We start from the raw sequence: 72,089 nt of genomic DNA, 5'->3' as shown, positions 1-72,089 counted from the left end.
TTAGATTCGAAGTGAGAGGGGGTTGTAGCTGAGTTTGAACTAGTGGGGCAATGTTCTAGTATTAATGAAGACCAGAAGGCCTCCCACCTTCCAAGGGTGCCACTAGCGTGCTCTGCTCCCCCCCTGCAATGCTTGTACACCAATGCACGCAGCATGGGGAATAAACAGGAGGAGTTAGAAGTCTGTGTGCGGTCTAAAGGTTATGATCTGGTGGCAATTACAGAGACATGGTGGGACAGCTCACATGACTGGAATGTGGTCATGGAGGGCTATGTCCTTTCTAGGAAAGATAGGTCAGCAAAGCGAGGTGGTGGAGTTGCTCTTTATGTGAGAGAGAGACTAGAATGTATTGAGTTCTGTCCAGGGGCAGATGAGGAGCAAGTGAAAAGTCTGTGGGTGCGAATTAAGGGACAGGCTGGTATGGGTGATACAGTTGTGGGGGTCTATTATAGACCTCCTGATCAGGACAAAGGAGTTGGTGAGGCTTTCTACAGGCAACCTAAAGCAGCCTCATGACTATATGCCTTGGTCCTTATGGGGGATTTTAACTACCCCAATATTTGCTGAAAGACTTACACAGCCAGTCACTCACAGTCTAGGAGGTTCCTCCAGTGCACTGATGATAACTTCTTAATGCAAATGGTGGACAAACCAACTAGGAGAGGAGCGCTGCTGGATCTGGTACTCACCAACAAGGAGGGTCTGGCTGAAGTGGTGGTGGACAATGGCAGCCTTGGCTGCAGTGACCATGAGATGGCAGAGTTTAGGATCTCGTGTGGGAGGAATAGAATACCTAGCAAGGCCACATTTCTGGATTTACAAAGGGCAAACTTTGGCCTCTTCAATCAATTGCTAAGGGAAGTCTCATGGGAAAGGGTACTAGGTGGTAAAGGGGCTCAAGATAGTTGGTCAGCATTCAGGAACCACTTCTTCAAAGCTCAGGATCAGAGTGTTCCAATGAGTAGGAACTCAAGTAGGGGAGCCAGGAGACCAGCATGGTTAAACAATGAACTGCTGGGCAAACTCATACAGAAAAAGAGAATCTATGGATTATGGAAGGAGGGGCTGGCCACTTGGGAGGAATATAGGACAGCTGTTAGAGGATGTAGGGAAGCAATTAGGACAGCTAAGGCCTCCTAGGAACTTAATCTGGCAAGTCGGGTCAAGGACAATAGAAAGGGCTTCTTCAAATACATAGCGAATAAAACTGACACAAGAAGCAGTATAGGCCCACTGCTGAATGAGGTGGGTGCCCTGGAGACAGAGGATATAAAGAAGGCAGAGGTGTTGAATGCCTTCTTTGCCTCTGTTTTTACTCCTGCAGACTCTCCCTGGGGGACCCAGATTCCTATAGCCCCGGAAGGAGTCAGGACAAAGGAGGAGTGTGCTTTGGTAGATGAGGATTGGGTTAGGGACCAGTTAAGTAATCTGGACATTATAAATCGATGGGTCCAGATGGAATGCACCCGTGGGTGCTGAGGGAGCTGGCGAAGGCCATTCCTGGGCCACTCTCCATCATCTTTGGTAAGTCGTGGGAAACAGGTGAGGTGCCTGAGGATTGGAGGATGGCAAATGTCACACCGGTCTATAAGAAGGGCAAGAAGAAGGAACTGGGTAATTATAGACCTCCATCCCTGGAAAGGTGATGGAACAACTTATTCTTGACACCATCTCTAGACATATCAAGGATGAGGGGGTCATTAAGAGCAGCCAACATGGCTTTACCAAGGGGAAGTCATGTTTGACCAACCTTATAGCCTTCTATGAGCAAGTAACTAGGTGGATGGATGATGGTAGAGCAGTAGATGTGTTTTTTCTTGATTTCAGTAAGGCATTTGATACTGTCTCCCACAGCATCCTCATAGATAAGCTAAGGAAGTGTGGGCTTGATGATCAGGTAGTGAGGTGGATCAAGAACTGGTTGGAAGGAAGAAGGCAGAGTTGTGGTCAATGGGGCAGAATCTAGCTGGAGGTCTGTGACTAGTGGAGTCCCTCAGGGGTCGGTGCTGGGACCAGTGCTGTTTAATATTTTCATCAACGACCTGGATGAGGGAACTGAATGTACCCTCAGCAAGTTCGCTGATGATACTAAACTGAGAGGAGTGGCTGACACACCAGAGGGCTGTGTTGCCATTCAGCGAGACCTGGACAGGTTGGAGAGTTGGGTGGAGAGGAACTTGATGAAATTCAACAAGGGCAAGTGTAGAGTCTTGCATCTGGGGAAGAACAACCCCATGTACCAGTACAGGTTGGGGGCTGACTTGCTGGACAGTAGTGAAGGGGAAAAGGACCTGGGGGTCCTGCTGGATAGGATGACCATGAGCCGGCAATGTGCCCTTGTGGCCAAGAAGGCCAATGGCATCCTAGGGTGCATTAGAAAGGGTGTGGTTAGTAGGTCAAGAGAGGTTCTCCTGCCCCTCTACTTTGCCCTGGTGAGGCCACATCTGGAATATTGTGTCCAGTTCTGGGCCCCTCATTTCAAGAAGGACAGGGACCTGCTGGAGAGAGTCCAGCGCAGAGCTACAAAGATGCTTAAAGGAGTGGAACATCTCCCTTATGAGGAGAGGCTGAGGGAGCTGGGACTCTTTAGCTTGGAGAAGAGGAGACTGAGGGGTGACCTCATCAATGTTCACAGATATGTAAAGGGTGAGTGTCAGGATGATGGAGCTAGATTTTTTTCAGTGATGTCCAGTGACAGGTCAAGGGGCAATGGGTGTAAACTGGAGCATAGGAGGTTCCATGTGAACATCAGGAAAAAATTCTTTACTGCGACAGTGACAGACCACTGGAACGGGTTGCCCAGGGCGGTTGTGGAGTCTCCTACGTTGGAGATATTCAAGGCCCGCCTGGACAAGTTCCTGTGTGATGTACTCTAGGTTACCCTGTTCTTGCAGGAGGGTTGGACTAGATGATCTATTGAGGTCCCTTCCAACCCTTAGGATTCTGTGACAAGCTCATATTAACAAATAACCTCTTTTGATGATTTTCTTCATGGCACCTATAGCAGATAAAATTGTATTCTTAAACATTAGGTTGTAAAATGCATTTAAATACATTCCACAAGTCTAAAGACGTCAAAGCTAGAAGAATAATCATACAGAGCTTGTTCAATCTCCCATATAACATAGGCTACAGTTTTCGCTGTTTAAAATCCACTGCTGAATTGGTGCCTTTAACTAAAGAGCTTGGAGCTAAATGTGATAAAATAATGACATGCCTGAAGTGGGACCTAGCTGTTTCTGAAGGAAGCATTCTTGGAAAATATAACCATTTCACAGTGACCAGCACAGCCTTCTTGGAAGGTCAGAATTCATCTAAGAACTAAAGAACAGCCTAAGAAAACTTTCATTTTTGTTAGTACATTATTTTTGAGGGCAGCTGAGAAACAATTATTACCTTAACTTTAATAGGACTGCTTCCATCAAGTTCAGTGTGGAGCAGTGTAGCCATAGATCTTCTGGGGACTGTTATTCTCATAACAGAAAAGATAAGAGCTAGGAAAACCTTTACTAAACCAGCAAAGAGAACATTTACCACCACAACAAGAAGCTTCCTTTTAGTGTAACAGTTTGACATATGTGCTGTGTAATATAAAACTAGCATTTCAACATATTAAAACAGTTGTTCTCCTGCTATTAACATATATAATAATGATGTCAGAGATGACATCAGCAACCACAATAAGAAAAAATGGAGGGGGTGGCTTTTTGTTTTCTTCTCAGTTTTAGTAGGTGGCCTTTTATCTGTGACTTGAAAAGAAAGAAGAGATGTTGAACACAACTAGCTTTCCAATAGAAAAACAATGTTTTTATATCTATATCTACATTATCTATATCTATACTATATACTATTTCTATATATATACTATATCCATACTATATACTATTTATATCTATACTATAATGTATATCACTACTGAAAAATTCTACAGATCAACACTATACTCACTGATGCAGATATAATTATATGAAGTTGCAGTATTAACTGGGGATGAGTCAAAAATACCTGAAACATCACTCATGTGAGAGTTAAATTTGTATCAGGAAAGTTTTAGTTCAATATCAGCAAGAAAATATATTATGCAGTGAAGTAGGCCTAGTACCAGTGAGGTATATAAAACTTCAGGAAACAATTCAGTACTTGCAGACATCTGACCTAAATGATCAAATTCACTTAGCTGAAACCTTTATTCAACAAATCCTATCATGCCAATCCTAATAGAACATCCTTGGGAATCAATCTTTTAGTCACCCAACTAAGACAACTACTGGAAATTATATATGTGAACTTTGTTTTTAACATTCCTGAAAAGAATATAATTTGTTTGCCTATCTATGAAAAAGTAAACACCTGAAGTCACAAATCCACCAGTTACAAAGCAGATGACTGCAAGAAATATTTCCACAATCTAAAGATGCCAATTGCCAAAGATGCTAACATCAATCATACAGTTTGACCCCTGGAGGCTACAGGATAAAAGTCAGTCTATTGTGCACTTAAACTCAAAGAGAAGTAACTGTTGCATTTGCCAAAAGCAGTTGTCTCCCAGCTCCCCGAAGAAAAATCTTGAAATCCCTCAACAATGCTCGTATTTAAGTGAATAAATAAATCAAGGAAGCAACTAGTTCAGTTGGAGATTACAAAACCAGCACAGAAGACAAATTGCAGTCAAAGAATTAACATCCTGTTGCATGTAGAAGGGAAATAGCCATAGCTTTACAAAATGAAGAGGAATTATGCAAATAAGATCATGAATATCAGATACACTGCGCATTGAAAGAAATATGAAATGAGAAAAAGGCCAAAGAATGTGTATGCTGATGAAATGCTTATCTTTCATCTCTTCAAGTAAAAGCTAAGATATAAAGCTGCAAGAAGTTTTACTATCCAGAGGATGGATTTAAGTCATGCCACTTGAACATTGCAAACCTGAAAATGCCAATTTTATTTCCATCAAAATCAGCAGAGGTTTAAATTTTCATCATTCTCATTTTCATTTAACTAAAGCTTTATTCCAAAGCAAGTCTAGAAATACTTCAGCCTTTAAAGGGTTAGGCAGCTAGACTCAATCAAATCTAACTCTTATTCTTTGGTTCTATGAATGAAATTTTATTTCATAGAAAGCAATGAGAGCAAAGCAGCCTGTATGTTAGAATAGTTTAAAAAGTGTTGATTTTATGAAAAGGCATTAAAGAGGGGGTTTTGGCTGTGGTTTGTTTTTTTGTTTGTTCTATTTATTTATTTATTTAACAAGAATATACAGTGTATTAAATTTGGTGGGGGTAAGGGTAGTGTGAGGAGAAATTCTTCAAGAGATCATAGCACTAAAATCCTAGCAATTAAGAAGTTCAAAATGATACCCAAAAAAGAAAGGGGAAAACAGATGGAGAAAGTGTGTTTCATGATAAAGAACATGATAATGAACATGTTAACATTACCAGATTATTAAAACTTTTGGTATAATATTTTATAAGTATCATAAATCAAACAGTGAAAACAAGAAAAACAATAATAATGATAAAATCAAGAGGATGCTAAATGTCAATTCATGCATGCAGTCAAAAACAGAAAAGCAATTTAGCATATAAAAGAAACTGATGTACAAGACTAAAGTTAACAAATTTTTTTTTTTTTAAATCAGGAAAAACCAGAAAAACATCAGGTGCTTGAAGGCAAAAATAATAATAAAATTCCAGTAAAATACAAAACGAAATACCAAGAGAAGCTGAAATATTTTCAGAGAAGCTAAGATATTTTTAAGATGATGAAACCATCAACTCTATTTTTTGAAAAACACATCTTTTTAACAACCCATATCTTATTTTTTAGAGAAGCAGAGAAGGCAGGTGGAAGGTGAGATGGATAAGATAAATCTATCTAAATTTGAGTCAAGCACATGATTCTCATCTATGATGAGAAAATGAACATGAGTGATGAGAAAATGAACATGAGCTGGCAGTGTGCGCTTGCAGCCCAGAAAGCCAACTGTATCCTGGGCTGCATCAAAAGGAGCATGACCAGCAGGTCGAAGGAGGTGATCCTGCCCCTCTACTCTGCTCTTGTGAGACCTCACTTGGAGTATTGTGTGCAGTTCTGGTGTCCTCAACATGAAAAGGACATGAAACTGTTGGAACAAGTCCAGAGAAGGGCCACGAGGATGATCAGGGGACTGGAGCACCTCCCGTATGAAGATAGGCTGAGAAAGTTGGGGCTGTTCAGCCTGGAGAAGAGAAGGCTGCGTGGAGACCTCATAGCAGCCTTCCAGTATCTGAAGGGGTGCCTATAGGGATGCTGGGGAGGGACTCTTCATTAGGGACTGCAGTGACAGGACAAGGGATAATGGGTTAAAACTTAAACAGGGGAAGTTAGGTTGGATATAAGGAAGAAATTCTTTCCTGTTAGGGTGGTGAGACACTGGAATGGGTTGCCCAGGGAGGTAGTGAATGCTCCAACCCTGGCAGTGTTCAAGGCCAGGTTGGACAGAGCCTTGGGTGAGATGGTTTAGTGTGAGGTGTCCCTGCCCACGGCAGGGGGGTTGGAACTAGATGATCTTAAGGTCCTTTCCAACCCTAACGAGTCTATGATTCTATGATCGTATGATATAGCAAGAACAATTCCCTATGGGTCCAGCTCTTTGGTACTACTCTGGTGATTTTAAAAGCTGTAAAGGAGGCAGAAATAGTCTAAAGCATACGTCAGACATAAAGATGGTGAACTAATAAAATGTTATTTGTTGTTCTGGCTTAAAGAATCTGAGTGGTATGATTTTGTCCCTAAGTTAGAGGCAGGGCAGTTCGCTAGTATTGCCGAGTATGGGCTGCAAAAGCGTCATGTAACAAGCTGAGTTACATCATATTCTAATCTTACCAATAATTTCCAGCTGCTATATGTATATCTGCTAATATATAATGAAATCTTATTCCTAAAAATAAACTTGATTTGTTTCAGAAAGGCATACTACTAGGTCAAGTATAAACATTAGCAGGCAACTAATAATTAAAAATATGAGCTAGATACCTTAATGCTCGTAATATCCAGGGAAGAGTTCTAGTGAGGTTTTACTTTAACAGGTGGGAAAATTTTATGCAAATGTAAAGAAAACCCAGGAAGTCAATGAAATCTAGTGGTGAGTTTATCACCAAAGGAAGTAATTTGACCTAGAAAGACTGGAAATATAAGCAGAAAATAAAGAGAATCAGAACATGGGACATAGAGAGTGTTATCTGGACAGCAGCCACAGCAAAGTAAGGAGGAAGTGATAAAACATACTTTTAAACCCACAGTTAATAATGTAACATGGAAGCAAAAATCAGACTAGTGTTCATACAGATGTCAGGAAGACATGAATGCAGTGTAATCTTTTGTAAATGGCTTTAACAGTAACATATTTGAAATACTTCCTTTTATTTATGATATCTCAGCCATTTCCCCCATCAAAAAAAAAAAAAAAAGGAATAAACTATTCTGAAAATTCAATTTACTTTAAGTCTTCAGCTGTGTTTTGGCAGTTCAACAGCAAATATAGGTGGGGGAACAAAGTAGCCACGCACATAGGAGAGAGGAGAATTATAAGCCAGGCGAAAAAATAAATGAAGAGAAATAGAATTACAAGAGAAAGATGAAATAAGATGAAAAATAAAACTTAAGTTTAATGACACAAGAATGTGCCAGCTACAAGATGCGTTGTATTTCTTTTGTCAACTGGATAAATGAAAGCCTGTGTCAGCACAAATGAAAATGTTCCAGCTCAAATTTCCCTTCATTTTGCAACTTAAAATTGGGGCAGAAGTAGTTTCAGTGGTCTTTAGAACTCTGGTAAACACCTATCAGAAAGGTTGTTCCATTGGCTGAAGGTCTTGTCCAACAAAACTTAACAATAGTTTTTCTGGCTCATTTCAGACATTTCTGCCTGCCCCTTTCTGAGAATTTACAGTACTGCACGGCATAAAACTTAGTACCTAAGTTATAGGTACATAGCTAAGGTGGATAGCTGTAGAAACACTGTCTCAAACTATGGTTATGTATGAAAGCTGTATTGAAGCCTCCATCATTGAGGCTTAATGGTTCAATCATTTGGACCTCTTGGCTGCTCTGCTATGGAGGTGGGTATCACAGCAGCAGCAACACAGCTTCGCTGAATGAGAACACTCAGAGTCTACATTTTAACAGAAGGTATTTTGATAAATGGTAAGTGCCATGACAGGTATTTACTGAGCTGATGATTGGACCTCAGCTGAGATTTTGGAATAAACAACAAATAGAAAGTGGAAGAGAAAACAGTTTCAAAATTAATGGAGTGGAATAAAAAAAAAGGAATGAAAAATCTCTCTGAACAGTTCTTATTTCTTCTTAAATCTTTGAATAAGAATTCAAGAAGCTTTGGTGTATAAGGATCTTATTGAATGAGCAATGCATAGACATCAATCACTTTCCAACCACTCCGGAAAAGACCAAGCATAAAGGAAATAAAAGACATTTAATAATATTTCCAGATTTGCTCTGGGTATTGACTCAATGATCAGTAATACAAATCCTATACAGTAACCTGGGCTTATGGCTGCTTTTCTGATTTCAATTATTTCTCCTCCTGAGTAGCGGCACATTCAGTTCAATAATATTTTGTACCTGCTGAAATGATGTAGCAAAAAATATTTGTTGTGCCAGACTACTCCACATTTCTGCTGTTCCCTAACTGGCTGGTAGCCAGGAAAGAAGAAGTTGGGAGTAATAACACCTATAACTAGCATAGTTTATTTTCTCTCTGGAAATGGTCACAGCATATTTGTAGATGGTTTATGTTGTAATAGAAGTTCTTCTGTGAGTATTTTAACGGTTTTATGTTCTATTGAATGAGACAAGTTTTGCTATTTAGGCAGTATTCAAAGTCTAGGTAGGTTTTTAAAATATTAATTATGCTACTGAAAATGTCAGAGGGATGAGTTTAAAGCACATAATTCTGTCAAATACTTAGATATAAAGCATGCTGAAAGTATTTGCTAATCTTAATGCAGAATGCAAATTCAGTTGGGAAAAATTACTTTGTTAGGAATAAATTTGAGCATTAGGGATTCTGAATTACAAGACAGAATACTACAAAGCAGCTACCATAAAGTTGTCATGACAGGGGAATTTATGCACAACAAGTAATAGTTCATTTTCTCACCACTTTTCAAAAAGGCTCACATAAGAGCCAAACATTTAAGTAAGCGTGATTTTAACAAGCATTTACTTCTGAAGTTATGCACAGTACAATAAATTTATGCTCTTCATCATCCATACTAAAATAAATCTCTATCATTAAAACTTTGGACAAATATAATTTAAAACATCCCCCATCATTTTTTCCACATGCACTTCATGTGCACTGACTGTTACGGTGTTTCTCTTAGAATGATGCACTGGAAAAGCATTGCTTTTACAGTGCTCATTAGCTAACTAAAGATGTAGACAAGCAACCAGGGGGATTTTCAGAGTGTTCAAGTATCTTTAGGCAAGTAATTAGCTCTGAAAATCTTGCCTAAGCATTTACTTACTGCTTACTTATTTTATTCCACTGGGTCAACTAGCTTCATCTACATCTAAAATTATTTTCTGTCTTCTTTTTCCTCCATATGACTTTTTACCCTCTAGTTTTGTACATGGATTTCCACAGTAAAGACCGAAACAAATGCCACATAGGTAGAATAATTCATTTCAGGATTCTTCATTCACGTCCCAAAAGATATTTTCCAAAACAACAGTGTTTATAGCCACTGAAACTGCCAGGAACATGCAAACTGTCATCTTTAAATGGTTTGGATTTTTATTACTTTCTGTATAGAATTTCAGCTCTTCTGCAAGAAAAGTAGCATCTTATCAATTTGAAAAATACCCAGCTATTAGCACCCTTATTCTCAAGGCCTTAGAGAACCTTCCCTCTTGTTTAAACATTCAATAGCAGAGTGCTCTAAGAAGCCTAGGGATGTGTTTCATACACACTGCAACACAGAAGAATCAGTCTCATTTTTAGAGCTATCCTTGATTTCAGCTGAGAAAACTCTGGTATTAGGGCCAAAACATATACAAAGCTTCCCTTTTCAAGTGGGTCCTGATATAAGTTGGTTCATTTAAGCTGACAATCTAGACATTTATGCCATGCTTTACTTCATAGAGTTTAATTATGTTACTCACTCCCCCACTCCCTAAACCTGGATTTTCTTGTCTAAACAGTGATTTCTCTGCTGCAACTTCAGCAGCTTCTTTTTCTAAACTTATATCCAAAAAAGCTATAATAACCTGCAATAAAATCTGTCTTGAGTTGCTTTTGGAAAACCTATTGAACGGGTTTGAGCAGTAGTACAGAGAACCACACCACACGTAAATGATTGATAGCTCTCTTTGTTGCTCTTACACATAAAACTTGCCATAAAACTTACTGGCCAACTGAGCAAGTAACACCAAATAAAGGCAATTGAGCATTTCAGTGACATGTTACATCATTAACAAATTGTATGTCCTGGGGAAGAAATAGGACTGCTCAGAAAATTTCTCCACCTTTTCAGCTTTACAGGAACCTAACAATGCAAACTCTTTAATTTCTAGAGTAAAAATAGAACATTTTCACTACTTTCTGAGATTTGTGGCTAAAATCTAGTCTACTCCACAAGCAATCCTCATGGCTCACAGATTGGATTCATGCTGAAATAAGAAATCCTTCGGTGGAGAAACAGCCTGTGCTGAACTGCCACAATTAGACTATTTCTAGAAATTTAAGCCTAATTTATGTATTTTCATATTACTTTACAGCTTGTAACACAGAAATCAAATGTCAAAGCATTTCATTGCAGCCCAAGCAGATTCGGAAGAGTGAGTGTTTCAATCAGAATTAGTTAGAGGTTTCTAATAGTTTTTAAATACTATGAAATTTATGATAACTTCCTATGGTATGTATTACATTATCATATGTCAGTAACAAGAATAACAGCATGGGTTTTGACTAGCTCTCTTTAGACAATTTATTTCTGTACTCCTGTACTACATGGAGCTACTGATAAGAATACAATCTTTGTAATACATATTTTGCAATAAATCCCGCATTGGAATGCACAAAACCATTTAATTTTGAATATATGATTTTTTAAAAGCCCTTAGTGCAAAGTGAGGAAGAAAAAATTCTTTAAGTAGTTTGTAGTAATTTTTTATGCATTTTATTGACAGAGCAGCACCACAATATAACTGACACTGTTTCTGATAGATGCATTTTCTTTCTCACCCCCCCCCCCATAGTCTTCCATGCACCACCCTGTTTCTAATTCCATGTAGAAAATAAGATTATTCAAAGAAATCTGTGATCAACTGTTACTACAGACCTTTACAATGAACAGTGGCATCATTTGAATTTTGATAAAACCATAGAGGGGTAACCAAACAGGGTACTGTTGTCCCAGATGCCAAAGAACCACCTCTGTTTCGGGGCTAAAGACTGTAGAGAGGCTTTCAGTATCCTGAAGCATTTAAGACAAAAAGGTTTAGAAATTTGAATATCATCAGAAAAATAAAAAAATTGCAAATGTGCTAAAAATTGTAAAAAAAATACTCTGTAGAAAGAGAAACTGGTAGAAAAGGAATCAGAAGGATTCCTCTCTACATGTTTTTAAAGCAAGAACTTATATCTTTTTCATATTCCATAACTTCAACAAACACAACATGTGCAGGTTTTCAGTTTCTTGAGTGTTACGTTAAATGCACACACTGGCAATTTGGGAAAAGTAAAAACTGGGAAAAAAAAACCTGCTCAATAATGTATCTGGCAAAGACACTGCTCCTGATAGTGTAGACAGAACTATAAGAAAAGTATCAGGCAGAACTAGTAATGAAATGAGCGCAGGGGTTTCATATAACTTTGCTCTTTCTAGTCAGGTAAATCTCTCGTGAGCCCTGTCATGTTATCTAGTAAAACTGACCTTGTGGTTAACATCAAGTTACAGTCTCTTGAAATTTATTTCTTTCACATAAAATATGGTTTATATAAGTTGAATATTTCAGCCATTTTGGGAAAGCTATTTAGATTTTTCAAGTGAAAGGCCATTTTCTACTCAAAGCAAAAAAACCGCCAAAAACAGAGTAAGAAAGAACTGTGTCTGTTAGTAACAAACAACAGCAATCATCATTATTATTCAACAGATGCTAACAAGTGCAAAACCAAAATGTGACTTTGAAGCAAGGCTCAGGGGGCTTACAGCACCTGTTCTGCTATGGTGATGGGCTCTTTGCTTTCCACTCACGCTGCCAGTGAATATTAAGCTGTGACACAGACCAGGTCAAATGTAATCAGAGAGAGAATGTTTACTTGCTGAATTTGTAAATATTCTATGGCCACTGTTCAACTGCCTGTTAAAATTTCAGACACCAAAACCTGAGGTTTTGCAAACAAAAAAAGTGTTACCCACACAACCCAAGACTGCAGCTGCATCAGGAAATCCATTCACTAAGGGTGTTACTGCAAGTAATTCTGACTAATAATATGTTACTAGAGTTTAGACTGGTTCTAAGGGGAAGACTCATTTATTGAGTTCCAGATTACCATTATAAACCTCTTTGCCAGACTTTTATAAATTCTATTCAAAATATACATTGTCCAACATTGTTCTATTGTACCATGTCAGTCACCTTATATCTAAAACACCAAGTGTACCTCTGGATATGAAATTTCAGAGAAAAACCACCCAGAATTATGACATGGTTCTTGTTCAAGACACAGAACTAGCTTACAAAATTACAACTAAAATATTAAAAATGACTGCTCCCACTAAATAAGATCTTACATTAATGTTACTTAAGTATCAAAACGGGGAATGTGAAGATGTCAAGTCTTAAAAAAACAAATGATGATAATTCACATCTTGATACATCTTAACTGTCTGTTTTCTCACTGTGAAAGAGTCATTTCTTGTGTACAGAAAATAGAAAAAAACCCAACAAATTACATTTCTTTCAGTTTAAACTGTGAACATTTGGGACATTCAAGCAATATCTCAACAGATAAACACTGTAACTGTTTTAAAGTTTTATTTTCCCCAAAGGCTTCATGCATTGCTGGATTTCGTCTGTGCTATTGTATATATACAACATTAAGAAAAAGGTTCTCCTAGCAAGCTGAACCTTACTTCTAAATAGCTTATTTAGGCATCTTCTGGCTTCAGGAAGAAGCAGAGTTAAGAAATAGCTAAACTTCTTTACTTCCTCTAGATATATCCCAAAGTATATATCTACTTTTTCTAAATGACATCCTGAGGGTATTTTCAGAAACTTATATTTAAAAGGAAGGGGTGAGAAGTGGATCACTGAGGAAGAAAGTAGAAGTGGAGAAAACAGCATCAGTAGAAATGGGGAAAAATGGCAGGGGAGGCAAAGGATGTGCAAATTCTATTTTCTCATTCTTGCTCTGCATTCAGCCTACCTCCATTCCTTACTCAGTGAGAATAAAACCTGCAGACTCTTGAAGTAGAGGGAAATTCTATGCCTTCGTACTCACGGAGAGGTTAGATTCTTTTCTGTCTAAAATAAACATCAGCAGTGCTGGACACGAACCATCTTAGCGCGGATAGGAAAGATACAGATTTGATTAAGAAAGAGCTTACTAGTACCAGACTACTATTTACCAGAGTTTACTAGTACCAGTTTTATACAGGACAGTACTGACCCTTTGCTAGCATACATCAGCGGACATTTTCTAATTTTATTTCCCAGATTAAAGAAGCTGAAGTAGAAAGTAAAAATAGCTAGAAAACTGTCTTCAGATGACTCAAATAATAGCATTTAATCAGAATTCATAACAAGAACAAAGAAAAAGATGTTTCAGTGAAAGAGCTAGCTGCAAAAGGAATGGATTTGCATCACAAAACACTCACCCTCTAACAAAGTGAGAAAAGTGGGATTGCTATGCATGGCATGGTGTACAGGAACCAGTCCTGTGCCTGCTTGCAAGGAAGTTCAGCTTGCTGTTAAACCCCTCTTGCTCAAGTTTTACTTATTGGTCAGAAAAAGACATGATACTGCTTGTAACTGCGTTCAGTGTTATGTCAGAAAGCAAAACGAGACTTCTTTTTACCTCTGCCTCACTTGCGATAAAGGAATTATCTAAAAAAAGGTGCCTTTCCTATGGTGATAAGACCACTACATAAAAATAGAAGTCTAGCTTCTACCTCATATAGATGGCACTGGATCACTCATCTTTACAATCAGCACACTGTGAAGAGACAAATTTGCACCAAAACCACAGAGAGCTCACTGATGAAAGACCACATGGACAAGCAGCACACATTTCAAAATGAATATTATTCAGCCTGAAAATTCGCTTTAGTATGTTGCAGCAAGTAAATACTGTTCATTAAGTCATTTCTGCTGTTCTTCTCCATCTCTTGCATAAGCCTCATGATGTACATAACATCTCGTTTTTCAGAGCATAGTCATTATGTGTCAGTACCGTTTCAAAAATTAATAAAACTAGTAGAACTTAGGCTGAGAAATATGTCTCCAGACTCTCCCTAGAGCTACTTTTTCAGATATTCTGACAATTATGGAAGATTCCTATTAACTCATGCATTCATCAAAGACCATGGGTCTTGTAGAAAGGTCTACACAATAAGAATGGGATTTAGACCCAAACAAGCTGGTTGTATTCATAATCCAAATGTCAAAACCAGTTCACAAGTACAGAACTTTTATCTATTGATAAATAGCACAGTTTGGGTTGTGCCTGCATAACAGCTTGTACAACACGCTACTGTACCTGAACAGCTGCTTCCACCATGCTGCCTAGTCGCATGTGAATGCACTGTGAGATTTTCGGGAGATATTCTCAGCATTGGATGCAATGCCCAAAGGCCATGCATACAGTAACGTATTGCCAGCATTCATGACAACTACAGCTCTTAGGAAAATATTAAGTCATCAAGACTGAATAACAGCGGGTGGCTTTGAAAACTCAGTGCTTGTTATTCTGCAATGTTTGCAAAAATTATATTACATTAATATTACACATGAATATTACACAAACAGGTGAAGTCAATCATTTACTGCACACAGGACAGGCAGACGTGGAAACTGCAAAGTGGAGCACAATAGCCCTATACAAAAAATAGTTCAGCTGTTTAAAAGTAATTTTTAGGTTTTATAATGCTTGAAAACTTTGAAGTGACTATAACCATTACTGGGTCCAGCTAGAGTTTAATTTTGGCTTTAATGCAAGCACTCCCTTATCCTACAGAAAAATTCAAGATTATCAATCTATAGGAAAAAGGTTGCAAACGAAAAGTAATTTTATGCAATTTACAAGATTTATAGAGAGAAACCGTTGTCCAAATCTACAGGAGAAGGAAGGTGGAACAACCAGGTTTTATTTTGCAAATACCTTCTTAAGATTTGAGCTGAGGTTTTGCTTTATCACTGGAATTTTCTTGCATTTACTAACAGTGAAAATAAAATTATTATTTAGAAGCATACATCCGGCTTTGAAGAAGAGGACTGAATTAAAAGTGCCTTTTTCTAATTCCTTGCATCTCTTGTGCCTAAGGAACATTTGCAGGATTTCAAGAGCTGGAGACATCCCTTGTGCATCTTCCCAAATAATGTAAATCTTCCCTATCTCATTTATTGCACTTCTCTGTTATTGTGGTACAGCTGTTTAAAGAACCGTTTCTAGCTGATTTTCCCAGCAGGTAGTTACAGACAGCAGTCATCTATGAGTCACCCAGTTGGGGTCTTGGGGCTCCACCGCCAGCCAATATGAAGCCAATATGAAGCCAATAAAAGGATGTCTCAAACCCTGTAGTGACAATCAGTTGCTGTTTGTTTCTGAATTAAGGAATCTCATTCCTTAAGATGGAAAGCAGTGCAAAAAAGACTTTCTTTTTTGAAAGGAAACATAAAAAGGATGAAATAGGATGAGTAGTGAGACGCTGGAACAGGTTGCCCAGTGAAGTTGTGGCTGACCCATCCTTGGAAGTGTTTCAGGCCAGACTGCATAGGGCTTTGAACAATCTCGTCTAGTGGGAGGTGTGTCTCTGCCTGTGGCAGGGGCAGGGGGTTTGGAATTAGACGTTCTCTAAGGCCCCTTTGAATCCAAACCATTCTATAATTCTGTAATTCTATGAAACTCTTCATTAGGGTGAAATTTAGCTTTGAGAATACCCTTTGTTTTGTAGGTTTGTGAAAGAATGTTCTTAGATACAGATGAGGTTCATATATCTTGACAAAAATATGCGTTATTCACTTATATACTAGGATTCAGAGACAGGTCAAGATTTCTCAATAGCATAGACCACGTACAGATTTTGCTATGTTGAGGATTTTGTTGTCATCTCCATAGCAAAAAAAATAACCACCCTTGGGGTTTTACAGTAGTAACAGAGTACGTACCAAGGGAACAAGGATTTGAAGATTTTTAAGAGTTACAAAAAAATTTTTCTACTGCTACCCTCAAACTCAGGTAAAGGGAAAAGTGCAAAGAATACGCATCATCTGCCAAGGAACTTGAATGAATGGTGTTAGTGCGTTAAGCAGGACTGCATTAGGAAAAATGAGAAGTGGGAATTATCTGTTCACAACAACTGCCATTCCAACATTTTTCCACTTGATTCATTAACATTCTATTTGCAAATGTCACTTGAACAGAGGGATCTGCTGTTGAGATGGCTCTTGGACACACACTTTCTGTCATACACTTCAGCCTCTAAGCACTCTGAAACTGAGAGCATTGCCTCTGCTCTAGAGATAATCAGCATAGTTCCAAATTAGAAATACTTTACAAAAGCACTAAAGAAATGTCTAAATTCAGTTGGTGCTGCCTTTCTGCACTGCAATAATGAATGGACTTGAGAACCTCACATTGAAAGAAAGAAACATGGCAGCACATCTGTGTTCCCTTTTTCTTTTTTTCCTCTTTTAGGTGTATCTGTCACATTATATTTTGGATTTGCTTTATGAAATATTGAATGTGGAATAGATAGGCTGCATCTCCTCTGGTCATAGTCTGTATAAGGATTACTTACCTTAAAAATCAGATGTCTTATAGACTACTTAATAAACTTTGATATTTCGCTTTTAAAATTACACTGAAAAGAGAAGGAAATAAAGCACCATCAATCTTTTTTGTCAGAAAATTGCATGAGAAAAATTAAAATTAACTATGTTTTGAAGAGTATCATGTCAGAATGCTCTCTGAATGCATAATTTATGAGATATGCAGCTGTTTTCATTTATCTTGAAACAAGGCAAAAACAGCTTTGCTAAGAGAACAGAAAGGGCCTTATATTCTATAGCCTCAGTTCTTCAGCAAAATTAGTAGGGTAGTAATCCACTGTCTGACTACTTCTGTTAGTGAAATGAGTTACGAATTTTGAAGTACTTGGTTATTTTTCTACTGAAATCTTATCCTGAAGTATGAAAAAGTCATTATTTTTGGTAGATGTAGTAGATGTAATTACTTTCAAAAAATCAGGTTTAGGTATCTGTTTAACACAGTTCTGACTTATTTATCTTATGAAGCAAAAACTAATGTACATTACTAAGATGCAAATCCAGACGTAGCAAGGGATAAATTATTAGGCAATGATAGTGAGCAAAAGAATTGTTACAGTAACAGACACTGGTCTGATTTAAATGCCATTTGTAAATTTGCAACTTATGCGTGACTATGAGGACACATAGAACATTTAAGGATAAATACATTAGCCTTTAAATGTCTCCAACTACAGAGCATGGATAACTGAGACACCTGGTGCTGCAGACTCCTTTGATGAGCCCATTGCAGAAGTATCACAGCACATGGCCTGGTCCTCATTTCTGCTGTACATGGTGCTGGCTGCACCTGGAGACAAGATATGAGCCACTGTGGGCCTTTGGTCTAACTAATGTTGACCTTCTCACATACTAACACTTCCATACTTGTGAAGATTATAGAAGTCTCTGAGAGCAGCGCAAGATGTGCATGCACTATCAGATGGAGACACATTCAAACACTGGGTGTTTCACCATCCAGTTAATATTCAGGAGGTATTTTTCCTTTTGTTCTTTTATTATGGCAGTTTTCTTGTTTTCTCAATCTGTTATCTTAGAAGATTAAAAAAGACCCCAAATCTAATTTTATTCTTAAATATTTAATTTTAAAGTAGGACTGTCCCAACATGATTCCACCATCCCCCCCTCAATGTTCCCAGAAGCTTTTGTAAGAATTATTTTTGGTTAATTCATTGCCATGTATTCTTATCCATTTGGATGACAAACATTAACATGAACAAGGAACACTACAAATAGATGATTTAGTACATGCCACATGAGAAAATTAGAAATTTACTTGTTGCTTTGATTGAAGTCTCTAACAAGTGGGTTCACATTTACATTTCAACAACTGAAAGAAATAATTGAGGACATTAATCCCTAAGCCTACTGAAAATCACTGCCACAATGCCAAGTTCACTGAATCACTTAATAGCACCTATAAAGAGTTACGCTGGGGGTTGGAAGATGATGGAAAAGGCTCAGTTAAAAAAAAAAAAAAAAAAAGAAATTAACAGCAACAAAACCAAACCAACAAATCCCCAAACACAAAGCAGTTGGGTAACTTCAGAAGATGAAACTGTACTATCAGTTTTAAGCTACCTGCTCTGAACCAGGTTGCTAACCTTGGCTTGCACTCTTTGCATCAGTTCAAGGGCAAGCTTCAGTCTGCAGAACAGATAAACTTGGACATCTAGTGCCCTCAGCCTACTCCATCTTTCTAAGTGTATCACAACAGGTTTTACAGCTTTACATGTACCTTTTGCTCCCGTCTCCCCAGTACATCCCTATGGGTATGCCCATCTGCCTCTGGAAAGCTCATCTCTAGAAAGTTGCAGAACAGCTCTCCTGTTAATACAGCTCACCACCTATTCATGGCAGGGGGACAAGGAGGTAACAGCTGATGACTCTCACTGACCAGGACCACAATTACATGTGAGACATTGATGAGAAGACTGTGGAGGAAGCAGCAGGGACAGTTGCTTGCACAAGCTAGTTTTACATGAGCTGACACACCTTCATGGTACAAGTTTCAAAGCCTGATGCCTGCATCATGCTTTGACGCGGAGAGAAGCCAGGTTTCCAAGGTAGCTCCACTTCCATGCCAGCATTACCAGGAGCTACACGATATATTTGAGGCGGTTATTAACAGAGCCTCTAGCTACCCATGGCTTTCTACAATCAGGGCTGGTCTCTGTGCAGTACAGGACTCTGTAAGTCAGACCATCATTCATCTCTCCCTCCTGTGAAAAACACACATGGAAAAACTGAGCAGCAGATCACGTCTACTGCAGCTCAGGAGACAACTTCTGATGAAAACCCTGTCAGTGGAAAAAAAGAAAATGAAAAAAAGGCAGAGAGCACTCAGGCCAGGCTTTGTGACTCGCAAGAAGGATGCAGACACCAGTGCAGGTGTCTCCAGAATCACTTCACATCTCTTGCCATTTTACATCCAAACACAAGGAAAACGACATGTTGAAACAAAACCTTTGCAGTAAGCCGTTTACAAAGGCATACCTTACAAACACTGCTTCTAAAGTACGGCAAAAATCAGTTTTCAGCTAGCCTTGCCCTGAACTGAGTTAAAGCCTGCATTACATAAAACATTAACATTATCTGTAACATTATCTAGGTGTTCCTGCTCCGGCAGGGGGATTGGACTAGATGATCTTTCGAGGTCCCTTTCAATCTCTAGCATACTGTGATACTGTGAAATGAGTGGATTAAAGAGAGCTTGAGGTTCAGGTGATAACTGCAATGCATCAACTGAGAGGCAAAGGAGGAAATCTAAACAGAAAGAAGAAGTGTTATAAATGGATGGAATTAGAGAGGCTTATTAGTGATGCTGAATACAATTCACAAAGCCAGGCAGAGAAACATTTGAATTCTAGCACATGATAAATGGCTACTGTGTAGGTGTAGAAAATAAAAAGAACGCAAATACATGAAGAATTCACAAATTTTTAACCCTTTAGAATCCAGCAAGATGACCTTACATGAAAGTTGAGACTCCAAGAGAATTTTAAGACATGGTTCTTAAATTCCTTGAGAAACTTAAGAATCTCTAAAGACTTTTTAATCTTCTGAAGTGTTTTGTGTTTTTATAATCATGCATTAGAAAGAATCAGTGGAGAACTTAATGCTGAACACTTAGAGTATGCAAGGGCTAAATTCCAAATTGTTTAGGTTTTTTGTTTGTTGGTGGGGATTTTTGCCATGGTTTTTTTTTTTCCTCTCTCTGTTTATAAGGTAATCACTTCAATGTAATGGAGTGACCTTCAGTCTTTGTGACAGGGCTTACGACTCACCCTCCTTCTCAAGATTCTTGGAAGATGCAGAGTTATCACGCCTACTAACAATGCAGGTGGTTCCTACTCTTTGAACCCTTGTGTTGCAGAGCATACTGTCATTTCTGTAACTATTTTTAGTGGACAGACTTGCAGTTGAAGCAGTTTTCCAGTTAAGAGAGCAGCTCACCTCCCGTCTTTGCCTGCAGCAGCAGGAGCACATTGCAGGCAGGAACCTGCTGCGACACCTGCCAGGGAGCTGCCAGAAGCTGTCATCTCCTCACTGTGTATATCAAGTCCACAACTTCCAGAAAATTCTGCAGCTTGTACAAGGATTGTTTTACAACACATATCAAGCCCACATGGGATAAGTAAATGAAGGGAAGAGAATGAGGCCACTGGGAGATGTTCACAGCAACCACTGCATAACATGAAATCTCATTTTATGGAGCAACATTGAGATGACGTGGTGTAATCAGATGTTTATGCCTACTCTCTTAACAGTAGTCCTAAAAAAAATATTTGCCATACATACTTTTAAATCATAAACTCATAACTGGGTGTTTATACAGAGAAACACAAAATAACTTTTAGCTACATAATGATTATGTATTACGAAAGTACATATTGATCCCACACACAGTTTTACCATGTGCTCAGTGTGACTTCTGATAGGGACTTTAGTAGAAGTCCTCTCATCAATCAAATCAGAAGTTCAGTGACACCTGTGTCACAGGGAGATAAGAGTACTGATTGTTTATTACAGACTGCTAATGGTTTTTATGTAGTACTACTCGTATCAATGGAATAAATCCAATCAGTTTTTAAAAGCCAAAACTAATTTGTATGGAAGTTCATAATTGTGAATATTCACTGATACAAATAAGATTATATTGTGAATTCATGGGGTAAAGACACTGGCAAAAAATGTGAGTGTATATGTACATCTAAATAGACACACATACATACGGACTATGTATGTATATATTTTATATATAGTGTATATGCATTTGTGCATGTGTGCATCTTTAGAGCTTATCTCTAATTTTACACAGAAATTCAGCCAAATCAGAGGGGATGTATTTGTTTTTTTTTATTTAATATTCTGAGCAATTTTAATTTAGATTCCATTTAAATGTTTTATTGAATCTGTTCTAATTCTAGAAGACTGTTCCTGAAAGCTGACATCAACAAGCAGCATCAGCAGATGAAAAGCTTTATTTTCTCAAAAATAATTAAAGCAATTAATAATAAGCAATTAAATTTTAAAAAAGAAAAGGTAAATATTGCATCTTTCACTAGGTGTCAGCACCTGGTTTAATGCAAAACAGAGCACTTATTTCTTAGCACATCTTCAGACTTGGGAGGGGGGAAACCCACACCACAGAGGTTACCTGGCTCACAATTAGTATACACTATGGCGTTACAAAGGTTTAGCTACTTTTTAATCCAGCTGTGACATGTGGGGAAAAAAGCATGTTGTATTCCACTTCTGAACTGGTCGGTAGCCACTTGAAGATATTTGCTCTTTGGCATTCAGTGTTCAGCCTCCAGCATATGTTTCTACTTTTGCCTTAAGTAATTTTTGTTAAACCAAGAATCTCTAGCAAAATACAACTAATAGCCAGCTCCTATATTATTAATAAGGATTAAGTTTGTTTAAATACTCCTTAAATTCAATGGCAGTCAGCTAGAGTGGGCCAAAAATTTAAAATTCCATTTCAACTTGAGTTTAATTTTTTCATCTCGAATGTAGGCAAATCACCTTACGTTTGGAAAGTGAAAACTCTGAAAGGCTCATTTTGAAGAACCTGGATCAAACTGTTGTATGAAAACCACCAATGTTAATGCTGACGTCACATATAACAATGTAATTTCAACATAACTGTCTGGTTACAAGGTAGTTTTTTCTGCATTCAACAGGAAGCTTCAAAGTGAAAAAAATTTCTGATCTTCACTTCAACATGTATTGTACAGTGAAGGACAGAGATAGGAAACAGAATTTACCAACTCTGATCAGCACAGTTTGACAAGTTGTGAATGCCTCATCCCTGGCAGTGTTCAAGGCGAGGTTGGATGGGGTCTTGGGTGACATGGTTTAGTGTGAGGTGGTCCTGCCCATGGCAGGGGGGTTGAAACTACATGATCTTAAAGTCTTTTCCAACCCTAACTATTCTATGATTCTGTGAAACACAAAATATATATCACATTGTGGGGAAAAAAGTATGGGAAGAAAGAAGCTGATGATTTAGACTTTCTAACAGCTTACATGCAAGTAAATTTTCAGTTCAAAAAGCTTAAATCAAAATTATTTTACTAGCTTAGGCTCCCTTACAGGTTTTACATCATTATTCCAAGTAGCTAACATGACCTCATATGCATGTGATAAAGCTCCAAGGTAGACACACAGTAACTACCACCTAACCTTTTCCAGCATGGCAGTGTCTGCCAAAGCAAAAGTAGAGGTGCTCCTCCTGTAGTGGGGAGAAAAGCTCAGGGCCATCTTGAGACTACACACCTCCCCATCAGAAATGGAGGGCTTTAACAAACCTTATATTCTGGTAGACATGCAGAGCTCATTGCCTTGACTTCAGTTTCAAAATGCAGGACAGGATGCCTATGTAACGCAGCACTGCACCAAAAGTAAACAAGGGTCTGCTATGCCTCTCCATTCACAGCATGACTGAAGCAGGCCTGGTAACAAAAACTTAAGAGAATAGTTAGCTAGATATATTAATAATTATCGTATAGTTCATTTCTGATGTTCCTTGGTTGACATTTCATTGTGTTACACCTTTCCATCTGGAATGTTACTGAGCAAGGAACCCTGGATTGCTGTGACAGTGGGTACCTTCCATGCTAGGTAAACAGGCACTGTATTCTGAATACTGTGAAAATTGAAAAAAACATTACACTCCATAGAATAAGGAAGAAAATCTCACTGGCAAACATTTTAACTAGACAGTTATTTTAATTAGACAGTTTCTGTAGAGTTTATAAACATGGGTAGCCGCTGCTGCTAGCAACTTTGTTTATACATATTTTTAGAAGATTATTAGACTCATTAATGTGCCCAGATGAAAACATAAAACCCAGGACCAACATAAATATAACAGATTATGATTTCATAAACAGTATCCAAACACCCACACCACCACTGCCAACTCATCCCCTGAGATAAACAGGAAAGTGGGAGTTAAGCTAAAATGAAAGTATTGGCCCACCTGTTCTGGACGTTCAATTCTAAATACCCATAAGCACATGTGGGTTGTGTTAATGTATTATTTGGTTATGGAAGTAATGCTTGTTGTTTTTTATTTAAAAAAAAAAAGGAAAACCAAAATCCAACAACATATTCTTTTTATTCTTTTCCCAGTTATATTAATAGGTTCTTGCCACTGGCATCAAAACAGGAAGATATAGACCAATATGCTGAAAACCATTACTTCAGAAAAACTTAAAACTCCAGGCTTTATATACTGTATTACATGTGTGTGGAAGGCTACTTGGATAATATCAGAAAACATCAATCTAAACCACAGCCACTAAAAAGCAACTGTAGAAGTGGGGTAAACCTCAGCAAATGTTTTCATGATTCTGCCATGCCACAACTTCAAATACTTAACTAAATTAAACTGCTTATACAGAACATTCAATTTGTACTTCCATTTACTAACTCTTGGAAGCATTTAAGTAGATATTAACTTCACATTAAGCCAATGCATTTATTAGAAATGTCACTGGCACAGCAGAGATAATTTTCCTCTTTAGCTTTGCCAGGACTTCTTTTATCTGTACAGAGAGGAAAAAAGATATTCATGTTAGTGAATATCTGTCTGAGACTTGTGATTTAGTTCTGTGGCTCTCACCAAAGCAAGCAAGCAAAACCCAAACTACATCAAGCATGCTTTTATATACTGTATATAAGTATTAATGTGTAGGTGTATCTTTTTTTGGTCATCCGAAAAGGGGTAATGAATTCCCAACATTCCTTATCAGAATATTAATCAGAATAGAATATCTGCAAGTCCAAGTACTGCCCAGCTAGCCTACCATGTTCCACCTGTTAATTGAATTTAGTCAATCTGTTAACATACACTTAACCACCTTCACTTTCAAGATGCAATTCTGTCATTCTTGTTTGACTAGAACACTAGACAGCTTTTTGAAGCAACTATCATGTATTCATGCCTGCTTTCTAAAACGAAGATACAAAAAAAAACAATTTGAATATCAGATGGGATGCTCCATCACAGACTAATACTGTTTAATCATTAATTTAAGAGAATTATAACATGGTACATGCACTGATGGGCTACCTGAATCTGTTAAAATCCATGAAACTGGCACATGAAGCAATAGAGCTCTTGTCAACAAAAGCCAAATGAATGCAGGTGCCTCATGTCAGTATTTCACAGACAAGGAAAACAGTTTTCCAGGTACCAGTTTTGCTGCCCTCCATGAAGTGAGGTCAATAGGCACAGAGAACAATACACATAAGCTGGTATCGTGCACATGCAGCGTCTTGGCAGAAGAGCAAAGGAGGGTTTATTGTTAGTGTTTTTCAGCTGCTTTGCAAAAAATGGGCTTACTGGTCTGTTCTCCCAGAATGTAGAAACAAAACAACAACAAAAAACCCCAACACCCCAGACCAAATCCCACCAAAAAAGTCCCCACCAAGTCTCCCCCAGATAAAAAAAAAAACCAAAACCTCACACCAAGCAAAGCAAAATGGACAAAACCCCTAAGAAAGAAAAGAAAGAAAATTTCATTCTGAGTTCTCCTCCTCCCTAAAGACAGGCAGAGAAGGACTATGCTTTGTCCTTATGCCTCTATGTTCTTTGGCTTTAAGCCACTGCTGTGGGTGAAAAATACAAGCTGACTAACATGCAAGGCCCAGATACATGATCTAATTGAAAAGAATATCACTAGTGGACACACTTTACAGAGAAACTGATGTTGAAGAGATATTAATATACTGAACATCTGTGGAGATTTAATCCACTCATCCTGTTATTCTGAAGGGAGCTTTATCCATGATTTATGATTTCTTTTTTAAACAAGACTTATAAATATGCATAATAAAGCAAAGAAAAAAATCAAAGTCTTTCTAACAGCAAAAGTACAATGAGAAATAGATTTATCATTCAGAGAGTCAAAAAGACTTTTATAAATATTTTTTCAAATTTTCAGAGCTTTCATAGCTGTGCAGAGAAGTCTTGCCTCAAAACGCATTCCCAGGAACTGCAAAAGCTCTCAATAGATGGATGAATTAAAGACTTAAAATATTTTGAGACCTTTAGAAAAAGAGAAGATTCTTTCAGCATGCAGTAAGAAAAAAAAAACCAAAACAAAACTAAAAAACACCCAAAGAAACCAAAACCAAACACAAACCACAACTTCATCACCCACCCCCCCCCCCCCCGAAGATTTCAAGATTAAAGAGCTCTGCACTATTGTAGGTCTAAGCTATTTTAAGTTTTGAGCTACAGTAAGTTTTGAGCTACAGACCAAACTGAATTATTTTGCCAAGACAGAAAGCACTAAAAAGCCTCATCATAGCATGTTGGTAATGAAATCAGATCAGCAAACTATCTGAAGTAGATATCAGCACTTAGTAGAGTATGTTATTTCATTTTAATAAAGGTACAAGTAAAATTTGCAGAATTAAAATCATCTTTAATATTGGCCAGCGCAAAGTCTTTGAGTGCACAGAACACTTCATTGCATGAAGTTGTTTCTATAGAATTTTTAAGAAAACCTGTCAAGAAAAAAATTGAATTAGAAACCAAAAATGTACTATCTAACCATCACAAAATACAAGTGCCTATCCAGCCCATCCAAACTGGATTTGAAAAGATACTGAAAATGTATTTGAAAATACAATGAGAGTACAGGAGAGAATGTGGAAACACCACTAGGACACTTAAGAAAAATAACATAAGTCATGATATTTTTCCACTCTCCATGAATGCGTATGAGATAATTCACACTGTAAGTAAACAAACTCATGTTCTTTGTCAGCAATTCCTGGACCTCATGGTTGCTATCGTAAAACCAGTCTTTGTTTTTCTTTAAGGAGAACCCAATGGATTCTACAGAGGGCTGCAAGATGCTATTTTTAATATGTTGCCAAAGCGCTTCAGGAGAATAATCTATAAACCGGTCTTCAAGCCTAGTTTGAAGGTTAGCCTGAAAGCTGTCCCTCACTGCAGCTATTTGGAGATTATTAACATTGAGCCTCCTCCGCGGAATGCCGCCTCTCTCAGGTTTGGGCTTGAAGCGGAAATTAAGTTTGCAACGCACAAGGCGACGGTCTGTTGGACATTCTGCACTAGGCATCACTCGAGGTACAGGAACAGATTAGCCCCATGCAAATCTGTAAAGTCAACTTCTTTCAATCTGTCCTTCAATGGGATTTCAATAGAAGCATCATGTCGAATTTCAAGCACTACCTTCTAGGAAAGATTTGGACCAGAGATGGAAGAATAGTAAGTGATCAGACCTGCTAACTTGAGATTCAGGAGAAACACTTGCACAAAAAGTCCCTATGAAATCTGGGAAAGACAAGACCAAATTCAGGGATGAATGTTATTCCCCACAAAATATTGCCACAAAGAAAAGGGAAACTTCTATTGTAAATGTAGAAGTAACAGTTACATATGGCAGTAAGAAAAGCTTTTGTAAGGTATAAGTGGAACTTTTTAGCTACAGCCGTAGTTAAATACAGAAAGAGGTTACCTAGGAGCTTTGTTAAAAACAGCTTAGACATGTGTTTTAGACTTAGTTGATACTGCCCTAGAGTAAAGAGGGGAACCAGCCAGCTTCGACATCTCTCTCCTGCATCTATTTTATGATTTGCGTATAAAAAATTCAAAACTATATAAAATATATAAAAGTCATTATTCAGGTCAGTCTATTCAGAAGACTTTACAAGCACATTTTTATTTAAATTAAATAAACAAGTAGCTACAACAAAACAGCTCCACTGCTTTAGTGGTGAAGTGTTAGTACTGTATGCAATGGTTCTCTACATATTAGTATCAGACTGCTCTAAACATGCCTAGCTGTTGGCAACTGCCTGTCAGGAAAAGGAACATACAAGCTGTAATATGAAAACTCCCTCAAAATCAGTTTTACAAACACTGTGGTCCTGACAGCAGTATGACAGGGAATCAAAACAGTTTTGATTGTGGCCAGATCTCATATTTAATTCTGCTAAATGCAATTAAAATATAACATGCTGCTTAAAAAAAAAAACACAACACCACAGCTTCTTTTTGCTATGTCACCTCAGCCAGTAAATCATCATTTTAAGGCAAGTAAACCACAGAATTTTAATATTGTTCAAAGAGACACTTAAAAATATGTCTTCAGGAATGTTTGTGAATATAGATGCCATGGTTTCCAAAAAATCTGGGTTCTCAGATTGAAGAAGCTATTTTTCAAGAATTAAGAAACATGGCACTGCACCAGCTACTAAGAAGGAGAATGCAACTGTTACAGCCGAACCTGGATGGTCGTGCAGGCAGAACTTGTTGTTAAAAATATGATTATACATATATTCCTTGTGGGTTTGGGTGAGCCTGGGGGAAAATTTATTTGCTGCTCCTGAAAACCATGACATAGGTGGCAAGTATAAGGGGTATTGACATAAATTCACCATTATACATAAACATTTAAATCACTGGTAAGATAAGACATCGTCATTAAGAACTGTTGGCCTTCTACTCAAAAATAAGATCTCGGCTATCTTTCCACAGACAGATTTTTAATGATTAGCCTACCATAAAATAGATTTAAACTTTGATTTTGAAATTGTGATTACCACATTTGTATGCCACAGTCCAAATAATCAGAGACTCTCAGAAGGGTCTTGTATAAAATATTTTTATAGACAATATTTTAGCCACAGATACCAAGGAAACAGCTTACTTGTAGAACTGAATGCAAGCTACAGACTATTTGGATTCTGCTCTAATGTGACTGTTTAAATTGTTTATTCACAACTAATAAAATCTAATAAAATCAGAGGAAGATAACAGCAGAATAATCAGTTAAGGAGAAATACAAGGTAATCAAGGCCTAGACAGAGTATTACACTTCAGTTCTAATTAAGTGCTGAAGCCTTTCCTGAGCAGATTGTCTATTAATAGGGTATTTTATGCAAACTTTAAACTCGTGTACCTCAATGATTGGCACCTACTGCTAAGGTGCATGCTCTATTGCCTGAAATACCTTTTGTTTTTAGACCTAATATTTATTAGTATTCCTCATTTTTGACAGTTCTGAAATCTCTTTCAAGGCATTTGAAAAGAAATGTTCTAAGCATTAGCACTTTGCTATTTTAAGACAGGAAATACTTAGATCTTAATTATTCAGAATTACAAGATACATACTTTGGCTTTAACAAATACCCAAACATTTTGGTCCAGATTGCTGAAGATGTTAAGGGCTATTTTTTTTCCAGTGAGAATAAGCATCCAACAGGGGTCTATTATTTTTTGCAAGACAGCATCATTTGATGTCTTAAGCAACTGTATTGTTTTATGCAAACATTAAAGACTAATGGATATTTTATGAACTTGAATTTATTATTTGTTTAATATTTATACTGTTTCAGTGACCATCTCCTTGAATCACTAATTCTGCATGCTGCCCATGTGTGAGACCTGGAAGAACACAGCAGTTACCGAAAAATTTTTGGGGACAGTTTTGGAGGGAGATTTTGTGGGGTTTGAGAAAATGATTCTGCATCAATGAACTGCTGCTTCAAAATTTTGTCTTAGAAACTAGCTTACCATGAAAGAATTATATTCAAACCGCATAAATTCTGCGAAGTTCAATATCAGCACCTTAACATAACCTGGTAGAAGGGAAAAAATAAGCCAAAATTACAGTAACTAGCAAAGGACAGAGGCTGGGGGGGAAAAGGTGGCTAAAGAAACAGCATTTGATATGTATTACAATATTTTGAGATTTACTAAAATAACAAAAATGCTCATAAAGCTTGTCCTTAATAAAAAATGAAAGACAAATTAAGGTTTCTGTTTAATTCATTTAGTGACTATTAGAATAAGACGTTCTTTCAAGCTAAAAAGGAGCAAGTACCGCAAATGGATCCAAACAGTGCCTAGTACAATGAAGACTGCATCTTGTGTGAACATTTGAATTTTATTCTGCATAAATTTCTAGAAAAATGATTCATGGTATAAATTAAGAATGAAATTACTAAACTGGAGAAATGACTACTTTCTTTCACCAATACACAAAACACACAGCATTTTCCAGGACAATATAATACCCTTCATTAGCCTAAAAATACTTACAACATTCTAGGAGAAATTAATGACTTTTCAAAAAAACTGAAGCAAATATGTTGGATTTGAGTTTCTGACTCTGATCAATTTTCAGAACTTCAAAACTACCACCCATTAATTCATTTAAAGTAAGAACTGACAAACAGGCAGATTAGAAACCAAGAGAATCAGCCTTACCATAGACACTGAAGAGCAAGCAGCAAAATAATTAAACCTCCAGAACCTATTGTTTTAAAACAAAGCTGTGTGGTTTTGTCTCCACCTATTAGTAAGTATTGCAAGACAAAGCACAGAAATTCTTCTTACTTAAAGAAGCCAAGTAAGTCTTGCTGAGAAAGCAGCACTGTTCACAAGAGTTGAAAATCAGCTCTATAACTACTGTTACTTTGGCAGATGCTGCTGCTAAAGTCTCCAACAGTAATAATTTCATGTAGAAGGCGCTGCTATAAATTCATGTGGTTCTGCTCACCATTTGCCCAGAAAACCCGTGCCAGTTAGAGCAAGGTAAGTAAGTACATGTGTACGTAATCTGTTCAGGAACCCATGGGTTAAATTCAGGAAATAATCTTTTACATCTGAAGAACAATTTGGGATTTTTTCTTTCTTGTTCTCTGCAACACTAATAGTTTCCAGTCCCATTCTTCATGATGGCAGCTACAATGGCAGCAAACGCAGGCATAGCCCTTTGCTCCAAAGGGACTGGGTACAGAAAGGAGTAGGTTATCAGCAGCTCTGCTGTTCTTTGCCAGCAAAGTCCAGCTCTCTAACTTGTAACGACATCAGTGAAACTTGTCAGTATCTGCTCTTTGGAGACATGATGATGAGTTGTCATTCCTGTCTTACTATGTTTCACATACTCTTCATTCAGTTCCTCAATGCTTCAGTTATTCTCTTCTGGTAGAGAACAAAACAAAGGCACCTCCCACCCCATGACCAAATCATGTATGAGATTTGTAAAAGCTGCAGTAATGTATAGATGAATTCATTCCAAGACCTGTTTCAAAAATAGGCAAAAGCACTAATTGCATCTCTTCATGAAACACGTTTGGAATAATTGGTAGTATTTACCCTTAGTCCTCCAGGATTAGGAGTTCATCTCTTTGTGCTAAAGGGACCTATTTCTTGGGATTGTTGTGCACCCACCATCGCTTTTAGGTCATTAGATCAGATATTTTTTCTTTTCATTTCTTTCCTCAATTAAGCTAATAGCAAGTTTTGCTTAGAACTGCTGCCACAAGGTATAATTACAATGACAAAACAATTGCGGAAAGTTACTGTAGGTGTATCTTATACAGTTAGCAAATTAGTTATCTAGAAAATCAGAGTGCCCATCAAGTGCAAGTATTTCTGAATTGCCAACAGTAATTACCATTTTGTTCTTGCAGCAATTTTTTCCAAATATAAAATTTTGTCAGTGGCGTTCCAATTATTAACATAAGGGGGTTACATGTGTGTTTCCTCCTGATTTATCATAGGAAATGAGTAGTAAAAGTGTGAAAAGAAATAGCTGATAATGTCAACTGTAGTGCCATAACAGCTTTCATTGGCTGGTTTAAGAATGACTGAAAGATTCTTTGGGATATTCTTAATTCAGTCTTCTGAATGTGGCATGTTTAAAAGGTCAATGATATAACACCAGCACAGAAGTACAATAGTTCCAGGAACCAACTACATCACAAATTTTCACAGACCAAGTCTCATCTGGAGCAAAGCAAAATCATTTGCAACTTTACAGTCTAGTTTGCATTTTGTCCTTTTACTGTTTGAAATTCTGCAAACTGCACTGCTCAGTTCCTCCTCACCAGTTTCCAAATACAGACCCACTGCCAAGTATTTTGTTTACAAAAGGTGCTTGCGTTATCTAAAATGCATGCGTTTGCTATAGACAACATGAAATCCTTGTCAGTGTGTTTAAATCTGTTCAGCATCAGTAAGTAGAAGGTTCAGAGAAAGATCCTTCTTGATATTCATCCTGGATTATTATATAGATTCTGGATTTGCCTCAAGATGAGGCCAATATATGCAACTGAAGAGTTACGATACAGAAGTTAATTTCTAGAAGCAAGTTTAGGATTCAATGGGGAGAATAGTAAAATCTGAGGCAATTTTAAGGCCTGTTTTTGACAGAAGCAGTTGATCTTTTTTAGAAGAACTTAGCCATTGAAAGATGAGGGAAAAAAATACTTTTTGAACAAAGGCAGAGAAATCCCAAGAACAGCAACTGTTTTTCTTTTTTGTTTAGGGAGAACCTACATAAAGAGAATTCTATTATTAATAACTAGAATTATAATAGTTGCAGACAACTGGAAATTCTGTGTTGGTATAATTGCATGATAGAAAATCTCCTTTACGCAAAAATCACATATCTTTAGCAAGAAAAATTGCCATTTGCTGTCAAAACATGTAACCTGCAATTTGCATTAGGCTATTCATTTGATTTCCTCCCAAATCTCCCTGAAAAATCTGTTTCAAGAACATTGGTTAGGTTTTTGTTCATTGCTTAGTTTGTTTGGCTTTACCCCCGCCACCCAAAAAAAAAACCAAGCAAAAACACCACCACAAAACCAAAACAAAACAGACAAAAAAAAAAACAAAAAAAAACAACAACGAAACAACACCTTCTATTCCAATTTGGAAGATACAGAACTCCTTTTCAGCAAATGATTTGCCTATCCTAGCCAGTTCTAACAGTTATTTAATTACTTTTAAAATTTTCTTAGAAAACTGGTATATATCACTTCCGACGGTCAAGAAATCTTCTCAAGGAGAAAAATCCTTTGCTCTAACCTAACCATCTATCCTGGTATAACCATGGGCACAGAAAGGAAAATTTGTCCCTGCTCTTTCCAAATACAGTTCTAAATGACCAGAGAGTTTCTATAACAGCTCAGCATTAGATTTCTTTCCAAGTTTATTAATTGCAAAATATTTCTCAGCAAGTTCAATACTCTGACTAGCTTTTCTATATTCAAATACCAATCAGGATTGTCAAGCAGTGAACAGGCTGTCCAGTGAAGTGATTGAATCACCACCCCAGAGGTATTTAAAAGACATGCAAGTTTGGCACTTAGGGACATAGTTTGGTGGTGAACTTGACAGTACTGGGTTAATGGTTGGACTGGATTATCTTAAAGGTATTCTCCATCCTAAATGATTCTATGGTTTTATCTGCAATCCACTAAAAGCTTTATTTAGTGTTTATTTCATCATTTGGAATACAATTCTTAAAAATGTGTCCATTTGAAAAATACATTTTATCTTTAAAAACAGAAGATAGGATGAGAACTTGCATGTTGATTGCCTTTTATTATAAAAAAATAAAAATCAAATTTTTTTAGAACTACTTGCTTGAAATACCTGATATTAAGGTAAACAAGCATAGAGAGAAAAAACTTTACAAGTAGTTCAAATTTCAAAATTAAATCTTTTTATGATTGATCTAGACCACAATTGTAAAATGCTTATATATTTCTTAAGAACAGATGTATCCTTGTAATACAATTATCTTAAAAAAATTGAGTACCAGTAAGAATTTCTGTGCAATAGCTGAAAGAGTCAATTCTTACTTAGATGCAGACTGTGATTTTAATAAGCTGCTTCAAACATAATGCAACTCTCAACCTGCGAGAATTTATCTAAAATCTGTAACTGAGTTCTGTGACAAAAAAAATTGCTGCATATTGTGACTTTTTTTTCTCTTAAAGGTTTGTGAGTCTGCTGGATCTCTGCTTATGGACCAAGTTCTCCAACACAGAGAAAAAATAGATTTTTTGATCAGATCATTTATTGTCCTTGGATTTGCTGTAGATGTCAAAGCCATCTATTAGAAGATTATTTTAAATAAATTACCTATTTATTCTGTAGCAAGGTTCTTTGCATTGTTCTTTGGTATTACATGCATAAAACAAACTAACCAACCAGACAATGTACAGAAAAGTCTTTGTTGGTAAAAGAAAGAAGTAATTGTTTCTAAAAACTAAAAATTACTTCTCAACTTAAGATCCTCACAGAATCTCCTTAACAGTGCGGCAATCTCCCCGTTCTTCAGTAGCTTTTCAGCAGAATATATGCATGTATGTACGCATAGAAGTATCAGACAAACATCTAATCCCATTTATATGTATATGATATATATGTATAGATATATACATGTATGTGTGTATATACACACACACACACACACGCATATATATATGATTGAATTTTCAGCTTCAGAAACTTCCTTGGTACTCTTTCAGTAGTTCAAATGAATCTCATGATTTTGAGACTCCTGTGGCACAGTAAATGCTAAGGTGATCCAGAATCAGCATGGGATATGCATTTATAAGAGCAAGGCTGAAGCACATTGCCGGTGGAACCTGCAGTCTGGAAAGCTCGTAAGGATGCTGACTGTACAGAGCAACTGTTCTCATAGCTTTGGAAATTTCTAGAGGAAAAATATAAGGTAGATCTCTATAGGATTGTTCTAATTTAGCCTCTAATTCACTACAAGATGGTTTATAAGCGTCCTCAATTTTACTGTCGCCCTCGCTTCCAAGCAAAAGTGTTGGTGAGATCTTTAAAGCTTATCTGCAATTACACGTGTATTTGTTTTTATTCTGCAGTACACCTTTCACAACAAAACCTGGCTTTTAAGACTAACAATATTAGTGCTTTATTTAATGTTCATAATTCATAAATTCGTAATTATTCTCAGTTAATCTAGTCAGGCACAAACGCTTCTCTATGTGCTGGTGAGTATGGAAAGTGCCAGAGAACTGGCTAAATGGCATAGTAGAGACTTTCTTCCTTTAACGTGCCTGGCTGTTTCTAGCAATTCTGTGCCTGAGCAGATGATATGATTAGCAAATTCAATATAAAATTCTTTAACACTGTCAGGGGGAAAATACCCATAACTCTAATAGAGAAAGGGGTCAGAAGAGATCTTGTACAAAAAGCAAAAATACCTTTCCCTCCCTCTTCTCCCAGGAAACCCTGAGACCTATCAGCATCTGAAAGTACATGATTTCAGGCAAAGCAAATTACAGCCAATTGGGTACCAGGCCCAGTTGGATTCCCTATCTCTGCTTCATTCTCTGAAATTCCATTTTTTCCTGGTGGGGGTGGAATGGACACAGACTCAAACCCCAAAACAATCTGCATGCCAAAAACTAAGTAATTTTGACATGGGAAACACATTTTGTTAACGTTGCAGTAGGGCTGCAAAATCACATCTCAAAGTGGTATGATCAATAATGACATAATACAGTAAATGTATTATAGTAATTGGCACAACTCCCTTGGCAGTTTGAATTTGTGACCTTTTCAAGACATTGGCAAGTTTGGCCAAAGACCTCCTTGATCATTCTGCAGCAGTCACGATTAGAATAATATCCTGCAGTCATTTTTGTCCAGCTCTTCTCCAACTGCTGCACCATAGTTCTTGTGTCTGAGGATATTTTCATAGCTCTGGTGCTAAGAAACTCTGTAATTAATGCAGCTCTGCATCAGATAACCACACCACTCCCTTTTCAACATTCCAGTTTTCAGGCACCTGGTGGAGCCTTGCAGGTTTGGTTTTTTTTTTTAGTGGTAAGTCTAGGATGCATGCTGCATCTGGCATACCTGTTAACATCTGGGGAGCTTTAACCTGGTTTCACTGTGCAAGACCATAGGGCCATTCACTGCACACAACTGTTTAGTACCTCATATCAGATATGGTACATAGCTTACCAAGGGCATACTATACAAGTGCTTACTGAGTTAGCATATCACATGCTTGCAGATTCTTAATGTTGCTGACATATCTGTTTCTTCAGAACTGCTTTCTTTGATTTTCACTGCATTGCAGCTATTTTCACTTACTTTGAAATTTTAACCTGCCCAGTCTTTTTACACCTCCATGGGAGACAGAAGATAATTGTGTCTCCTTCATAAAAGAGAAACCAATAACACCATGCCATTCCAGATGGATGCATGGTAGCAACCTTCAAGAACACATTATACAGTAGTGATTTAACAGACTGTCTTGGTGGGTTATTGCAGTGCTTTCCTGTTGTTCCTTAGAGCTTTTCCTGACGACTAGTAAACCACTTTTTTTGTAATTTAAGAAATGACATCTGAGTGAACAAATGAAATATTCACTCTAAAACATTTATTGAACTATGAAAAGGTGAACACATGAGAAGGTGGCACATTGGTCAAAGCAATTTTACACTTGCAGCATAGCAATCACACCTGTTCCTTCAAGCTATGAAGGAAAACAACTTTTAAGGCACTGGTCTTTTTAAAAAGTTATTATCTGAAGAGTCAGTTAAGAATTCCACAGTGGCTGTATGGCACATTATAAAGCTCTCCTGCCAGCTGCGGTTAGACATTGCTAGAGCAATGGACAGCAATACAGAAATTTCTCAAATCCTTATTAATGCCAAACCTTGTGTAACATCAAACCACAGCCACGCAGAGACACTGGCATCAATGACAGATGTTTTCATCACTTCCTTTCAGCTCAGCAACTCACCAGCAGTGGTAGCAGCGTGTTCATTCGGCTGGACTATGAACTAGGAATACAAAACTGAAACAACCTGTGTTAGAAATATCTTTCTCCCTCATTTTAGAGCTACTCTAATTCTGAAAAAGGGAAAAGAAGGAACATTTTGGGATTTATTTTTAAACCAAAAGTCACTGCAGCAATACCATTTTCACGGCAGTCCTGTGCTATACCGGCATAATTGAAGGTTGGAAGCCTTTGGCTCCAGGATAGAAACCAGCTGTCAAGAGAAGAAAGCAGCTGGAAGGCCTGCAGCTACCCAAGGCACCCTGTGGTGCAGCAACCCAGTGCTGGAGCACACCATCCTCAGACATGCATAGCTCAGCAGTATCTCCACGTGAGCTGGTACGACAAGCTTGCAAGAGGCAAGCCACCATGTTAGTTTTAGTGACTTTTAAAGTAGATAGAAGAGCTTTTACATCTCACTTCATAAAATGCTGAAAGTCTTTATGGAAGAATACAAGATATAATAAAGAACAGACATTAGACGAACTCAATCTACCTGGACACCACCAGCAAGAGCCTTGCCTGTTTTAACATCGGGCAGCTCAAGTATTCCTTCACAAGTTACAGTTGCTGATGGTATCTGATGGATTTTTCTAATATCTTGACCGAGTTTTTCACTGTAATGTGCTTGGCTTAGCACCTCCATGTCATTCCATTTAGGGACACATTTACGGCAAGTGTCCCAATGTTTCTTACTGACACATTCCTAACATTAGCATCTCTCAAACCTTAAGCTTCCAATCATAATTCAAGATTAGAAGTTATTTTACCTATGACAATATATAATACAAATTTGGTCTCCTTAGGCTGACTGTAGGGGTTTAAGTGTAGAAGGAGATCAGATATAAATCACACATGCAGAAAATACTCTGTGTTTTCAGCAACACTGATTAGGCTGAAAAAATTACTAGGAGGAAATAAAGCCTAAAGAAAAAACCCCACAACCGCTAAACAATTAAGCTTACTAATTAATGGCAAAGAGACATTTATCTGCAACTGTTTCATTAACATCAATTAATCTTTAAAATATTATAAACCAATTATTGTTTATATTTTGGCAATAATCAGTTCTAATGACGATTAAGAAATTATTATTCAAGGCATTATATGAGCACAAGCAAAAATACTCTGAACTGTGACACAGGGTGAAAAAATGATCCAAAATACAAAGACAGGATGCAGGAATACATTTCACAGTGGTCTGAAAAGGTCCAACCTGCTTCTCCCAACCTCTCAGCAAGAGCAGTGTAGAAAAGGAAGGAAAGAGGGAGTATGGCATAGAGCCCAAGGAAACGACCAGCAAGCTCAGAAAAAGAGCAATGTGTGTATTTTATACATTAAAACATATTAGATGCAGTCTCTAGACGGTTCCTTTTAGCACAGCTCTGCTTATGCAATTTGTACACATTGTCTTCCAGGAGCCACAGTTTCATTTTAAGGTGTCTATACTATGGGGTACTCGAAGCACACTTCTGTAGGCTGAAAAAGCAGATGTATAGTATACTGTCTAGGACACATACTTCAACCACACCAAAATCAAGAATATTAAAGTATAAAACAGACAAAGCATTCAGATATGTTGCCTTGGAACAGAATATGTAGCATTGAACGTAAATATATGGGATAGTTTGAAAATACATGTTGTCAATATGATTTCAGAAACAGACTAAAGTATAATGCAATTATTGATATTAATCCTTATTGTAATTAATCCTAATTGCAATTATTGATATTAATCTTGCAGGAAGAGAACTGGGAAATCTACAGGGTCCCTGACTACAGAAGGATTTTACATGTGAAAGAAAATGTAATTGCATGTGCTCTGTCAACATGCTGCACATCTGTCGTGGACATGTAAACTTTTCTAAATGAAACACACATCACTTCTTTCTCTAGAATCAATAGACTGGGGTGAAACAACTTGGCTAAAGAACATGTGGAGAAGCTTACAGATCAGTTTAGAAGTGAACAAGATCTCCCGAGATCAGCAGGACCAGCTTTCCCTGTACAATACTACATATTGAGCTTCTTGGAATACAGTCTCAACTCTAACGCACGTAATATTTATGGACTTTCAGCACTTGGCACAATCAAACTCCAGGCAAACTGGTAAACAGCAACCAGCATTTTGAAAAATGCACCCTGGAAAGAAAGATGCTTTTTATTTCTTATCTGACAGCACACTTCATCATATTTTGCATTAAGTCTAATGAAAAAGAGAGCCTGTAAGAACATATCTGTGCTCGTATTATTAAAAATAATGCTTTCTGACACTTTCAAATTAAAACCCAGTTCAAAGGAAAACTGCTTGAGAAAAGGAATAATCTCTAACTACTTTGAGACAGAAAATTTCACCTTATGTATGCCTTGCAAAAGATTTTGTTGAGCTTTAAGTGTGCACTTTTATAATTGTGCTTTTTAGCCTCTGAAACAGACAGCACAATTAGCTGTCTCTGAAACTCCACAATTTGAAACAGACTCTGATGGATGCTACACAACTCACTCAGCTCACTGTCTACTTGCTTTCTAATAAGACTAAACTCCCAAAGCATTCAGGGTGGAATGGGATCTTTTTAAGAAGAAAATGTGAAAGATCATTACACCTGTGTTATTTGAATCTGGTCAGCATGTGATCCAGTGGAAAGTTGGAGATAGACTGGATGTATGAACAAGACCCCCAGATATGTCTGTTAGCAGTACATGTTATTATCCATTTAAGAGAATATTCTATTTCCTCTGTACTGTGCCTAACATGGTTGTGTTTGTCTACCGATAGTAGAACATCATTTTCCCCTGTCTCTCCCTTAGTGTCTATGTATGTTTATTTCAATGAAAGCCATCTAGGAGGAAAGTAAACAGCATTTTATCTTTTATGTAGCAAAACCAGACCAATAAGAATGAAACTGTCATAAATCAAAGGGTTTAGTAGCAAAGCAGCAGCTGGGGAAACACGCATATGCACACACACAAATATTCAATTCCAAATACAAAAAGATGGTTCTCCAGCAACTGAGAAAAATGCTGTACTATATTGAACCAGATCAGCAGGAGTCGATACTGAATTGATCTGAAAGGGAGTCCTTTGCAAGTTGGAGGTATTGAAAGTGTTGAAATAAAAGTGTTGGGATAAGAATATGAAAGTGTCTCAGTATAATTAAGCAAAATGCAATAAAAAAATCCTTGCAGTTAAATCTTAGATCATGAAGTTCAAGGACATAGAGGAGAAAAACACTAAAGATGTTCTTTTTCTAGCCAAAGACAACAACGACCTTTATTCTTTCCTATTTTATAGGCAGATATCAGATCTGAACAAACAAGCATCCCAAACAAATTTGATCAAGTGTCCTAGAGAAAAGGGACACTGCACAGTGCAAAACTATCACATTGACCAGCACTCAGATCCCTTTTTGTCTTGCTTTTTTTAATCAAATGCAGAAACTATGTTAACTGAAAATGCTACCCAAGCCTGTCAAATATCACCCAGAGGAGAAAAGGACACATCAAGAGGAAATCACTAATGCCTGTAGCTTTTTGTTTAGTCAAGCAACTGAATTCTTCTAAGATAAACATCAGCAAGACAAGCTTTGACAATTTATCCCTCACATGCTCATATTGTGCTTAGAAACTGTGCTGAAAATAAGGTAAAAGCTACAAAACCCCTCTGCACATGGTTTCAGCTTTGCAACGATAATAGTTATTAACTCCTCAGGCTATGCAGCATCTGGCAGAGCAATCCTTACCACTGCCTCACTGCTTTATATATTCAATACATGCTTCAGAACGCAAAATCTGTTATGCCCCATAGACAGACCATACACACATCTATATTGATGTTTTAAGGTATATATCCTGGCTTAAAAATGCAATTAATTCACCACTTAAAACACAAGTATGTCTCACCATTTCAATCCTCCTTCTAAATGCAGCTGCTAAGTAAGTACTTGCTGTTTAGAGAGGAGGACAGAGGAAAAAGAAAATTTTTATATGGATCAATGCATATTTCTTCAGCCAAAAAGAAATATGAAATACTTTTAAGCATGTATTTCAATGATTGTTAATTTTTATTTCTTCAATAAAATCTAGTCAGGAAATCCCTAAATGTCACACCAAAGCCTAGCTACTTCTAGGCACTTGCCTAAACACTTCTGTAGACAAATCCCTATTTTTTCTAATACAGTTTTTTCTGTATGTATGAAGTTACAGTCCAGTTGACAGACCACTGCAAGGAAGAGGAGAATAATAACAAAAGGAGGCAGTGTTTTCACATACTAAACATGTTCAAAATTTAACAGGACACTTGAGCTTGCCCCTGTTAGGTTGTCCTGGATGTGCCGAGTCACATTCAATCCTGTATGTCAAATTATGCTTAAGAAATACCCACTTCACACACACCACATTATTACTGATTCATGAATATTCAACGAAGTTGCTTTACAGCACACCATTTTTTGTGCTTCTGCAGACAGTGGTAAGTTCAGGTAATGGAGAATATGCTGAGGTATATACCTTCTGGGACTGAGCAGCTACTGATGAAAAATAGGCCATAAACCATAAAAATGTAGTGTTTAGAATAAACATTGTTCCGCTTTTCTTATTCTGCCATTTTGACTTGAAAACAGTTTCCAAAAGCATTTCCAAAACCAGTATGGAACACTATGCTGTAATCGTGTTCTGTAAACTGAAGGTCGATTGTGTTCACCACCTCTCACCCAACATGTTACATCTGTCTACACAGTTTACACTGCACACCGAGTAGCAACCTTTTTAGAAGGTGCTGCAGTGAGGAAAAACTCAGCAAACACAAACTAAAGAATTTGAAGAGATGGAGGAGTAAGAAAATCTGTAGTGTATTTCAGAAATCAGGCAGCTTTCTGCTCTCCACTTTGCTACAAGCACAGACACAAAGAAAAGAGGAAGATGGACACATTGGCCACAAAGTTCTAGTTGAAGCCAGACACAGAGTCATAGTGACAAGAGCTGGACACCCACACAGCTGAAGAACATTTCCAGATGTCATAGTAAAACCTTAGTTTGATCTGGATTTCACATTCTTCCATCACTAAACTCTGGAATACTATTGAATTCACTACATGTTTGGATCTTATATTTGAGATGGACAAAGTCTTCAAAATGGCACAGGAAAGCAAACCAGTGAAATACCTGATAATTGAAACATGGCCTGTGACTTATGCTGGTGCTGAACTTCACCTTCATAATTTTCACTTTTTTTCCCTTTTTTAGTTGCTATTATGGCCTAACTCATTCCTCTCAGTTTTCACAACTTTCCCCAACTACCAGACATCTCGCACCAGAACTTATTACTAATAAGTTAGCATTACAAAGTCCGAAGAATAGTGTTTTCAACATTACATCATAATCTAATGAAAAGGTACTGTTTTTACAGGCAAAGTCTTCCTTACCTTCTAGATTTGTTAAGCTAGATCAAAACTAGCCACATATTTAAAAATCTAATTCTATATTAAGTTATATAAATAAACCATAAGAGTTTCCATTTTCTTTCAATGAATAACAAACCATACGTTTTTCTGCCCATTAGCAATTTTACCAGACTACAGAAAAATAAAAATGCAAAATGCCCTTTGCTACTACACAGGGCTAATACATTAATATTATTTCCAGTCCATTGTAGAGCTGTTGTGTTTTCTTCTTTCATCCACACGGGGAGAAATGAGGACTGAAGAAAGCTTCCTTGCCCACCTGCACATCTCTGCAACAAGACCTGGCAGCCTTGCAAGTGTTGATGGCACTGGGTTCCCTATGGATTTCTCTGTTTATCAAAACAACCGCAGGACAAGACTGTAACTGCATGGAGCACTTCCCTCACCCAGTCAAACCAGAGAGCTATCCTAGGGCTGGGGTGGGGAGGTAATATCACTCTACACTGTGGATTTCACCAACGGTTGTTTGATCTTTAGTACTTTAAGCTCACAACTGCCAACATCATTAGCACTACTTCAGTCAGGTTCTCCTGAGACACATTTGGTGCCTACACGAAATAACTGTGGGAACAAGACCATCTCTTAGATCAAGAACTCGGAAGATGAACAGCTTTTGAAAACATGCATATAATGGTGAAGGATGATACTGTCAAACCCTCAGCCAGAGCTGGGGCTCCCCCAAGAGCCCTAAAAGCTTAGATCAGTAGGATTTTGGTGCTTGCATCCCGAGACGATGACTTCTTCAGGTTTCAGTTTTCACAGCTCCCAGTCAGCTTGCCAGACAGGCTGTTAAGAAATCAGCCAACCCATGCTTTCCTCCACTGTGGTAGAAGACTGCCAAGCGGGGGAAGGAAGTGAGCTGACAGCAAACCAGAGCACTGCCACGGTTTACAGGTTTCCATAGAACGTGTACATTTTTAATAATGACCACAAACATTTTTGCAATTAAAATACAATGGTAGAAAATATTTCATCTGATCAAATTTAATACCAGAGCTTGGCATTATGCTTTTTTAAAATGTGACAGTCAGTTAGGGTAATGTTAGGAAATGTAAGATCAGCTCTGCAATTATTTCCGTTTATACAAGTTCAGAACTGCCCACTTTTCCCACTGGCTCAGTCAGAAGTTAAATCGCTTGCAGAAATCTCCTGCAGATGTTTTCATTTTAAAAAAAAAAACAAACAACAAACAAGCCAGAGAACATCCCCAAATCCATACCAGAACATGCCTCTAACATTATAGTATAATAGTGATGCAACACATAAGTGTACCTACCTTATAGATCAAAATCAGAGAATGTGAACCTGTCACTTAACTGATGTCTAGCTAGTTCTCTAAAAAAATTAGAAAAACAGTGTGATCTACAAATATAAAAGAGTATAAAATTAAAAATATACAAATATTAAAATATTAATTGGTGTTACAAATCTAGACTCTGCATCAAATAGTGTGCCTCAAGTATAGCTTAAATTTACAAAAGGAGCTCATATTTACACTTCTGAGTATGCAGCCATTCTTTATAAGGAAAGATGTGACATATTAGGTACTACCTGAGCTGTTTATTTTCTAAGACATCCAATATCAGAATACCATAAGTCTTCAAATATTGTAGAAATACAGGAAGGGACTACAGCGATCATCAAATTGAGATGGCATTGGTGTTTGTACTAATACTTACTTTAAAGGAACAGAGGATCTGTTCCACGTAATGCATATGTTGCTCCTTAAATTCATCAGCTGCAAATCTTGACAACTAGAAAAAAAATCAAAGCACAAATACTTTCACGGTTTGCAAGACAGGTATTAAAGCCAAACACCAATGCAAACTTTTCTTGTATGGAGACACAGTGTAAGCGAACAGCTAAAATAAGACATCTGAATTCAGTTGTGCTTGCAGTCCTCTTTTTCCCATTAAAGGAATGGTTCTAATAAGTCAGTGTAAGAAATTCCTGCACTTGAAAATAGACCAGCAACAAATATATATCACTTATAAATTACACAAAGTAGTATTTCTGGAATAAAACAATGCATTCAATAACAGCTACCTGAAAGCAAAACAAAAGCATCACTTTATCCCTTATTATTCATATGATTCATTACAAGAATCACTTTCAAATTGTTACTATGTATTCTGGACTCTAGAACAGCTTGGAAGAGCAACCCCATGAAGTTAGTAACTACACAATATTTGGTAAATATAATGCCCTTTAATATACTAGGATTCTTTTCAGAACAGAACAATTTCATTGCCAAATCATGTATTCTTATGGCTAATTTAAATACATTTAACTTCAGTGATGATAATAAAACTCAGAACTGGCTTTTGGACATCAGTCTGGCACACACCTGTAGGCACACAATTGGTCCTGTCTTATGAAGCCAGGTCTCATTCCCAAATGCAGAAAAAAAAGCAAGGACAGACAAATGTATGAACAGGGCTGATACTCGACTATTGGGACCCATCTCCATGATGGCATTCATCAGTGTTCATCACATTCATCATTAACGTAACAAACACACTACATTAACTTAGCATACATTAGCATTATGTCAGAGCTTTCATCACCTAGATGGAAATTTTAATTGACCATCTTCCTTCTACTTCAGTAAATATGAAGGCATCTGTCTGCCTTTCCCTGGAGGGGAGGAAGATATAAACATATTCAATTCTTCTAATCTTACACAGTGTATTGTAGTGATGTACTTAACTTAAATTTTGTCCAAGAGGCAACAAGTGGTAGCAAATTTCTGAACTAGAATACCTTGGTTTATACTCTTCCATTTACACTGAAGAGATGTTGCCATCTGAAGTTTTGGCCAATATTCTTTTTACTAATGTCTCAGTTAGTCCCTGTTGTCTTTGACAGAGAAATATTCTCAGTATTTATCCTATTTAAGCCCCAAATATTACAATAGGTACACAGGAGGTAATCGATCAAGAGGCTATTTTCTTTGGGTTGTTGTTTTTTTTTTTACATACACACAATATGCATTGTAATTAAAGATTTTTAAAACTTTAATTTCCAAACAATCTTAAGGTAGCTTTTACTTACAGTAACCTTACTAAACTTTACCAGTGATGACACTATTAATACCACCTAATAATTCATAAACTCAGAGGAATGTTTACTTTTTAACCAACCATCTGAACAAGAGATTTGTACATTTACATGTTTTTATGTGTGTGTATTACAGGAATAGTTATAAAATACTATACTAGTATCTCCTTAATAATACATTGCTTCATAATATATCAAGAATTTCAAAAGAGCTAAAGAGATTAGGAAAGTATTAAGTTCCTTGACAGGCTTAAGGTGGTTGTAGATTCACAGGTCATGTCTGCAGTCTTGGGTCATTCTATCAGTACCTCAGAATTTAGTTGTGAGGGGTTGTATAGGCGTCTCAAAAATACTCATGCTCCACATTCACCTACCATTTTCATCCTCTCAGTGGCCATGCAGAAGGTTGTGTTCAAAACCAACACTGTTAAACAAGTCATGAAATGGTTGGAGAATGGATGAGAGTCTTTGCTTCTGTTGATAGTGCATAATTCCTTATATAGATGGATAGGAAGTAAAAATGCTTTTGAAAGGCACTTGGATGTTTTTAAGGATGCTAGTGAAACCATTCTTCATGGATTAAAGCATTTGTCTTTTCCCGAGAGAGATCTTCATGATGTATTATTCAACTTCTCTAGCTTTAGTACCAACAGCAAATCCAACATTAGGCATTGTTAACACAGTAATTACACTTTCCACTTCATAAACCAGCATGTCGTCATCTTGAGATCTGTGCCATCTGGAGGGCCAGCTGACAGCATAGTCACCTGGGATCTGGCAGGAAGCTGAGCTCCAATTGCATGTCTCATTCACATTGCATTATACAAACAAATAACAAATTTTGTCAAGCCATTCATACGGCCTTGTATTGAAAACAAATTTTGTCAATTAAACCATGAATGCTTATTCTTTAAAACAAGAAATGAATTATTCATGCTTTGAATAGTCCTTTTTCCAGACTCTGTATCTTCTCATCTAGAGTGACTAGAAGTAGCCTCGAATCCCCAAGCAAAGGAAGGCCTTGCATTTTGCTATTGTTTTGGTATTCCTATTAGAAAATAAGATTTTTAAAAGAACCTGCATAACTTCAGAACAGAAGCCACTTCTGAAACTGGAAAAAGAGTACACAGGCTGGATTATATATTCTAGATTATTATATTCTTTGTCAAATACAGATCTGGAAAATAATACACCCTGCCCTGAATCCCCCCTCAACTTTGCAATCTTCATGTCAATAACCAAAAAATTAACAAATACTACTGACAAGTTTGGAAAATTGTTCTAAGACAGTTTGACATTTCTGTTCATTTTTAATAACTACATGAAAAATTATGATGATAACTACTTCCAGTAGGATAAATGAATTAGTAACTATAAAAACAAAATCAGAGTCAGAATTTGTCAACTGATGGAACAGAAATGCTCTCCAGCATCAGCTGTTATTATGCACATTCTGGTAAAGCACTTCAATTTCTCTGCATATGCATAATTGTTTGTTCCTATAACTTAAGTCACTATGTGTTCTAAGTACTGGCTGTACTTATAAAATAATTGCACACAATGAATCTTTGCTTTAGAGTTCTAACTGATCAATGCCAGTAAAACCATTCTTACCTTTTCAAGCTTTAGTGAAGACCAACTAATTATTTCCAGCATTCCAGTAAATTCTGACCTTTTCCAAAAGCCTGCAAAACATCTGACACCTTAATTAAACATCAGGAACTACCACGACAAGTTAAATACTTGTGAAAGCAAGATTTCAGAACCAGGCAGGTCAGATTTGCATTACAGAGAGAGCTCTTCGCTGGGATTGGAATTTGGACACAAATGAGTAGGCAGAGGCATGCTTTGTACAAACATACCACCCAGAAGAAACCAAGCCAAGGCACTAGCATTTTTGCCCGCACATATGCGGCTTCATCAGGAATTCTGTGAGCACAGTGATGTTGGTTGTGACTTAACTGTTTACCCTAGGGAACAGAAATTACAGATAAAGATACTGTAATTTTCCCACTGTCATCCACATCACATGCAAGCATTTCTCTTGGCCAAGGAGATGACTTTCTCTGCAGAATTCTGCAGAAGTTTTGGGTAAGGCGGTCTGCTGACATCTTGCACTCCCCTCTGATTCTCAGTGATATGATTTAGGTATAATTGCTTTTCCAGCCCTTGAGCAACCCAAGCTCTAAGGCTTCAAGGCCACAAAAGAGGTGAGACTGATTACTTATTCTCTTACAGCAATGGCTCTGCAACACAGAGCTTGCACTCTTTACAATGATCCTGTATAATGACTTTATTTCTTAGCATAAGGATTTTCTTCCTTGACATGCTACTGTGATTCAAATTCCTCTTGGAAAGGGGGTGGAGAGTGTGAAACATAAAAAAAAAAAATATAAAAATCACTGGGGTGAAAAGCAAGTATCACAACTTCTACAAATTGCTGGAAGCAAGCGGATGACTGTAATATGTTTTACCCAACATATCCATTACTGACTGCTCTTAGAGACAGCCCTAGGGAGCCATATGGTTCTCTGCACTGAGCCTGTAGCTCTATCTATACCAAGAGCTTATTTTAAGTGCAAGATGTTTTCAGTTAAGCAGCTATTATCCCAGAAATTATTCTACTTAACTCTGTTGAATACTAGAGTTCCTTGCTGAATCTTTTTAACCTGAAATTTCCCCCTCAAGGAAAGGAAAATGAGCAGTCTATTATGTTTTATTCAATTTAGGTAGGGGGAGGGAAGAAAAAAAAGGATCACTAAAACCGATAAAAAACATAGTGAATAGATGGGGATTTTTGTTTGCTTTTTGATTATGTGCACTATACAAGTCTAAAATTAATTCTTTAAGAGGAAGGGGCAAAAAGACAATCTAGTTATGTTACCAAATAGACATCTCTATTGCAGATTAGCACTTGGTGAATAAATAAGTCACAAAAAGACTCTCAACTGTAAGTTAAACATTCTGAAAACATTTAGTTATAGATGTGATAGAAAACAAACAGGAGAAGAAAAAAAATTCAGAGACCTCAGTCCTCCAATATATTCATTAATATTGACATTTCCTAAAATATTTATTCCACCAGCTCAGGCCTTACTTTCCCAATAAATAACTTTTGTGTTCCTAATCTTTCTTTGGCATCAAGACAAGCAAGATTACTCATTAAAAATAGAGAGGACTGCAGTCTTGGGCAGAAAGCAATCATTATATTAAACATTTACTCAATATTCAAATCAAGAGTAAGGCCTATAACAAGGCAGGTGCCAAAGAAACATGAAATACCATTGAAGTTCTTAAATTCCTTACAAGTTATTGATGGCTGACCTACTGTATGACTGAAAAAGCCAAATTGACTATTGACCCTGGATAATCTGGGCACAGATATACTAAGAATATCTCAGATGTTAGATCTAGTGATTTTTTTATCAGTGAGGACTGTGGTGGAGAAAGATTACTGGGGAGATTTAGAGAGAAGATGTGGAGAATTATTCTGGCAAATCCCAGAAGCCATTAGACCTTTTCACAGGTTAACTTTTACACTGTAACTAAAATCTGTCCAACACAGTGTACCATGGATGAGGGAGGGAAATCACATTACAGCCAGCTCTGCAAATTCCATTAAGACAGTCATTGCTTTACATTAATAGTGTCTATTCAAAGAAATAACTGTTTGGATAATGGATGAAAACAGCCTTAAATTACACTGAAGGTTTTTTATAGAGCTGTGATTTGCCACAGTAATTAAATTTTACAAGAAAAACCCACTACATTTTACAACAACTAGATGGCACTGTACAAATAAACTGTTTATCTGCTCATTAGACTGAGTTTTCTATTTAAGCAATTAGTTATATTTAGAAAAATAATTGCCAATCTTCATGAGAAGAATTTAAAATAGGATTTTTTTCTAAAAAGAGATCCTTTTCTAAAACAAAGGCTAAAATAAATCTCCTCTAATTTCAACTATTGACATAGAAATCTCAGCCTCACAGAACTCAATGGCAAAATTCCCAGGTAACTTAGGCAAAGCCAAGGTCTGATTCATGATGCCAGCATTCATTAGTGGGATTATATAAATTTCTCCAAACTTTGACTTCTTTTAGTCCCTCTACCCATCACTGTAGCACACCAATATAATATTTACAGCAAGAAACCCATTGACATTGTCCAAAACATAGTGGATTTTGATTATGCTCTCTTTCCAGCATAAGTAAGCAAGAATTCCATGTACTTCACTGGCAGTGTGGCTCAGCATTTTGTAAACTGCCCTTTAATAAGAAGGGGGACAACATAATGAATGAACCACCAGAAAGCCAATTTTCAAAAGCCTTCAAGGAGTAAACTGTACAATGGAACGGAGTGAAGTAAAGCTGGCACTTCTGAAAGGGCCAAGATTAGCTAACATTAGAAGTACTTCTTAAAAATAGAAATTCATTGTCTCTTATTTTTCATCCTTTGCTCTATTTTATATAGGTACGCATTTATGCATATAGTTTAAATTATTGCCTAGTGAGAAGTACAGCAGATATAAATGACAAGATCTGGTGCCTATGCACAGGACTTGTGGGAACCTTAACCAGCAGACAGTTCCCCTTAGAGTCATCCCTGACTAGTTTGTTAAGTGCTTGCCATCTTAAGCAGGGATGTTTTATTCCTTATTTGTTTTCAAGTTACATGCCGCAAAGCACAAAACATGCAGGAGGTAACCAGCCTCACATATTGTAACTCCTAACACACTGCCAAATAAAAAAGTTAAACTCCAGTCTAAAAAGAAAAAAAAAAAAAAAAAAACAAAACATCAATATAAAGCCTAGAAAGGTAAATAATGGCCTCAACCTAACGCTGCTTGATAAACCCAATCTCCTCACACAAGCCTGCTGTAGAGCTACACCAACCAGGTCCCCACAACAAGAAACAAATGAATGGGCTTTGTTGACAGCCCTGACTTTTGGGTACAGGAAGAAAATTCTTGCCAGAGTCAGAGGGAAATGTACCTCTCGGTGTCACAACCCTTATGAGAAAAACATAGGGCACCAAATTTGGAGAGCTAAAGCAAACAGGGAAACACAAAGGATTATTCATGGTACTGCTACATTTATATGAGCAGCTTATTTGCTCCACAGATGAATAAATATGGATCAATTTTAAGCAGAAAATCCTTGCTCACTCTATTTTTGCTCTAATCACTGTCAGTGGCAAGTTTCCCAGAAATATAAAGTCGACCTTTCTGAAGGTGCCACTAGTAATACTGCTGTCCCCAGGTACCCAATACCCAAAAGTCCCTCAATTGAGACAGTCATGCATATTGACAGACATGTAAGTTCAGTTCCTTCCTCTGCTTAACTAGATTTGGTCCCACAACCTATCTAGTCTCAAAAATGCAGTGATGCAGTGAAGTTTCTTGGCAAAGTCTCCTTTCAGTATCAATGCTTTGCCTTTATACTTGCTTACCTTCCCTAAACACACACAGAGTGTGGCATGCAGGCCAAAGTCTGTAGGGAAATAAATAACAGAATCAGTGGAGCAGAAAGTAAAAACCCTGTGTCCTACCTCAAGACCTCATCCTTGCCAGCAGGCTGAAAAGCTATTCTTCTCTTGTTCTACCTCATCAGCTATTTAATTTTATAGAAGATCAGACAGCTCTAACAGGAGGTTAGGATGTCCTCCTGAGCAGTGGAAGGACATTTGCTAGGTGGGTACTTTCACTGCAGAAGAGGACACAGCACAACAGATATATATACCTTAGTTGTGGAACAACTCATGCTGGTGCATTTGCAAGAGAAGACGCATCATGAAACCTGGGGTTTTACACCATCTTAGGACACAAAAATAGATTCAAATCTGTCTTGAGCAACTGCCTTTGATTTCTTTTTCTTCACCACACAACAGATACAGGAGTGGCAAGGGAGGAGGAACATAATTTATTCCCATAGCCCCACTCACAGGACCCAAACAGATTTCTGTAATGAAACAAAACTCAGCTGGGTCTGTTGAGATCTCACAGGAAAGCTGCAAGCCAAGGACTCTGAGTACACTGAACGCAGTTTTATGGGAAAGAACAGGCACAGGCCTGTGAGCTAGAAAGTTGCATCCGCATAGAGGCTACACAAAGGCTCAAAGAAACAGCTTGCCTCCTACCAGACAAACCACATAAGATCGCTTTGGTTCACTAATCCTTTTACAAACCATATGCTTTCAAATGCAAACACAGTGGATGTTTAAGGGGAACTCTGCTAAAAGTATCCATAAACCAAATACTTCCAGATATTATGCAGATTGCAAATTATTTGCATTTTGATTGACTAATCAGCTTCCTGAACAGAGCTCTCTATATGCTATGATTACTGTCTTGATTGGAATTCAGCTTTGCCAACCTCCTCTATTTTAGTAAATCTATACATTTATCTTGATTAACAAAGATTCTGGAGCTTTTTCTGTTGTTATGATTGCAGAATTGTTTTTCCTTTAAACCAAGTTAAAAAAAATTTAAAAAATTATGTGTTGTCCAAGATTCGTATGATCTTTTACTTGATTGTATTTAAAATAAAACAGTCATATTTAGGCTGGCAACTGCTGTGACACATTCACAGTTTGAAAGCCATCTAAAAGGTTTTATTTAAGAAGAGTGAATTTTCACTTCATGCTTGCTTCTGTTCTCAGCCCAATTCTGAAGGCCTTAGACTCAGCTCTTGTCAGAAAGAAGAGTGTTAATCTAGAAGCACTGTTGTTTTTGGATGACCTTCTGATCTCCTTGAAAAGCAATAGCTTTGAAGGAATGATGGGCAGAGTGACAAGCGTTCAAAGTAAAATGGAAATAAAATGAGAGCTCCTACTACCTCTAGGCATCAGGAGATCCAACAGCAAGCTGCACTGAAGAGCTTAGCAGCTCTGGTAAATGCGTTTTTGTTGATTCATCAAAATGTTCCCTGCTGTTTATATTGTTTATTTCCCTGAGAAAAGTTCCCATCATGCCAGAGTGAACACCAGCTGAGCAAAACACCCCGAAAAGCATACACTGAATCTGATAGAGCATCACTGACGAAGTAGCAGTGAGAACTGTACCATTCACGAAAGGCAAGAACTCATTTTCCTAATGGAAAAAAAGATAACATTTATGGTTTAATTTGCATTTGTGCAACGCATTAAGGCAACATGTAGACACCCTTTCTCCTATTGATCACCCAAGTTACAAATAAATGTATAAATCAGTAGTTTAATGGTACAACTGTGATCAGCTCTCATGGATGTCAAACTACCACACATGGCCTCACATGGGTGATTCCCCATACCCACTAAAGCAGAATTGCACAGGAAGGATAACCAGCTGCAGGAACAGAAGCAGGGATATTACCATTAATGCACATTTGATGTACATTAACTTAAGTCTGTGCCCAGTAGTAGAGGTGGATGTGACAAAGCAACAGCAGGGTTAGCAAAGCATGAACCCAGCCCTGCAATCTTAAGAAACGTGGGGAACAGACAGAATAGGTTGAAGGGGGTCTCGCACAAAAGTGTTTAAAACCAGAAATAGCGTGGTTTTATTTTTGTCAGGAAAGAATTAAATTAACACAGTCAATTTATAGTCTGAAGGCGGGGTTCAATTCTTCTACCTAGAAACTAACAGAAGCACCACACTGAGTAGACAGCTTTTATTCAGAAGAAGTCAAGGAAGTTTTTATGCTAATAAAGGAGAAATTTCAGGGGATTTTGTGATTCCTACTTTGCAGGACGCACAAATGCAATCAAATGCATTAAAAACTGGATCATTACCCAAGAAATGAATATACACCCTGATGTAATCTGCCCATATCACCAGTAATTCTATGCATGCTTCATTTTCCACAGCACAGCCTATGACCAGTAGACCCTTATAACTCTCCTTTGCATGCCACAAGCCGGCAAGCTCTAACTTTCGGATTACTTCCTGTGCTCTCATCTACATGAGAGCAGGGCCAAATGCCTCAGTGATGACACTTGAAAAAAAAAATGGAAGAATGAACAACTGAAAAAAAAAAAAATGCTAAAAGCAAAATATTTTCATGAGTTTTTTTCCCCCTTTCTCTCCAGTTAATACTGAGGAACACATATCTGGCTTTCCTCCCAACACATCATTATTATGATACAAATACAGCAGTTAGAAAACACCATATTCTAGGAGATAATTCAGAAGGGGAAAATATACACTGCATGTAAGGAAAAGCCAATTAAGTAAAAACTGAGAAAATAACAAAAAGTTCCATTCTGAGCAATTAGAAATAATACATTTGACACTGAACAAATTAGTCACAGAAGTAAAAGATAGCCATTTTTTGTTGCAAGAGAGTTTTTAAATGCGCTCTCAACCATCTGCTGTCAGTATATGACCCCTAAAGTTCAAGAAAATCCTTCCAGGACAATTTTGCTACGTGCTAGTTAAGTTACAGATACTTTAACTTTTACAGCATACCTGGATTCAAACACAAGTGAAGCTGTCACTAAACTGTTTCACAGTTGGGTTGGTTTTATATTATCAAGATTTAAGTCTTCTTCCTTCCAAAAAGAGATGAAAGTTTTCATAATCTTTGCCTGGGAGGTCTCCTTAAGGCCACAGCCAATTAAGATTAAAAAAGCCTTTTCGGATGACACTAGTAATGACGTGGAACAAAGCAGCCAAGAAGGCAAACAGAACACTAACTGTGGAAGTGTAACTTGTGTTAAACAAAATGACAGACTTCTGTTTATTAACACTTGTCTGCACTTGGAATTCTACCAGAATAGTTATTGCAGAATAACTGTTTTGGTTGAAACTAAAATAACTATTCCAGAATAATTACCAAAGAAAAAGGTCTATTTCCAAACCCAAGCAAGATCTCAGCCCTTTGAACCAGTTTAGCATGACAGAAGATGTAAAATTTTTTATTTATTTTCTTTTTAACTCAATAAACCTTGCACACCTCCCAGCACAAGATCACCATTCCATCACAGCCTTTATTTATCCCCTGATATAGAATCATATAACAAGTAGTGGGACTTTCTGTAAAGGCTTACAAACATGCACAAGCCGAAAATATGAAACAGTAATTTCAGTTATATTGCTGTATATTTTCCCCACCAACTTTGAATAGTCTCTGAAGACAACCTATTAAATGACAGAAGTTGTGCCAACACGGTCACTCCTGAAAAGAAAGATTTACCAATGACTCAGTTGGCAAACAATACCACAGTGCTAATGTTGCACTAAATGATCCCAAAGAAACAGAAGCACCAGTTTACAACCCCCTCCGGTATATTCTACAGTCCAAAAAGTACCAACTTTATATTGAAAAAGTTAATGTGACTGTCCCTAAAACAGGATGCCTTGAAAGACACTAAAATGACAAATTCTGCCTTGCAATTCTACCCTACAAATGCAATGTAGTCAGTGAAAGGTACTCTGTTCAATTCAGGGTGCCATTAATTACTGGTGCCAATGAGGCAGGAAAAACATACCTTCTGTACCATAACCTCTGTATCATAATTTGTGGTAAGCTCTACAAAAGGAAAACAAGGGGTAGACCAAGTAGAGGTTCTACAGTGAAACAGTCTAACCTTTGAAAAGGAAGGGGAAGAGTAAAGAGTAGAAGAAATACAGGTTTCAACTGTCTAGTCTGAAAAGCGTATCTTGTATTGCACTAAGGAATCAAATCTAAAGCATGCTGAAACAGCCATTGAAAAACATCACCTGGATGAGGAGATTTTAGCTCTGTTGCAACTCATTTTCAACTCACATGTATGTTCCCAGGGAGAGGGTCAGCAAAGCAAAAATTCATCAACAAATCCCAGACTATTACTACATGATTAAGAGTTTCAAAGTTATTTGAGCAGAAATATAAGCCTATTCAATAGATTCATAGAACCAGCAGGGCTTCTTTGTCTTCACTCTGGTCTTGACTCACTTTTAATATCAGTATGCACATTTGAGTTCCAGTCTAATGGTAATAGGCAGGCAAGTTATTTCAGGCTTCAATACCAGGGCTGAATTTATCTGGGACACTGGTGAAGGCCAGCTGGCTGTCTTCCTTGTCTATTGTTGTTTCCCTTTACACTTACCCCTTTGCAGAGAAGGATACAAAAAATGCATATTCATTGTCTAATTAACTATCCCACCTTTTCTTCCCTCAAAAGCAATAAATTATACAAGAATCAAGGTCGGTTCTTCTGGAACAGACCAGCACTCAGCAAATGGTGCCCTGAATAACTGAGGCCCCGGCTGTTTAAAATAGAAACACAGGCAGAGCAAGTTAGTATCTCTTATTTTGTGTGCTCATTTATTTTGCTCACACTTGAGGCAGCCCTTGCTCTTAGATATTTGCTATTTTGAACACACACATTTTCAAGATGCACGAAGCACTGATGTTGTGGTAGAAGAACAGAAACAAAACTTCACTGACAGAAGTACAAAAATCCTGCAATTATGTCAAGTCAAAGCCCAAACCTGAAATGCAGTATTCTACTGGGAAATTATTTTTTAGTTTCAATTAAAACCTCTGTACACTACTACACAAATTTAATTGAAGAAGTCAGAAAAACAACAAAAATGCTATTATAAACTTAGAAAGCTCAGAGGAAAACAATTCTCTGATGAAGCATAGTTATGAAAATAGTTTAAAAAAAAAACTTATAACTAAGAAAGAGACAAGTTAAATTATTTCAGAAAAGTTCAGTGTATTCTGCTGAAGGGAGAGTGCATGGTTAAAGCCAGCACAGTAAAGATACACATTTTAATAAATTTTTCCCCTCTCACATCAACTTTACTGCCTCTGCAGTTCGCTCTAAGGCATTCTTCTGTTCAAGTGAAACTACATTTTTTTTCTGCCTCTTTAATATTAGTCTTCATTTCTATTCTAAACACAGCTAGGCATCAACCACAAGTGGGGCTACATTGTGCTAGGCATCACAGACAGAGCAGCAGACAATACAGGAGCTCGCAGTGCAAGCATATGAGAGAAATAGGATGTGAAGAAAGGAATGTAGAGTAACAAATGCAGTGAAAAACAACACCTGTAAAACTAGACGTTGCTATGAGCTAAATGCAGCTAAGAAGGCAATGGAGCCATGGGAAGTGAATGCAATTGAGTGGAAAAGGAAAGGCAAGGAAACACAAATTGAAGCCAAGGTAAAATGTTCAATTCCTGACAATTCTTAAGCTCATAATCATATGAGCTGTAAAACTGCAAATAGTGAATATAAACCCTGTTTGCATACAGAAGCTAAATCTCAGATTATCCAGAGTTCCTATTAATCTTACCAAGTTCATATCTATGGAAGCCTACCTCTGCTCAACTGACAACTAAGAGATAGAATGGTTTGGGCTGGAAGGGACCTTAAACATCATCCAGTTCCAATCCCCCCGCTACAGGCAGGGAAGCCTTCCACTAGACCAAGTTGCTCAAAGCCCCATCCAACCTGACCTTGAACACTGCCAGGGATGGAGCAGCCACAGCTTTCTGGGCACCCTGTGCCAGTGTCTCACCACCCTCACAGGGAAGAACTTCTGCCTTCTATTTAATCTAAATCTCCCCTCTTTCAACGTGAAGCAATAACCCCTTGCCCTGTCACTACATTGTAAAAAGCCTCTCTCCAGCTTTGCTGTAGGCACCCTTCAGGCACTGGCAGCTGCTCTGAGGTCTTCCCTGAGCCTTCTCTTCTCCATACGAGGATGATCAGGGGGCTGGAGCACCTCCTGTATGAAGATGGGCTGAGAAAGTTGGGGCTGCTCAGCCTGGAGAAGAGAAGGCTGCATGGAGACCTCATAGCAGCCTTCCAGTATCTGAAGGGGGCCTATAGGGGTGCTGGGGAGGGACTCTTCATTAGGGACTGTAGTGACAGGACAAGGGGTAATGGGTTAAAACTTAAACAGGGGAAGTTTAGTTTAGATATAAGGAAGTTCTTTACTGTTAGGGGGATGAGGCATTGGAATAGGTTGCCAGGGAGGTTGTGAATGCTCCATCCCTGGCAGCGTTCAAGACCAGGCTGGACGAGTGATTTAGTGTTAGGTGTCCCTGCCCACGGCAGGGAGGTTGGAACTAGATGACCTTAAGGTCCTTTCCAACCCTAACGATTCTATGATTCTATGCTGAAAAAGCCCAACTCAGCCTGTCTTCATAGGAGGGGTGCTTCAGCCCTCTGATCATCTTTGTGCCTTCTTCTGGACTCGCTTAAACAGCTGCATGTCCTTCTTGTGTTGAGGGCCCCATAGCTGGATACAGTACTGCAGGGAAGGTTTCACAATAGCAAAGGGGGAGAATCGCCTCCCTCAGACTGCTGGTCATGCTCCTTTTGATGCAGCCCAGCATCAGAAAGTCATACTCACAGCATCCAGATTGCTTGATAAGTTTAGTTTTCAAAGATTCCTACTTTGAACAATGTAAAAACCATTCGAGCAGTTATTTTTGCTAGTGTTTTCACAAGTTTCTCCATCATGAAAACTGTTTTCTTATCAGAAATGAACTGCTTGTCACTCATTGTTACAACTGTAAAACTGTTCTAAACAGGTTATAGCATATAGTCCTAAAAAGAGAAAAAGAATGGTTTGCCCCTAAATTTTGAAGCACACAACACTGTGGTGTTGTGGGGTTTGACAATGACGACGACAGATGATGACAGACAACAACAAAATAAAATTAAGAAATTTTAAAAAACATACACGTACACGAGAGCTGGATCATGGAAACAGCGATTATAGTCTTTTCCATGCCAATTTTAAAGTTTGAATGAGAATGGTACAAAACTCTTCCTGTAATCAACCTGCTATTCTACAGCTCCCTGTGAAGGGACTTGAATAATCCAACTAGTTTCACATCTGTGAGCAAGACCTCCTTGCCTGCATTAGCCTTTCCTCAGAAATAATACTGTTATCAGACCAGGCAGGAGAAAGTCAACAGAGGACATGAGACTTGCTCTGCCTTCTTGGTACATACATTATTCTTTGTTTGACACTTCCTATTTCAATGGGATACCACCTACCTGAAGTTACTAGCTACATCCCTTTTTTAAAGGAGGGAAGTTTTATAACTTAATCAGAATTAATTGTTCTTCACATGTATGCTCAAAACTCAGAGGCAAAGGCCAGAGCATTCTCATGCAGAAAATGCTGAAACTGAAATATAAATCAAGTAAGCAAAACAGAAAGAACTCATGTAACAAGCTACTTTTAGAACCGACGAAATAATATGAAAGATTTTTCAAAAGCTTTTGTTTTAAATAAAATAAACTCTCCCAGGATTACTTTACTAAGGGGAGCAAAGTCTTTTCAAGCCTTCAGAGTTTATTGCTTTGCTGTTTGGCTTAGTATTGTGTTGTCTTGTTTGATTGGTTTAGGTTTTGTTGCTGCCACTGTTTTTAATAAACATACTTATGTATCCTTAAAATGCTAAAGATATACATCCATGTTGAAATTCTCTAAGACTACAGCTAGAAAAAGTCGATTTCTTCACAGTCAAAAGTTTAAGAAACAAATGGTTTTCCAACTGCCTCAGCTGTATCAGACTTAATTGAAAAAATCATTCAGTAATAGCCCCGTTCAACAGACTCTGTGGTTATCAATTAATTTCATGGTTAAAGACAGCAGAAAAAGCACATCTGAACCAGAAAAGGATTCCAGTGAATAGAACGGAATAGCGCATATCTGTACCAGACATGAAGCCAGATATCCAGGCATAATAATTAGTGGTATTTGCTGATATTATAGTTGTAGCTACTAAGAGAAAATCCCAACAGAGCAGAAAATAACTTAGAATAAATTCATCTTATTCAGGCAGCACAGGTTAACTTTAATTACTAATTAATCCCCCAAGAACCTTACTTCTTCTGCTCCATGAATAGATAATCCATCATCATTTAGGATTCTTCACTTGAATAAACGAGAGCCTTATTGCAAACTAGGGTGAAATATTATGTCAGGTTTTTTCCAGTACTGTATGGGTGAAAAGGTTGATTCTGAAGTTAAAACTGCTCATTCTATTTTTCATTTATGACATTTTTTTTCCAAGTTACTCCTAAAAATGTTATATAAGTTTAATGTCAGCCATTTTACTTTGTCAGATTCCTGCCTTGCCACAGACCAACTACTTGGAAAATTTTCAAAACTTAAAAAGAATCTAAATTTCTAAATTAAACTATGTGGTAGATTATTTTTTTTTTTAAGCAGCATTGCTACTGATTATATCTATTTTTAATGCTATGGTGTTTGAGCCAAAGCTATTCCTTAAAAATCATTGTCTTGATGAAACGCTGGTATACCTTTCTTATATTTTCATTGTGTAAACTACAAAGCGTAATAGACATGCACAGCCTATCTCATCAAACAGGGAAAAAAGAGCACAAGCCACATCCAGCCCCCCTTGCCAAGCAGGTCTTCACATCTGAAGATGGAAAATGTGCCATTGCATAGAACTTTCCCGGCATCACTGAGTCAAGTCTTGGGGGAGGGAGGGAAGTCTGTAGGCTATAATCCTTTCTTTTTTTTCTTTTCAAATTCTTCATATAGATTTGACTCATTTTCCCAATATGTTTCCAAAGCAGTTTTTTCCCGGATGGTTGGAAGGGGTACAATTGTTGAGCCATTTGTTCAGCTCAGCTGTGCAAGTCTATTGTATTTCACTGGTTATTTTCAGCAACAGAAATGTTCTGTGTTTGTCTTCAGAACTCCAGACAGGAAGCAGAGAAGTGTTTAGTAAGGAGTATTTGTCAAGACAATGACAAGCGTAACATGATCTTTTTTTCCCACCTCCAAACTCCAGCGTTAAGCTCTTGTCTGATCACACAGATAATGAAAATCCTAAATGCATTTCCCATTCCTGTCCAATGAACAACTTCATTTGCTAATACATTCTGAGCCGTCAAGTGTAACTAATCAGAGGGTACATCCTGAAACTTTCCAGATGACTGTAGCTGTCTGACATATACCTGAAGTGACAAGTGTGACATTACATTTCAGCATCAATTTAAAAAAAAAAATAAATAAGATTTAAAGGCAAAACAGTCAAAAAAAGGAGATTCCTGTGTCAAAACAGCTACTAAGAGCAGGATAACATCGTAATTAGAGAACTGTTTCAGGAGACAATAGGTTACAGCTTTATACATGTACCTAAGGTTATAGCTTTACGTGTGTACTTATAGAGCAACAAGCTTTTCCCTTGCAGTGTAGAGATCCACTACTTTTAAATAGCCATTAGTTCACTTGTGAAAGAGAATGAGAAGCTACTCAGATATATGCCTTCACTGCTGGCATCAACAGAAGATTATACTTGCATTTATTGACACAGCTGGGCTTAGAGCAGCTGACATCTGACCTGTGGAAGATGCACTATAGACACTGTCCTCTATTAACATCAGGCCCAGTTATCTATACACCATAAAATGCAGACAGCATCACCCTTTATTTATGAAGGGCTGATGGAAAAGAAATCCAACAATAATAAAACAAAACCCCAAAAGCAACCAAGACAACCAACCAACAAAAAACCACCAAAAAAAAACAAACAAAAACCAGATAAAAAGATGCCTTTTAAGAACAAAGAGGAAAGTCCACTGTATGGAAATAAAACAGCAACCACAACCCCATTAATAGTTTCTCCAGGGCAAAACTTTAGAGACCTTTCATTATATGGATCACGGAGAGCAAAGGCAAATAGAGTTTTAAGACAAAGCTTAATATTACAGGTTTTGATACTCTCGGTAGATTCTTCAGGGAACTCTCCAGTTAATGAGCTATTGAGTAATACAATCAACCAAAATGAGGAGGAAAAGCAGCAGAAAATTTGAATTTCACTGCCTTCTGAAAAGGTGCATTTTCAGGCCTACTTTAAATAAAAAGAATGAGAAGTGAACTTATGAATTTTGTCATATTGAGTTTTCAACTATTGTTTCCAAGGAAACAAAACTAATAATAACAATAGAAGTAAATAATCTATAGCTCAGAGCTAACAAAATGCAGCAAGTGAGCTAGGAACAGCAAAAAAAAAAAAAATGGCAGCTTTTGTCCCATGTAATGTAAGAGCAGCTCCACCAACAAACAAAAGAGAGCAGGAGGAGATAGGTGGAAGAACAGATGACTGAACATGACAACTGAGAAGGCAAAAGAAATAATTTAATGTGGTGAAAAATATGGCTGGTATAGAGATGAAACAGTAAGACAGATCATAATTCAGACAAGTGATCGACAGGTGAAAACCAGAGTAGATAAAAAGAGCTGGCTTTAGTACAGATGAGAAGTAACCACAATCAGAGTATATCTTGGAGTATGAATAAACCACAAGGTATTAGAGATGAGGTCATGGTTGACATATTAGTTCATTTCCACATCACTTCTACTGCAGCCTAGTCTAAGCTCACCATGGCTAATTAACATGTCAAGGATACTAGCAAGTGATGCTCTGTTGTGATAAAGCAGGCCTTCAAAACAGTAACTCACATCACAGATGTCAACTTCACAGCCAGCTTCATTACATTCTGCATGAACATAGCTACTAGACAGTGTCCATCTTCCCCACAACAGAAACTTTATTCACCTCATCCCAAGTCGCATACAGAAGCGGACCACCCCCTTTAATTTCTCAGGGAAGAGAGTCAACAGTCTGGTAAAAAAAAAATAAAAAAAATCTTTCTGGTGTATTGGTCAGAAAACCTCTCACAACAACTTCCTATTAACTCAGAGTAGCTCTTCAAGCAAGTTTTGGCACCAGTACTTTACTTACCTTCGATAGTACTAATCTACTGTCTACTGTATCATTCTGAACTTTATTTTCCAGTTTGTGTCTTATGGTCTATTTTTCCTTGAGAGAGTCATATCAAAGAGTTAATTCTCCTTGCAAGAATGTAAGATTTAAAATAATGAGATGTGTAGGAGGGAGCTGAAAAGAAAGGAGTCTGGAACAGCAACATGACAAATGACTTAGACGATCTCAGTGGAATTGATACTTTGTAACTTACTAAAAATAGGTACCAGAGAACAACTTATTTTTAATGTTAGCTTTTATAGATATGTGCAAACACGGAAGTTTTGTGTTGTGATGCTCTTATGACTTAATTATTGAGTCACAAAGCCCTTTAAAAAGTATTTTAGAATAAGCTAAAAGAATAAAAGAGTATTCACATATGATGGTAATCATTCCACATATTGGCTCTTCATCTTATTATCTCCTACATAAAAATGAAGCAGAGGTGGTTAAAAATTTCTGATAAGGTTAAGAACGGAAAATACTGACAAAGTGGCAAAATGCTGAAATATTTCCATGCAGTTCCATTTTTTCATGTCAACAGCATCATAGCACCATAGTCTTCTGGAAGAACATTAGCAGCATGGAAGCAGTGTGAAAGGCCAAAGCTTACCTTGGGAAAGGTATAACAAAGTACCTACTTGTTCAAGGAGACCACCAATAACAAGATGGCTTGCAAAGATTCTACTAACATCTTGAAGGACCATAGCCCTGCTTTCACCATGCTTTCTTTGCTCGCTCAGGTCAACCAAGACTCGAGACACCAATAAATACTATCTCCTGACTGGGATTAACATTGCTATCCCTTCTCAGAGCAATGAAGCAATGGATTTTAAAGGTTAGTTTCAGACTGATTAAACATAGGATTGTGAATAATGCACAATTCAAAAAAGACTGGATATGAATTGGAGAAGACAGAATAGAAATTCCAGGCCAAGAGAAAATTGAACCATCATGTTATAAATAGATACTACTTGGCTGAGAGATGCACTTACTCAACAGGGCTAAAATCCAGAGTTATGGTAGTAAGTCACTTCATTGGCACATGAGTTGAGCTAATATGTTATAAAATTATACAGAACACCCTTCACAGGAAAAGAAGATGCATATCACTGCAGAGACCCTCTGCTAGAGATGCCTAGAGCCCAAAGGCTTGTAAGACTGCCTCTTGAGCTTGCTACTGGCAGGCAAAGAAGCATTGCCTCATGCATACAGGGGTCCCAGGTTTAAGTATGCCTGAAAATAACGGGGCTTGATGCTGCGGAGAGGGACATCCAAGAGAATGAGCTCTGGACACCAATAGGTGTCATGAGGTCATCATTTTACCTAGGTGTACAGTCCCAGCCTTTCAGGTCCTTCACCTTTTACCATCTCATTACTTTCTCCTGATGTACAGCTCTTAAGCAGAAGTCCCCTAGGACAGGAGATGGAGCTATTTCATAGAATCATAGAATTGTTAGGGCTGGAAAGGACCTTAAGATCATCTAGTTCCAACCCCCCTGCCGTGGGCAGGGACACCTTACACTAAATCATATCACCCAAGGCCTCGTCCAACCTGATCTTGAACACTGCCAGGGATGGAGCATTCACAACCTCCCTGGGCAACCCATTCCAGTGCCTCACCACCCTAACAGGAAAGAATTTCCTCCTTATATCCAATCTAAACTTCCCCTGTTTAAGTTTTAACCCATATTTCTGGTATGAAAGAAAAAGGAAGGATCTTATTTCCTCATTCATTTTAAGAAGACCAAAATTTCACTTAGTTTACAATTAAAAGAACCTTCCCAAGTAAGACCCAGTTGAAGTTCTGTGATGATTAAATTTAAAATTAAAAAAACCATTTCGTAAGCTACTTCTGTGCAAAACTGCCAACTGTTATAGCCATGTTCCCAGTTCTATTGGGACTTATTTTTTACTTCAGCAATTTTCATGAAACACCCATTTTTTTTCATATTCAATTAAATTGAGGTATTGTATATTGAGTACAAGGCAGTAACTTTAATTTTGCTTTACATCATTACGTAAATGTAAATGAAGTACAGTTCAGTAGTGTTGCTTACTCAGAATTCATCAGGCACCATAAGACCATTTAGGATGAAGAGAGCTCAAGGGTGAACTAAAGTTTTTGGAGTATTTATTAGTTCTGCAGGTCAGGCAATCTGTGATTTTTGAGAACTTTATTCTGAGGCATAAACAGCCTCAGATGTGAAAAATATTAGAGGCACTGCACCTTAAAAGACAGCAGAACTAGTCTCTTGGCAAAGAGCCATGGCGCTGCTGCAGTGGTGGGAAGAATTGCACTGGTGGATCCTCAGATATTCTGTAGCTCATAGAGATCACTGTATCTCATAAAGGTACAACTGCAATGCATGACAGACTTCCCACCCCCACCCCCCCCCAAGAATTATCTATGACAATACATGGATGTAATAGAGGTGATGGGAAGTTCTTTAGTGACAAAGCAGAGCTGAATGGTTCTAAGCAGGTAATTTACATACAGGGTATAATCAAAGCAGAAAAAATAGTGCACTTCAATCAGCAATATACAGGGAATATGAATTGTAAAAACAAGTATTACCAACATTTCAAGCAAAATATAACAGCTTCTATTGAATTACTTATATTTCCAAATTATAAAACTTGAGCACTTCTTCTCAGTGAGGGTGACGGAACACTGGAACAGGCTGCCCAGGGAGGTTGTGGAGTCTCCTTCCCTGGAGACATTCAAAACCCGCCTGGACACATTCCTGTGTAACATTATCTAGGTGTTCCTGCTCTGGCAGGGGGATTGGACTAGATGATCTTTCGAGGTCCCTTCCAATCTCTAGCATACTGTGATACTTGGTTGGTATTAAAAATGCACATATACACACGTACACCCTCTGCATTAGCAGGCTGCCCTGTTCTGCATTTCAGCAGTTACAATGGTATAAAGCATAGCAGCAGTTTTTTCCCCCTTTTACCTCAGTGAAACTCTCCCTATTTTCTTGTTCACTTTAAATATGACTATTTTTTTTTGCCTTTTTTTTTTTTGCTGAGGAGCTCAAGTTTGGCTTAAATAGCTCAAGTTAACAAAGCTTTCACAGCAACACTGCCAGAGCTTTCCCCTCACCCCAGACCCAACAGCCTGTTGCACCTACAAACAAGACTAGAGTGCCAAGCCCTTCCTAGGAGCACTAGGAGGACTTCTCTTACCTCCTACTCCTACCTCACACAGCTGATAAAGTTTATAGCTTTTTCCCCAGCTACATTGCAAATGGTGCTGGCAGTTGAAATGAGAAATGAGTGCTCTTAGGTAGTACTGATTTACAGAAAAAAAAAAAAGTCAGAAAAGGGGTTACTGATATGAATCTGAGCAGCTTCATCCCAAGAGGAAATGCAATCACTATAACTCCACTTCCTAAACTTAATTAGATTAATTTTATGTTTAGTAAGAATTTTTTAAAAACATCTACTTAATTCTCTAACAATCCTGAGCAAAACCATATGTATATTAAATTCATACATTAGTATGCAATATCCAGAAAGTTATAATGATGATGATCTGTCTGCTTCCACCCTACCAGCACACTTGAAGGCACCTAAAGGTTTCCACCATTAGCCCATCAGCATTCTAAGGACTCCTGTCATGCAGTTAGGTGCATATGCATATGGGCATCCCAAAGAAGAAAAGACAGCATAGGCTGTCAAGCTAACTATGTAAAAACCAAAACAAATCCATAAATGCTTATTTAAGAGATAATTAGAAGTATAAATAAATACGTAGCAACAGTAGGGTCAAATATCATTTAGAATCAGAGCTGTGAATACTGCAGTTACCTAGGCAACATCTGCTTCTTTTTCTATTTAGGTTTTCATCCATGTAAAGTGACCAAAAAAGTAACTGAGGGTTTTCTGAAATTATTCAGATGTTTTTAATGGAAGCCATATTATACATGTCTGTATATATATAAAGTATTATCTTGAGGGACAGATGTCAGATTTTATACACAAAAACATGCATTTTAAAAACTCAAAACACTCTTTCATGAATTAAGAATGATAAAAGAACTTTAAAGCACCTGAAGTTAATGCCTAGGCCAAAATACTCAAACTTACTTCAATACAGTCAATAACATTTGAATTATTTCTGTCTTGAATACCTAAAGCCAGTTCATGAATCAGTTCTACTTCATCTCAGCATTTTAGATTTCTCCAAAACTAAAAAAAAAAAAAACCCCAAACCAAGAAACAAGATTTCTGCATCCTGAAAATCTTTTAAGAGCATCCAAGAGCATGGCAGGTTGGCAAGGCTTCAAAATCCAGTGGGGTATATGCTGAAATATTTCAGAGTTAATGAATCTGTCAAATCAACCACTTCTTGTGGCATATGTAATGGAGTATTCTACACAGAGAAATTCTATGATTGAATTTGGTTTCCTTCAACAGCAATATTTACTATGATTAAAATCTTTAAGCTTAAAAGAAAGTGCTCAAAGGCAAATTTGTACCCAGGAAGACAGATTACCGCATTAACTGAAATTCACTAATTTGCTCTTGCCGCAAAATGAGAAAGTAGTTATCAGATTGGAGCAAAGAACAAAATGACATTTCTGGGACATTAATCTTTACGAGATGTTAAATTACTTGTAAAAATCTCAAGAACAACAAGGGAATTAGTCAGAGTTATTTTCTCAAGAAATGAGAGTGACTGAGCTAATTGGATCATATGACATACAGAGAACATAATTCTTCAGTAAGTTTGGTGAATTAATCGGTGAGGTTCAGTAAGGAGAGCTATCTTGTCATGGACAAACAGCAAAACTAGAAAACACTATTTCTGTCCTCTGTTAATTTTGCTCATTTCATTTTGAACCTGGTCTTGAGCAATACCTTGGGATCCTGAAGGGCATATGAACAGGATAGTGCATGGGCTTCTAGAGCAAGGTGAAAGGATTTCACTGCATAAATTAATAGGAAAATAATCCTACTTATATGGAAAATAGAAGCAGCTAATTCCATATTGATATTAAAAAAACAGAACAAACAGACACACCACCCTTCATTTATACCTGTATGGGTGATATCAACCCATTTGGCTAATCAGTGCACATATCCTAAACCCAGGATAATCAATTTCTTGTCTGGATGCACTTCTAAACCTTAATTATTCATATTATCCAAATTAGAGGCTATTAAAGTCTTCCCCCAAACACTATGAAGTGGCTTTATTTTGCTGTTATGAAGAATTGACACATTTGTCCTTTTCATCTTTTTGAAAAGATACTTTGTTTGTTACCCAAGTGCAAATTATGGGTTTGAAATTGGCTTGTAATTATTTTCCAGTAGTCCTGTTCCACTGTTTGCTGGTTGTTGACCAACAACTTTTCTAGGTTATTAATTTTTTTTTCATAGTAAGAGTTCAAAAAATTCTTTCCTTGCTAGGTCTGTTTGTTATGAGAGGAAGATGCTTAATGAGCTGTCTCAAGAAAACAGTGTCAAAGGTTAAAATAACACTAGCCACAGCAACAAGACTTCTGTTTCGGAGAAAAATGGTGGCTTTAACAATTGTTTTAATAGCACATCAGAAGGAAAAGGATACTTGAGGAGGAGTGGAGAGATGAGGTGGAGGGAGCAACTTCCCTGTACAACCAAGTCTATACAAAAGGAACCATGACCCAGGTGGTGAAGGTACCCATCTGCCCTCATCCCTCTCCATCTGCAGGTGCACTGCATCAGCTGACAGCACATCAAAGCCACTACAAGCATAGCAATGTCTAAAGACAGACACTTAGCACCTTTCCTAACCTTAATTTGCTTGCTGCTCAGATTCACCATCTAAAGCTAAGCCACACAGGCCTTGAGGAGCTCTGCTAAACCACCAGCCTCCACTGTTACTGCCAAAGAAAACACAGTGCTTCATCTTGGCTAATCTGCTAACATTTCAGAGATGCAAGTTTTGTCTATACAGACCAAAGATCCAGCACCTGAATTGCAACTGCACCAAAATGCATAGTGCTTATATATAAAATTCTCCAGCCCTCAAGAATGAGAGGACAGTACTTGGGACCAGCCAGGCATAGCCAAGACAGCTACAGTTCAGTGTAGTCATAGTATAAGACTGTATTTTTGACAGAATACGGAGGAGAGGAATTGTCAGCTCCTTCCATTTAAGATGGGAGTGCGCATGAGCAAGGTGAGATATTTAAGAATCGCATAAAAATCACAACATGGTCACAGTTGCAGTTTAATCACACAACAATGATTTAATGGATGCATTTTCTTACAGGTGTGTAAGATATTCCATTTTACAGCACTTTCCCATGCAAAATGCTTAGACAAACAGCTCTATTATCTCAAAATTAAGGCTACCAGGTGATATTTAGTACTGTTCCAGGATGCCCAAGTTAACCAGTATTCAAGTAGAAAAACTGAATTTCCCTTTAAAATCTGGTCCCTTTAGACCATGTCCAAGAGCATTTCTATTTCCCACCTCCTCCTACTCATGGAAATAAGCCTCTGTACAATAAGCATCATAATCGTATTGATTCACAACACCATCAGCCCACGTTACACTAAGGCTTCCCAATTACCAATTATTACATTTGAGGTCCTACTGATCTGTGTTTTTGCCATTGAAGAGGATCTACAGGAGGCTCACCTCCACATCTCAGCAGCAAGGACTTGCAGCTAGTGCTTAAGCAAGACACCCTGCGTCTTCTTAGACATCAAGCACATAAGCACAAAAACATTAAATTTCATTTTATCCGAGTCTCACAGCAATGCCATATAATCTAAACCAATCTGGTAGCACAGCTACCCTCTATACAATTTCCTGCGTGCACCCTCTTTGGCTGCCACCAGCTTCAGAGGGCATAGGTAAAGTTGGTCAAGTCCCTCTTACCTCGGGGCTTTCAAATATTTCATTCTTGCTGAAACTGAAACTATAAATAAATACAAGGTTCTACAAAACAACTTTTACTACGTTTAATGACAGAGCTAAGTCAGATCTAGTCAAGCAACAAAGCCTTTTGCACACATGTGTAACCTGCAGGCAAAAACATCTTTGTAAAATCCATCCCTGTCCCTTCATGTGGAGGCAGGGATTTCAGGAAACACATGTACAGCTCTTGGCCATATCTCTTTTTTTTGTACCACTTAATGTCTCAGCAGGTTTTGCTTTAGCCATCTGCTTAAAGTATCATCCATGGGTGTCATGATGAAACACAGCTAATTAAGTTCAGATTCTGAATAGGAATACTTAATTTCATAGTGGCAGGGGTCATACATAACAGACACAAAACCTACAGAAAGCAATCGTGACTTATTTTGCATAGCTGACTTACAGGTAGAGCTGTCCTTTTGCCCAACCTGCCCAAAGTTTTAATTCCAGCTCTTAGCTGTTTGTACTTTTGCAATTCATTTCTTACGACACTTTACGAGAAAGATGGCAGAGGAGGCATAGATGGAGAGGTGTCATAACTTTCGTGTTATGTGTTTCAGCTATCACCTTCAGCATTTCAGACCACCACATTTCAAGGGAACCATTGTTACTCCCCTCTTGAGCTGTTTGCAGTAGGTCAAAGGAATTACAAAATTAAACAGGTTTGACAGAAATCTTGAAAGACCACACAAAATCATCTATGAATCCTCCAGTTTCCCAAGTCATTTACACTTCATGCAACTGTCTCAGACACATTTCTCCCAAGTGTTTGTTTCAAGAGGGTCCCTACATCTTGTTCCAAGACAGTCTTTATACAAGCAAGCACATGAAGTAATTTGCTCAAACTCACCACAGGCTGCTTGAGCAAACCTCAGGGTCACCTCTCATGTAGGCAACCCATCATTTGGCCTCACCTGATCCACCTGTGTAACATCAGGCCAGCCCACCAGCCCATAACCTCTCCTTCTAGCTTCTACATTCAAGCCCTTAGAAGCACAGGCACAACAACAAGCTAAAAAATCTCCATCATTTCATGCCACTTTTACCTTGTCTGCAGCACTAGCAAAAGTTTCTGCCGTATATTAAAAAGAAACTAATAATCACTACATCTACACCAAACTCATCATCACACAAAAAGAATGACCTCACAACCCTGTGCATCAATCTGACTGTGGCTGAGCCTCACAGTTTGACACTAAAACTTTGCTGTGCTAAATGACAGCTTTGATTATTTCACAGAATGGTTTTGGCTGGAAAGGACCTTAAACATCATCCAGTTCCAGCACCCCTGCCACAGGCGGGGACACCTTCCACAAGACCAGGTTGCTCAAAGCCCCATCCGACCTGGTCTTGAACAGTGCCAGGGATGGGAGAGCCACAGCTTCTCTGGGCAACTTGTGCTGGGGCCTCATCACCCTCAAAGTGAAGAATTTCTTCCTGATATCTGACCTAAATCTCACCTCTTTCAGTTTAAATCCATTCCCCCTTGTCCTGTGGCTACCCACCCTCATAAAAATTCCCTCTTCAAATTTCTTATGGGTCCCCTTTAGGACTGGAGGGTTGCTGTAAGATCTCCCCTGAGCCTTCTCTTCTCCAGGCTTAGCAACCCCAACTCTCACAGCCGGTCTTCATAGGAGAGCTGCTCCAGCCCTCTGAGCATATTCATGCTTCCTCAGGACTCTTTCAAAAAAATCCATATCCTTCTTTGGGTCTAAAGATTGAAATGCAAAACATTTGGTAGTTGTTTAAAACTGTAGGGCTTAATTTCTGAATTTATAGTCAAGACTTAGAGAATTTTGAATACAGAATTAATCCTTTAAATTAACTAGTGCTCTGAATAGAAACGCTGTAAAGTTATTGGAGGGGATGGAAGGAAGCAACTGTACACACGTGTGCAACCTGCAGGCAACTTGAGAGTAAGGCTGCAAAAAGTCACATTTTTCACATTAAAATACAACATGTCTGAATTTTATTTGGAACAACCACACAATTGGTTTCCACCTACAATTATATGAGAAGAGGCAAACCAAAGAGTTCTGTTTAATATTTGGTTAAATTCATATCCTTTTATGTCTTAAAATTGCCATAAGATTTACTTACACATTTATAACTTTGCTTGCTGAAATACAGACAAAACCAACATATTGCACTTGTGAAAATCCAAAGATTAACACAAACTTAATGGAGTTCTTAGTCAAGTATTCACCTTCACACCACTGAACATGCAGCTCAACACACTAGGAAAATCAGTAGATCTTTTTACTGCTGCAGAAATAACTATTCTTTAAAACCACTCGGTTCAGTTCTTATGTAAGCAGAGCACTCTTTGAAGTGAGATAAAGTTTCACAAAACACAGGCTAAATAAAGATCAGAGAACCTGGAAAATCTTTGGTATTTTTATCTCTTTCTGAACCACAGAAGATAAAGCCTACATCAGAAGTCACTTCAATAACCTCCCAGACAAACAGCAGAAACACTTTACAGAAGAGGGAAAATATTAACCTCTCAAGAAAAAGAAGATTTAATAAAAGATGTAAAGAAAAAAATAAGCACCCAACTCTTACCTAGCAGAGGACTGAAGTTGCACTGGTTCATTCAATGCCTTCAGCAAGCAGAGTCCCAGACTTGTGCTCTGTAGTGCAGACCTCCATTAGCACCTGCTCCTCAAAGCTTTCCTTTTCCACCCTGCATAGCACAAAACAGACACAGCAATGTCCTTCTGCCCAAACCCAGAAGAGCAATCTACTTACTGATTTCAGCTGTCCTTAATATGCCTCAGGTAAGTTATCACCACCAATGCCTGAACAATGCAGGCATCAAAATACCCTTCAGAGACACCTGTAAATTCTCACACCTTTAATGAATTTACCTCAGTAAATGCATCTGCTGAGAGTCCATAAGTAGTAGCAGAGCTTAGTTCACTGCTTATGTGCTAGAAGAACTTATATTTGCCTCTAGAAATTTGTCATGTGAAAGACTTTTTCAACTTTTATAGTTTTGCACTTTAAGACATGTAAACAGAAAGACTTCAAAATCACACCTTAATCTCTAAATAAGCTGCACTTTAATGTAATTGAGTTGTTTTGTCAAAGCTGAAACGTTTTGTTCCTGTATTGATGCAGCATGTTATTGAATAAAGTATTTCTGAAATAATACAAAATAAAACCCTGACCTCAAACTCAAGGTATTTCTTCCCAGAAAGATTAATTGAACAAACTGCATCTACCGTAAGTTTTCCATCCCTCAGCTGGTTCTTTCTGAGAAGGTTCTGACAGCTCACCAGTTTGGAAGGGAAGGCAGTGCAGGTCCCAGCACAATATCGCTAAGTTTATTATACATCTTAGGAAGACATTTTGTCTCAAGACCAGAAAAGTCCATAGGTCTCAGCTTGTAATGCTCACACCCTTATCTCATCCTGGGCTCCTTGGCATGCCAGCCAAAGCCACCGGGTTTGAATGTGGATTGCAAGCGCATAGATTGCATGGCAGACAGGATGCCTTTAGAACAAAGAAGTAAGAATCCCAGGGAAATTCATACCACCTAGTTTCTCTACCTGAACTTCGGCAAAGTTCAGCTTTAGAACCAAGGTTTGGGATTGCTTATATTGATAACAATATGCTTATTGTTACAATTAACCCTTAACAATAAATCCTGTGCCACATCTTGCCACTTAAGGGATTGCCAGAAACAGTGGGAAAAGATATGTCAGTTCCTGACACTGATTCAAAACTG

The 72,089-nt window shown here is 37.7% G+C and overlaps 1 long non-coding RNA gene across 1 annotated transcript; it reads right to left on the bottom strand.

Annotated features, from left to right (window-relative positions):
• Positions 1-44,630: 44,630 nt before the first annotated feature.
• LOC134157593 (uncharacterized) lies at positions 44,631-71,069 on the bottom strand. Its single transcript, XR_009962385.1, has 3 exons — positions 70,922-71,069; positions 46,313-46,383; positions 44,631-45,746 (listed from the first exon to the last, which is right to left on the bottom strand). It is a non-coding gene; the product is annotated as an uncharacterized LOC134157593 (long non-coding RNA).
• Between the last annotated feature and the right edge of the window lie 1,020 nt (positions 71,070-72,089).

Source organism: Pezoporus occidentalis, unplaced genomic scaffold (genome assembly GCF_034315485.1).
Source record: "Pezoporus occidentalis ecotype Australia unplaced genomic scaffold, CSIRO_AGI_Poc_V1 ctg98, whole genome shotgun sequence".
Taxonomy (NCBI): Eukaryota; Metazoa; Chordata; class Aves; order Psittaciformes; family Psittacidae; genus Pezoporus; species Pezoporus occidentalis.
The sequence above is the reverse complement of the archived record's forward strand: the minus strand, read 5'-3'. Positions and strand labels throughout refer to the sequence as shown.